This window comes from Podarcis vaucheri, assembly GCF_965113315.1.
Source record: "Podarcis vaucheri genome assembly, chromosome: 13".
Lineage (NCBI taxonomy): Eukaryota > Metazoa > Chordata > Lepidosauria > Squamata > Lacertidae > Podarcis > Podarcis vaucheri.
The window spans coordinates 23,494,688-23,566,776 of NC_138751.1; the positions used below are offsets into that span (position 1 = coordinate 23,494,688).

Sequence of the window (72,089 nt, forward strand, 5' to 3'; positions counted from 1 at the left end):
TGAAGTTGGGGACTACAGTTTTGTGACTGGAAAGAAGTTTCAGGGTGTTTTGATGAGTCATCCTTGCATTTGTATAACTGTCATAAATGTGGAAGCTGAGGCTGACATTTGGTAGAAGTTCAGGGTTCTCATTTATCTCCTTGACAGCAAATGCCAAGGACAAGATATGCTGGTAGCTCTTTGTCCTTGAACTGAAGAAAGCGTTAATTAAGGCAAATAAATAGCTCTTCATCAACCATCAGTTTTTCAAACATTTCTTAGATTACATATATATATATATATATATATATATATATATATATATATATATATAACAAGTAACAGTAACAAGAAGCCGAAAGCACCAGCCTGAAGATGACGAGTGAGACCTCGTCGAAACGTCGCACAGACACCCCGACTCTTACACGGGAAGACACCCGAAGACACCAAAACCTGCATATATATATATATATATATATATATATATATATATATATATACACATACACACACACACACACACACACACACACACACACTTTATATGACTTTGCAGTATTGGAGGAATAATAAATAAATAAATAAATATCATGACTTAAGATGCACAATAGTAGTGCTTAAACATTTGTTGCTCTGAACCATAGATTTTAAGATTCCAAAGGGAAAGCATTAATAAATCCAAAATCATATTAGTTGTATATAAACTGTAGAATATGCCAATATGCACGCGAGAAGGTACAAAATATTGTATTCTCAGTCAGTTTTGATTAGAAACTACAATGCTCTTATGCCTTTTCTAAAGATTCAACTCAACTACCCCTAAACACACACACACACACACACACACACACACACACACCATGGTTAAACACCTATGGAAGATTTGTAATGCCACATAGGAATCCTGGCTTCTCATGAAACCAGAATGGGGTAGGGAAGCAAAGCTGAAGGCAGGTTGCACAACAGCAGTGGCCCTGGCAAGGCAGCAAAAAGGGAGCAACACTGCAAGGGGGAAAGCGGTGGTTTACACACTGGTAGAAGTTTCAATAAAGCAGGGTTGGGAGGAACTGCGAGGGAAATTGCCAAAGACATGGGTTTGAGTACTGTGGAATATATGGGAAGTCCACATTAGTTATCTCTCACACACAAAGCTGCTGAGGAATGAAAGACAGAGAAGTCTGAGTGCAATGAGAAGGGAACACAGAATAACTGTCTGGTGATTTTAAAAGAAAGCAGAGGTTTCAGTAGACTGAACAGGGTTCAACATGGGGGAGGAGCGGCAGTTTAAAACAATATATGAGGGCAGTGAAAAGGCAGCTTGGCAAAGTTCTGTTGCGTTAGCTTTTCAGTCTTAGCTTCTGTGTTCTACTCATATTTTCTATTTCTCCTGATGAAAAGTGGTTGGTTTGATTTATTTATTTGTTAAAAATCCCTTGGTGTCCCCCCTCCCCACATTTTGTTTTAAAACTACCACTTTTTTCTCAGCCTCACTTCACCTCCATTTACTCAAACTTCTTTAGCAGAGAAAAGCAGCTTCTCCTCCCCTCACACACAAACCTGGTTTTGAAGACGAAGGTGAGAATCAGTGCAAAGTAGGGCTACATTACAGAAGATAGAAGTGGCTTCAGAAATGCAACTGGAAAGAGGAAATGAGAAGGGGAAACCCTGTGTGTAAACATGGAGGAGATAGCCGGGTTTTGTTGAGTAGATCAAGCAGGTGTGAAGCCTTACTTCTTGATATATGTGTTTAACATACCCAGAATTCATTAAGGACATTTTTAAACCACTTTTTTCAAGGAGTAATAGTTATGACCTGGCATGAAGTACGCAGAGAAAACATACTCCTTACATAAGTTTGAGTTCTTCCAGAAACGCATTTGTGGGATGTACCCTGAATGATAGTTCATCAGATAAGAAGCCATACTGAGTAACAATAAATCCAATCGTTAGGTCCCCTGAATGATAATATTGGTGTGGGAACTGGGGGGAATCAACCATGGTATGCATAACAGCATGTGACTCGCAGTCAGTCTGAGGGAGTCGTGGAAACAAGAGAAGCAGAGGCAAAAGAAACAACCCCGTCTTCTTGAGCCACATATTCATGCAGAATGCCCAGCATCAATCCAAAATAAACGTCCAGCCTGTTCAGTGGCTCTGGACCCTTTCTGAGGAAGGCAATCTCACACAGATCAGTCTGACAGCTGTCACCCTGCCTCTACGCCACCCAACACCCCAGCACTGAGTATTCTATATCTACTTTCAGAGTTTGTTAATTATTGTGATCAGAGAAAATCCACATGGGATTTGGCAATATGCATGAGGACAACTAATAATTTGTGATAATCAAAGTTTCCAAAGATGTCTCCTCAGTGTATTGCCTTGTGCAAAACATTACTTGTGGCTGAACAATAGAATAAAGTATTCTTATTTTTAATCTAACTTAATAGATAAGCCTATCTGATTCTTATGACAGCTGGATAGTTTTAGGACCATAATTTATATTTTACTGGAGTTTCTGGATTACTCTGCATTCTAGGGCAATATTCCACTCTATTTCAAGGACTGTTATGGCAATTTTATGATAGCATAACCCAACTTTGAGGTCATTTGAGTGGATGAATTATTAGCTAAAGAGCAAAGAACATAAGAATAGCCTGCTGGATAGCAGGCACATGTAATCAACGGCACATGTAATCCAGCATCCTGTTCTGACAGTAGCCAACCACATGCCTGGAAGAAACTAGCAAGTAGGATTCAATTGGAAGTGCACTCTCCCTTTCTGCAGCTTCCAGCAACTGATATTTAGAATCATTACTCACTCTGCCCATGAATGCAGAGCATAGCCATTTTGATTAGCAGCCATTGATAGTCTTATCCTCCAAAAAATTGTCCAATTCTCTTTTAAAGGCATCCAAATTTGTGTTCATTGCTGCCTCCTAAGGCTGTATGTTCCAAAGTTCTAGATCGTTAATCTAGAGTTAGATAATTTATGTTAAAAAGCACAGATCCCAGTACTCATCCTTGGGGGACACCATTTTTTTACTTCTGTCTATTTGGTGAACTCTCAATTTATTCCTACTATTTGCTTGCTGTAATTTAAGCAATTTGTAATCCACAAAAGGACCATTCTTCTTATTCCTTGAAGTGTCCTTGACTTCTTTACAAAACAGTTAATTCAGAGAACTGCCCATATTCATAAGATAATATAAAATAAGCCTGCTGGGTCAGGCCAATGGCGCTTCTAGTCCAGCATCCTGTTCGCACACTGGCCTACCAGATGCCTGAAGGAAACTCACAAGTGGGACTCAAGCACAAGAGCAGGCCCCAGCCCAGCCCACACCCTGCATGGTTTCTTTTTTTAAATAAGATATTTATTAAGTTTTCACAAATTATAAAATACAAACAAACACACACAAAAACAAACAAGTATAATTTCAAGTCCTTATTCTCCTAAACCTTACTTCACGGACCTCCTCATACCTCCCCTTTCTGCATTCCAATTTCAAATATTTAGTTCAGCAAATCCTCAACCTTAATTTAATCTAATTGTAATCCTTTCTTTTCTTTTAACCTAATCTTTACAGCTGTAATCCGCTTACTTCTATAGCCGCAACATTTTAACACTCATTAATTTTACAATGTCTCTTAAGGTAGATCTTAAATTTCTTCCAATCTTCTTCCGCCATCTCTTTTCCCTGGTCTCGGATTCTGCCAGTCATTTCAGCCAGTCCCATATAGTCTATCACCTTCATCTGCCATTCTTCCAGAGTGGGTAGATATTGTGTCTTCCAATACTTTGCGATGAGTATTCTTGCTGCTGTTGTAGCATACATAAAAAAAGTTCTGTCTTTCTTTGGCACCAATTGGCCGACAATGCCCAAGAGAAAGGCCTCTGGTTTCTTGAGGAAAGTACATTTAAGTACCTTTTTCATTTCATTATATATCATTTCCCAGAAAGCCTTAATCTTTGGGCACGTCCACCAAAGGTGATAGAAAGTACCTTCAGTTTCTTTACATTTCCAACATTTATTATCAGACAAGTGGTAAATTTTTGCAAGCTTGACTGGAGACATGTACCACCTATGCATCATTTTCATAATATTTTCCTTTAAGGCATTACATGCCGTAAATTTCATACCGGTGGTCCACAACTGTTCCCAGTCCGCAAACATGATGTTATAACCAATATCTTGTGCCCACTTTATCATAGCTGATTTCACTGTTTCATCTTGTGTATTCCATTTCAACAGCAAGTTGTACATTCTTGACAAGTTCTTAGTATTGGGTTCTAACAGTTCTGTTTCTAATTTTGATTTTTCCACCTGGAAGCCAATTTTCCAATTTGATAATAATGGAGGCAGTCTCGCACTTTAACTTTTAATTTCTCAAAACTCTGTAATTTCAATTTGTCTCCTTCCTGTTCCAAAATTTCCCAATATTTCGGCCATTTGGCCTCCATATTGAGTTTTTTCACAGCCTTTGCCTCCATTGGCGACAACCACCTTGGGGTTTTATTTTCCAACAAATCTTTATATTTGATCCAAACATTATATAATGCTTTCCTAACAATATGATTTTTAAATGCTTTATGCGCTTTAACCTTGTCATACCATAGATATGCATGCCATCCAAATACGTTGTTAAAACCTTCCAAATCTAAAATGTCTGTGTTCTCAAGAAGTAGCCAATCTTTTAGCCAGCAAAAGGCTGCTGATTCATAATAAAGTTTAAAGACCGGCAGGGCAAATCCCCCTCTTTACTTTTCATCAGTTAAAATCTTGAACTTTATTCTGGGTTTCTTGCCCTGCCAGACAAACTTCGAGATATCTTTCTGCCACCTCTTGAAACAATCCATCTTGTCCACAATTTGCAGTGTTTGAAACAAAAACAACATTCTAGGCAATACATTCATCTTGATAACAGCGATTCGGCCTAACAAGGAAAGCTTCAAATTTGACCATATTTCTAAATCTTCTTTAACTTCCATCCAGCATTTCTCATAGTTGTCTTTAAATAAGTTCACATTCTTAGCTGTCATATTAATCCCCAAGTATTTCACTTTCTTCACCACCATCAAACCTGTTTCATTCTGGAACCTCTCCCTTTCAGTAGCAGTTAAGTTTTTCTCTAATACCTTAGTTTTTTGTTTGTTCAGTTTAAATCCTGCGACTTGACCAAACTCTTGAATTAGTTCTAAAACTCTTTTAGTACTAGTGTCTGGCTCTTGTAAGGTAAGTACCAAGTCATCTGCAAATGCCCTCAGTTTGTACTGTTTAACTCCGACCTGTACCCCTTTAACCAGCTGGTCCCTTCTGATCATGTTCAGCAAAACATCCAGAACCCACACCCTGCATGGTTTCAAGCAACAGAAGGCAGTGATATCCAGTAACTTGAATGGCTCTAAAAGTGGATTAAACAACTTCACGGAGAATTAGGTGATCAAAATGGCCACTCGTCATGTCTATACACAGCCTCCAAGGTTGGAGGCAGCAAGGCTTCTCCAAACCAATTGCTGAAAAATGCAGGATGGGTGAAAGCTCTGGATAAGAGGAGACTGAGAGGAGATATGATAGCCATCCTTCAATATCTAAAGAGCTGTCACACAGAAGATGGAACAAGCTTGTTTTCTCCTACTCTGGAGGATAGGACAAAAATCAATGGCTTCAAGTTAAAAGAAAGGAGATTGCAACTAAGCATTACGAAGAACTTTCTGATGGTAAGAGATGTTTGACAGTGGGACAGACTGTGGTAACTGTGAATGTGCTGCTCAAGAAAGCCACATTGAACCCAAATTTCTGTAAAATCTATCAGCCAGTCATCAATACACTATTCCTAGTTGTGATGCATTCCAATGCCCCCTAAGCTTGGTGTGGTGGATCCAGTATTACTAAGCAAAATCCACCTCTGAAGTCACACTCCAATAGCAATGGATCTCTTTGAACAGCATAATCAGAGATACAGCTGAAATTACTATTAAAGAACATTTTTAAATCAATCAATATAAAGAAATAAATGTCATTTAAAACGTGGCCCATATAATTGAATGGATATGAGCATTATGCAGTATAGAAAGAAATAGAAAGAAATGAACTCGAAGAGAAGATACAAAAAATAATAATAGAGCTGGATTGGAAAGTATGGAAAGACTGAGAGGAGGGAGAAAAAAGTAAGGGATAAATTACCTGAAATAATAGGATAGCTCAGTCAGGTAGAGCATGAGACTCTTTATCTCAGGGTCATGGGTTTGAGCCTCATGTTGGGCAAAAGATTCCTACATTGCAGGGGTTCCACGTGGTCCCTTCCAGCTCTAAAATACTATGATTCTATGATGTGACAAAGTGACATGTGGAATATAGAATCAGCATGATGAGGAGAAACGAAAAACAACAACATGCCAAACCAAGTCAAACCAAAATAACAAGCAAATATAAAGTGTAATACATAGAAGAAAGACTATAAACATCTAGGGAGTCCTAGGCTCATTGCCTGTAACTGATTAACACTTCTTCAATGTTAGTTATGAGTAGGGAAATCTTTGAATTCTTGGTTCACTTTGATTGATAAATAAATAAGACTTAAAAATCAAAAGTAAATATTAGCCTAGAACAAGAAATAGTTCTTAAGCATGTTTTGTTACAAAGTTTAGATCTTAACAGTTGAGTAACAAAGCATTCATAAGTCCAAAGTTTGATCAGTGATATTTAAGCTGAATAGCCAGCAAGTATAAGGCCAATTGTTTTTGATGGTAGGAAGCTGTTTTTATGAGAACGTACTAGGCTTTTCTACAGTTTCCTCAGATTATAGCATTATATCATACTGTTCTTCATGCCTTCCTAAGAATTAAATTTGCACAAGTTACTCAAAGGTAATTATGAATTATATCCTAAGGGTATGTTTCTCTTAGATGTAAAAAGAAAGTTAGCATGAAGGTGTCAGAGAAGGTAAAAGAACAAAGGAAGTACAGAATGTTGGCGGTTTTGATTTCAGCAATGCTGTTTTTCTTGTGTTTTCCCTCTGAAGTTAGCTTATTGTGGTTCCTTATTAAGCTGGTTGTGAAAAAGCTATCATCCCTTTAAGTAGCTGTTAGCTCTGTATGTAGGCAGAACATCCCATTGATAAGCTTAAAAGAGATTTAGCTGATGGGGTGTGGGTCTTCTGCAATGCAATTGCCATGTCTAAATAAACATAGCCTTGGATAGACATTACTCGAACCAGAGGATGAAGACTTGTGTTTCTTCAACCAAAGCAGTATGTGCATCTGAAAAGCTACATCAAGGAGTGTATACTAAAGGGAACCTGACCCTCAGATAAAAAGATACCATACCCTTTCATTCAATGGGGAAAGGAACAATATGGTGGCAATAAAATTAAATCACAGGGGAAAAGGTAGAATTGTGTGTGAAAAATGATGATGATGGTGATGATAACAATAAGGATAATTTAATTCAGAATTTTTATTGCAACTTGAGATTATAACAGAAAATTCATGGTAGATCTGGGGAATTTCTTATTTATGGTAATAACTATGTGAAAATTTGAATTTGTCCTTGGAAATACAGTATTATCATACATGAAGAAACACAAAACGTAAGCATGCGTGTAAATCAAATTTCCCCCCATATTTCTTCTAAACACAAATACAACTTAGCATCACTGTTCTGTTAGTTTCTGCTCTCTTCACTGTGCAGCGAAGTGCTTGTCACAAGACAATGTTTACATTCCACAGTCAGAGCACTGTTGAGTTTTCCCACGGGAATGGGAAGCTGGATGTGACGTACACTGGTTTCCTGTTTTTTCTCTCTGTTCTCTCGGTGTTTGAGGAGAAGGACGGTTGCTTCACTGCTCCAGCAGAGGCAAGATGCATGTTTGTAATTTTTCTACAATGAACTGAAAATAAAGCAACTTAAAGCATGTGGCACATACTATTCGTCATTCCGTTGTGCAATAGGACTCTGCAATATCAACATTTTGGTTCCGGGCCCAGAAAGACGTAAATCAAACTGAGGAACAAAGACTCCAGCCGAGTCGGAATGCCGGCAGAGGTACAGAGGAACGGATCGCGTTATCTGCTCTGCGCGTCGAGTTTGATTGATGAAGGTATGTGCTCATGCTGCCCGGAGCAGCCTGGCAGCCTGCCAGCTCCTAGTTTATGGTTTTATTGCTGGACTTTGAACTATTAAAGCCGTTTTGCCGCGAAAGGCAAAGGCTCTAGAGGCACAAGCTCACAGGCTTGGATGGCTGAGAAAACGAAAGTACTTTTACAAGTGCTTTTGGCTGAAGCTGCAGGACTGTGACGCAGCAGAAATGGCTAATGCAAAGCTGGTTAATGATTTTGGGATTCCTAAGCTCAATAAGAATAACTACACGGAGTGGGTGCTATATGCAGAGGCAGTTCTGCGGAAAGAAGGTCTGTTTAATGTTATTACAGACAACCCCCCAGCTCCAGTTACAGCTGATTGGAATGCTAAGGATTCCAAAGCACGGGGAACGCTTACGTTGATAGTATCCCCAGAAGAGCTCTGTCTGTTGCGTGGAAAGACCACAGCCAGAGAAATTTGGGACACTTTAAGACAGGCTCACTTGAGGACAGAGGCTGGTTCCTCAATGTACTATTATGCCAAGCTGCATGATATGGCTCTTGCTGAAGGTGGAGATGTGCGTAAACACCTGATGGAGATGCAAAATCTTAGACATGAGTTGCAACAGAGAGGACTCAACTTTCCAGAGGCTGTGTATTCCTTCATGATACTACATTCTTTGGGTCCAAGTTGGGAGTCCGTTGCCACTCAGATTGCTTTTCAACCAACTGCTCAGCTCACAGTAGCCTTTGTTACTGCCGTGATCCAGAATGAAGCAGATCGCCGGGGTGCTAGCTGCATGGGTAAGGGGGAGTCTTCACAGACGTCATCCCAGAGTGCAGTGGAACCACCAGAGGGCGCCAAAGCTTTGAAGGCAGTGAAATGCTACTCGTGTGGACGTCTAGGCCATATGAAGAGGGAATGCAGATATCCCAGGGTCAAGACAGAGCAGCGCAGCGGAAGTTCATCGCGTGGAAAAGGCCAAAGCAAAGGCAAAGGTCCAGTGTCCAGGACAACGCAGCACAAGGCAATGGTCTCACGCTTCACTCCAAAGGTTGCAAAGGTCCAGAAGACGTCTAGATCTTTCTTCGTTGTTGATTCAGCAGCTACCCACCACATGTGCAACGATAAGAGACTGTTCGTGTCTTTTACACCGCAGGAAGGTGCGATTCACCAGGCGGATGACCACACGATCCCCAGTCAAGGCTACGGAACTGTTGTTCTTCACAGTTTGGACTTAGAGATACATGATGTACTTTACGTTCCAGATGCCACACACAATCTTCTCAGTGTGATGCAGCTGAATGAACGGAACATTGACGTTTCCTTCAAGAACAAGAAATGCACCATCACAAAGAAAGACGATTATGTATTGCATGCTGAATGTGTTGATCGTTTGTTTGTTTTGTATTATGATGATGTTGTGCAGAATGATACTTGTTGCATTGCAGGTTCTAACAAAAGTTTGCATGCAGGATGTATTCATGATTTTCACCGAAAATTTGGTCATTTGCATTTTGAGGCGGTTTCTAAAATGCCTACCTTGGTTGAAGGTATGACTATTAAACCCTGCAGGTACCACATGAAGTGCAAGGCATGCGCAGCAAACAAGCTGAAAATGGCTGCGAAAGGTAAGGTGTCTAGTAGGCAAGCTACAGAACCATACCAGGTTGTTCATGCTGATTTAGTTGGTCCACTATCGCCCTCTTTGGGTGGCAATAGGTTCTTCATGGTTCTCATTGATGCATTTTCTAGGTATATTTACGTGTACAATCTCAAGCAGAAATCAGAGGCTTTTCCAAGGTTTAAGGAATTCTGTGCTTGGTTAGAAAATGTGCATGGTAAGAAGATAAAAATTCTTTTCACAGATCGCGGGGGAGAATTCACTTCTCAGCAGTTTGAAGCTTTTCTGACTGAGAAAGGAATTCAACACGATTTGTCCAGTCCTCGCTCGCCATGGCAGAATGGGCTATGCGAAAGGGCAAATCAAACATTGCTTCAAGGGTTAAAGACCTTGCTGCATGATGCAAATCTTCCAGAGAGTTATTGGGCCGAAGCTCTCTCGTGTTTTCTTTACAGTTACAATCGCAGGTTATCTTCAGCGATTGGTTGTACCCCCTATGAGAAGATGTTTGGCAAGAAACCATACATCAAACACATGAGAATTTTTGGTTCTGATATGTGGATTCATTCTCCACAAAGCTCCAAATTAGGCAAACGTGGTTTGCATGGTATCTTTCTAGGTTATCAGAAAGGTTCTTACAGAATAATGATGACTGACTCTAAGACAATTAGGCTCACAAGAAGTGTTGAGTACAATGCCAAGTGGGGGGAGAACGTGGGAATTTTTCAATGTTATCCTGATGACAGTGATGAGACTGAGGATAAGCAACAACAACCCACACCCACTGATGAAGGTTCTGATTCTGAGTCTGAAACTGAATCGGATACTTCAGAGGATTTCAAGAGTGCGAAAGCCTCTATGCGACCCTCTGAAAGCTCTGATCAGGAATTGGAAGAACCATTGTTCACAATAGGTCACTTTTCTCCCAAGAAGGAAGAGGAAAGTGTTGAAGACCAAAGGCTGATTCGCAGGTCACAAAGAGCCACAAAAGGCAGACCTCCAAAGAGATTTGCTGATGAATATGCTAAGACAGCAGTAGCAGCTGTTAAAAGCTCCAAGAAGGTATTTGAACCTTCAAGTTTCCAAGAAATCCAGGATTTGGATTCTAAGGAAGCTGAGCCATGGTTAAACGCCATGAAGGCTGAGCTTGATTCCTTAGAAAAGAACAAAACATGGGAGCTAGTTCCAGAAGTTCCAGGAATGAAACTGCTTGGAAGCAAATGGGTCTTCAAAGCGAAGACAGACCAGAATGGCAAGATAGTCAGACACAAAGCCAGATTGGTAGCCAGAGGTTTTGCACAGGTACCAGGTGAAGACTATCACGAGACCTACTCACCCACGGTGAGGTATGAGAGCATTAGGCTTATGCTCAAGCTAGCTGCAGAGGAAAATCTACACATTAGTCACCACGATGTGAATACAGCTTTTTTGTACGGATCTCTAGGTGAATCACTTTATATGCATCCACCTGATGGCGTACAGGTAAAGCAGGGATTTGTTTGTGCTCTGAAGAAGTCCCTTTATGGTCTCAAACAAAGTGCACGGTGTTGGCACACAAAACTCACTGAAGCATTGTTTTCTCTAGGTTTTAAGCAAGGGAAAGCTGATCCATGTGTGTTTGTCAAAGAGGAGGGGCAAAAGAAGCTGTATTGTTTGTTTTATGTTGATGATATTTTATTCTTTTGGAAAGATGTCACAATGTACAATAATGCCCTAGCTCAACTGAAAGAGCACTTTGACATGAAAGATCTTGGTGAGGTAAACAACTACCTATCTCTGGAAATAGAGAAAGATCAAAGTGGTAACATTCTAGTACACCAGTCACGGAAAATTGCTGATGTGTTAAACAAACTGAACCTGATGGATGCTAACCCTGTAGACACACCAATGACAACAGGTTATCAGATAGAAGACACTGAAGAAGCATTTTCTGACACTACACTGTACAGAAGTGTGCTAGGCAAGTTAAACTTCATTGCCAGATGTTCAAGACCTGACATTGCTGTTAGCTGTAATTTGCTAAGCAGACAAGTTAACAATCCTACTGTTAAGGATTGGAAAGCTCTGAAACGCATAGCACGCTATTTGAAAGGCACTATGCATTACAGACTGAGATTTAACAATCAGAAGTCTGGTGGTCTTGAGATTTTTGCAGATGCAAGTTTTGGAAGTGACACTACAGACAGGAAAAGTACGTCTGGAGTTTGCTACATGTACAATCAGGGTCTATTTGATTGGTCATGCAAGAAGCAAACAACAATTAGCTTAAGTACTTGTGAAGCTGAACTGAATGCACTGTCTTATTCACTTAAGGATTGTGAATGGTTGTTACAATTGTGCAAAGACATGAAAATTCCTGTCAAATGTCCAATCCAGGTTTACCAGGACAACAAAGCATGTTTGGCTTTGCTGAATTCAGAAGGTTGTAAGCAAAGCACGAAGCACTTGCATTTGAAGGTGCAACATGCTAGGGAACATATTCAGAAGGGACTCGTAACGGTGTCCTATATGCCAGGTAATGAAATTCCTGCTGATGTATTGTCCAAGATTGTATCAAGGGATCAACACTGTACCTATGTACAGAAGTTGGGTTTGTACTGATATTGTACGAACACGCTGCCCAGTGATGTTCACAGAAAGGGGGAGGATGTTAGTTTCTGCTCTCTTCACTGTGCAGCGAAGTGCTTGTCACAAGACAATGTTTACATTCCACAGTCAGAGCACTGTTGAGTTTTCCCACGGGAATGGGAAGCTGGATGTGACGTACACTGGTTTCCTGTTTTTTCTCTCTGTTCTCTCGGTGTTTGAGGAGAAGGACGGTTGCTTCACTGCTCCAGCAGAGGCAAGATGCATGTTTGTAATTTTTCTACAATGAACTGAAAATAAAGCAACTTAAAGCATGTGGCACATACTATTCGTCATTCCGTTGTGCAATAGGACTCTGCAATATCAACATGTTCATGCCCCCAACAACAGTTCTTACTTTATGTTTATGAAACTAGCACTTCAATATATCTAGTACTGGATTTTTTCAAATGGGAGGAAATGGATCACTGCTGTATTATTTTAACATATTGGCCAGTAAACTTCTCATGATCATAAATAATTGATATTGCTCTTATTGGCCTTTTAATGCTTCATCACTTTTCCACCTCCTGCTGTATAGCCTAGAGGAGAACTTCGTCAAAAATGCTGACTTAGCATTTTGCACAAATTACAGACAATTGTTTGCAACAGACAATGGCTAATGAATTGAGTCAGATTCATAACCCAGGGCAATTAACCACTAATTTAAACCGCAATTCACAGTTTGTACACAAGATGTTCAAGTTTTATTGCAGCCAAAGCCAGTGACACTAAACACCACAAGATCAAACAACAAGAAATCAACAACAACCTCAGAAAAAGAAGAAGAAGGTTACACAAGGGAATTTCGCAGTGTGCCATTCAACAGAAGAGATTTACGCTTCCTAATTACTAAAGTGCGGAATTTAGCCACCTCATATGATATTGAGCTTGAGGAATCTTCCAGGAGGTATTTTCGAAGAATTTCGGGGGAGGATTCCAAATAATATTGAAGGGGTATAAATTTTGATAGAAGCGGTAAAATAAGTTGAACTAGTTCTTCACTATAAAATTCGCAAAATAGAAGAATGTGTGTGACAGATTCTACCTTATTAGACATACAAGAGCAGAGACGCGCATGCATTGGGACCCGCGTGAATTTGCCGTACAACACTGCTGAGGCCATTGTCTCGAAGCGGGCTCTAGAGAAAGCCCATCTATAGGCTTCGTTAGTGATGTTAGTTAAGTAAGGGGCAGCTGCAAAATTAGGCGAAGATTTTAAACATTTATACATCTCCGGGAGCAGGGCGCCTTCTTGTTGCAGTTCGATATCATAAAGTCTCCTAGTGATAACTGCTTTTGCCTTGTTCAAAGTTCCAATAAAAAGATTTTCAGGGTTTAGTCCAATTTGTTTGATCTTGTTAGTTATTTGCATGAGCCAAGGAGGATAGGGAACTGTGGGCAGGAAGCAGGTAATAGTCCCTTAGGATTGTAATGGATTTTCAGCCAGAGGGATATTGCTACAACAAGATGTGTAAATCTGTTACATTTTTATCCTGATATTTTTTACAAAAGCACTCAATGGAGAAGACTTGAAAAGTTGAAGAAGTTAGTACATATATTTGGTTTGAAAAAATGGCCCCATTTAATATCATTTTATGCAATTAATTCCCTAGATATTCCTCCTTATTAGCTGGTCCTTTGTGTTCAAGGAAGGCCTAAATAGAATTATGTAGCATTTGGGGGCAAAGATGCAACCTAGTAACCCAGCACTAGAGGACAAAATGGAGAAGATCTCCACAGCCACCATGTATTTTCCTTTTGTGCTTAAATAAGAAGGAACAAAAGACAACCAAACACTGCAAAAGACCAACATGCTGAAAGTGATGAACTTGGCTTCATTGAAACTATCTGGCAGCTTTCTGGCTTGAAAAGCCACAATGAAGCTGACAGTGGCCAGAAATCCTAAGTACCCCAGAACACAATAAAACAGAGTCACAGACCCTTCATTGCATTCCAGTATGATTTCTTCAGTCAGAGAATGCATATCAAAATGTGGAAATGGAGGAGCAGTACATAACCAAACAGCACATATAATGGCTTGAATAGTGGAGCAGCCAAGAAGGACAGAACTGGCCAATCTTTTCCCCACCCATTTTCTCATCCTAGATCCTGGCTTGGTGGCCACGAAAGCCAAAACCACAGTAATGGTTTTTGCTAAAATGCAGGAGACAGCCACTGAGAATATGATGCCAAACGCTGTTTGTCTTAAATAGCAGGTCACTATGTTAGGTCGGCCAATGAATAGCAAGGAGCATAGGAAGCAAAGCAGTAGAGAGATGAGAAGAGAGTAGGTGATCTCCCGATTGTTGGCTTTGACGATTGGGGTGTCCTTGTTCTTAATGAAAATCCCCAGCACTGCAGCTGTGATTAGAGAAGAAAACAAAATAAAGAAGGCTATAGTAGTCCCCAAGAGTTCCGTGAAAGTGAGAAAGTTAGGGGTCTTAGGAAGGCAGTTATCTTTGTTCTGGTTTGAGAATTGACCTTCTGGACATTGGAAACAGTTGTCCATATCTGAAAATGGGACAAAGTTTGTATCAATCACTCAATAATCAAAGATGACAAACTCAGCATAGAACTGTCTGATTAAATAAGAGTAAATGGGAATACTTTCTTAAAGTTTCTTCCTCTACACTGGTGCCATTGCTCTTTTGGTCTCAGAACATCCAGCTGGGATTAAGCAAGCTAGATCATTTCAGCATTCATCTTACACACACACACACACACACACACACAAACACTCTCTCTCTCTCTCTCTATCAGAGTAGACATTTATTGTTGTATGTTCACTTATATAAAAATATTTTGATATTTCTTAGGTAAAACAATAACAAGACTCTGCAATCATACATGTGGGAGGTGTATACATTGAGAAATCAATGTGCAACTACACTGGTGGTGTGAATCACTATGGATGAAGCACAAATCTCTGTCTTCCAGAGATTTCAACCAAACCCATGATATGAATGTTTTGTATCAAGATGTACATCAAAAACACATTGGAAATCCCTTCTAGAAAAGCATGGCAATGGTGATGAAATCTTGCAGTATACCCAACACATTATCTGGATTTGATATAAAATGTTATGGATCTATGTCAGAACTAGACAATTGTCATTCACATTCTGTTTTAGGGAACTATATTGACAGCAGAAAAGGGGGATTCAATGGTGCAATCCATCATTTAGGTCACTATGTCTTCTACCATTCTGGTATGAAATCTTTCCATCCGGACATGGATTGCAATCATAGCAACAAAATGGCTCCCCCTCCTTCTTTTTTCTTCTGTAGCCTGGATGACAGTGATCATTACATCTGGCAAGTGGCAGCACCTATCCATTAAAAATAAAGAGAAATAAAATGATGTACCTTTACAAACAGACACACACACACACAAAATGCTGCTGTTGAGAACATTGGGTCCCATGGTAAATGAGATTTAAGTGATTCAAAAGCATCAAATCCCACAAGAATTTTGTACATTAATTCTAGATAGATAGAAAGGGGAAAGGGGGAAAATTGATTTTGCATGTGTGGCTTTCGGACAAATTGATTCAAGCTCATCATCGGCCAGTTGCTGATTTCTTCACAAGCTGTTTCTTCTACCTTTCAGTAAGATTAGGAATGAGAATGCAGGACCAGTGAAAAGAACAGAGGAAGGATACAGGACACTAGAAACAACCAGCTTACATTTTTGATATCAAATTCTGTTCTTAATTCTGTTTGGCTGTGTCTAAGAAAACTCCTAACATAGAACTAAGAATGGCCGGGATATCGCACTAGGACTTTATTGTACAAAAAAAATCTGCTCACTAGGAAAATGACCCTTGGAAGTTGATGCCTTGTTCATTTTTTTCATTATCAGTGTAAGAAGAATTATCAAGGCTGATTGTTGGAACTCTTCCCATTTAGCACTTGCTCTTACGTTTTCTGTATACATATGAATAAGTAGACAGATAGATTGACTCTCCTGCTGAATGGAATCACCTGGCATGGTTCTTTATTGTGCCTCTTACTAATTTAAGTTTTATCTTATTTCTATATTTGGATCCCACCTGGTTAAATATTCTGTGCCATGTGATAGCCTCTTCATTCACTGTGAATTTCTGATCCGGTAAAGCCTGTGGATCCATCCCTCCTACTTTCACTCGTAAAAACGATTTGTTTGGAAAAAGTACCCAGTTTACAATATCAAATCCAGATACTAATTCACTATTCTCATCAAATGACACTCTGTCACCAGCACTGTTGTTAAAGGAGATACTTCGCAAGAAAGAGTGAAGCTGGAATGAAAAAAAGTGCAAGTCAAAAATTTTAAAAAGAGGGACTTTTGGCGAGGCAAGATAGTGAGTGCCATACCCGCACTGAACTCCTAAGGACCACCAGCACCAACCAAGCTGCTTGTGTGGTCCCCACACCACCTTCACCATCACAGCAATGAAAAGGGAGCCCAGGGAGCCCAAAATGACAAGTGAAGAGGCAGCGCAGAGCCTCAAACACCCATACCCCGACAATCTTGATCCCACCGGGACCAAGAGAGCCCCAATGAAATTCCTGGACTGGAGGCCTCCAACTTACTGCTGCTGCCATCACCAACAGCACTGCCAAGTGCGAATGGCAGGAGGGGTCCGAGAAAGTCAGGGAGGCTGTGAGGGAATGTGCAGCCTAGCCCAGGCCTGACACCAAGCCAATATCCTTGGTAACTAGCGCAAAAGAGCAGACTGGGGCCCAGTGAGGAACCACATTCTGGGGACCACACTGGGGAAAGACAAATGCAGCACAGGCCCTCCCCTGCCAGCGGAGATGTGCAGACGGGCACAAAAAACCCCCAAATATTTTATTTTAATTTTTAATTTTAATTTCATTTATGATCAATATTTTCAAAACCCTTTGAAGAAGTGTAATGGCGGTGCCCATGTAGGAGACCTGTTATATACACAAACCCCTGTTTATTTAATTAATCTCATTAAAGAATTTATATGATTACAACACAATAAAAAAACAAAGGGAAGATGCAATAGGCTATGAAATTAATGCCACTCAGTAGACTAGAATGTGGTCTAAACCTCCCTTATCAGTGAAAAGAAAAGAACTCACTATGAAACTCACTTATAGATGGTACTGAACACCACAGAAACAGGCCCTGATACACCCAGGAACCTCACAAAAATGCTGAAGAGGCTACACTTCCACAGGCATACACCTCCACATGTGGTGGGAATGCCCCCAAACCCAACTCTTCTGGACAACAGTCATACAAGAAATACTGTATGCACCTGATCATAAAACGCACCTACGTTTTAGAGGAGGAAAGGGGAAAGCCCCAGTTTTTTGAGGATCAGCTCAAAGTTGTTGAGCTTACTTTGCAAAGGAAAAAAAACCCCTGTTTTTATAGGGTTAAACTCAGTTTTGCAGCTTCTTTAGGAAAGGAAAAGGAGTTGTTTCTACAGTTTCCAGACATATAATCTAATCAGCCAATCACATGTCGCTGGGGAAACAAACAGCCTCTGTCTGCAGAACATTAAACAATGGAGGTCTGGGCAAGGGGGCGGGCCCAGAAAGGGAGCCAGGGATCGACCACACATTCGCTCCATAAGACGCACAGATATTTCCCCTTACTTTTTAGTAGGGAAAAAGTGTGTCTTATGGAGCGAAAAATACGGTAAGCAAAATGACTAAACAGGTACTAGAAGTTACCGCAGAACCGGCCCTACTGAACATCTTCCAAAATAAAAATTCCGACCACTGCACCAATGGGACCAATGGGGAGGTGTTATTGGGGTGCTATTTTTATTTTGATTAAATATATTGTGGCTTTTATGTTGATCTTTTCTGTGAACCTCCGGCTATAGGGAGGTATTTATGCCTTCCTTGTCTTCTGATGTGAATGGAGAGGACATAGTGAGATAACTGCTTCTTTTTGCAAAATTCTTCAATTTGTGCATATAATTGCCACTTGTAGAATTAATCACATCCAGCATATTTAAGCAGTAAAATATTATACTTAACAACACCAAATCATTATATGTAAAGTCAAAAAAAAAAATAACCAAAAAGAAAGAAAGATACTTGTGTGGGACTATTATAAAAAGAAAAACCAGTGCTCCACATCCATAGTAGGCTAATACTTTATTAGGCGATCATGTTTTGCAACATGTTAGTTGGCCTAATGAATATGTTGCCCTAATATGGATTATATAATATAATAATTATGTGTCTCTATAATAGGGTAGAAAAGTTTGTTTGTTCCAAATAAATAAACCAGCAGTTCTTTCCTGTTCTCTTTTAACTCTGGAATTCTATCCACCTTTTGTATTATTAATAAAAAATTACAAGGAGAAAAGAAGTCACGTGAATGGGCAAAGTATTCAAAGAACACAGGACATTGTTAGCAGATATGTGCATACAGCGTTCAAAGAAATTAACTTTGGATGAGAAACACTACCTGCCAAGGTTGTACTTTTACTGGACTCACTCTACCTCTGTTTGGCATGGCTCTGTGTTTCTGCCTGGCTGAGTACATCTTATGTAAACTATGTCCTATGGCATGAACTGCATTGTAGATGGTGTAGCTTTGGCCAGTCATACTCATCTCAAAGAGTGTCCCAGGGAGGCTCTCCAAATTCTCTTCACCACTACAGGCATTATTATTCTTTTCCATGCCATCCATAGAATCAGAATATAAGCAACTGAATGCCTTCTCCCAGAAGAGCAAAATAAACCCATCTTCATTTTTTGATTTAGGATGAAGAGTCTGCAGGAATTTTCTGAAACCCCGCACTTCATTTAACTGTATTGCAAAAGTGAAGGCACCATCAAAGACTTGCATATCCATCTCCGTCTGTGTTGTGTCTGCTGAGAAATCCCATTGGGCTGTCATGATCCATACTTTCCCTACAGCTAATGGTAGGATATCCTCCAGTGCTGCATATGCATATATTTTAAATAACAAAAAAGAGATAGTAATAGTTTCTGCATTTACAACCAACACTTGAACACTGGCATTTGATAGATAAATAGCTTCTTCCAAGATGGAATCAAAGGAAGTAAGTGTATCTGCTGCTTGAGAGGTGGCTGGAATTTTCCCCTTGAGGGCTATACAGATTCCATGGTTCAAAAGCATTGGAATCAAGGTCTGGAAAAACTTGTCTCCATTATCATCGTCCATTGTGAGGATCCCAACCCATGTCCATTGAAAATGCAGAAGAAGCTGAGCTATCCCTTCATACTGATATTCTTCATTGGGCACCATCCGGTAGAATGAAGGGAGATGGGTTTTAACATCAGTCACTGGAGCAATTACACAATAGGCAATCTAAGTTAAAAAAAAATATGTAAATTTCAGTAAAATGTTAGGAAAGTCTTTTTTTCAAGAGTTCATTGGGTGAGTGGAGGGGGGTGTGACATAAGATACTCCTGAAATGTCATGATGGAGAAAACAAATGCCTTCAAACTATATAGCAGGGACTTGCCACTGACCATCATTTCATATGATATGATATTCTTTGTCATTGTCCCATACAGAACAATGAAATTGAAAAAATCTACATCAGACATTCAAAAACCAGCAAGCCTGCTATCCCAGCTATCCCAGCTATCCCAGCTATGCCAGCCTGGTTAGCCCCCTAAAAACTCTGATACCCCATAATTAAATACAATATACTCCCATAGAGACTACCTTACACTGCGTTTAAAACCAAAATCGCATTTGAATAGAAACCAGGACCCTCTGTTATGAGGATCCCATTTCTTTGTTTGCTAGTATTTTATTGTATATTTTATTTAAATGAACAAGGAAGACTTCATTAATTAGATCATTTAGGCAGTTGCTAGGTTTCTGATTCTATCTCTGACTACCCATTCTATGCCAGAGACACTGAAATGAGGTGTCACTATTGCCAGTGGGAGATGCTCTGACCCAGCTGCAGGACATACCCTTGAGTGGTGGCAATTCCATTTGTAGTTGTTTTGGGAAGGTAGGGAGGGTTACCACTTGTGCCTTCCCATGAAGAATGGGATTAATTGTTCACTTTTCCTCTTGCATGAATAGGGGGCCAATTACACAGTTGTGTTAACTACACATTCATTGTTTCCTGACTGACACTTTCTTTCCAAAAAGAACAAAAGAGAAACTGAAAAGGCCAATAGTAGAAAGGTAAATATTATCTATAATAATAATAATAATAATAATAATAATAATAATAATAATAATAATAGTTCTTACTTATATCCCACACATCTGGCTGGGTTTCCATGTGGGAAAACTGCATAGCCAATCCAAATATTTTACCTGTGGAATCTTGTAGATGCCTAAAAGAGTAGCCATGTAAAGGGAGATTTCAGAGTCGAGTCCTCCAATGACGGCCATCAGATTCTTCTGCTTATTGCATTTGAAGTTGGGGACTACAGTTTTATGACTGCAAAGAAGTTTCAGGGTGTTCTGATGAGTCATCCTTGCATTTGTATAACTGTCATAAATGTGGAAGCCGAGGCTGACATTTGGTAGAAGTTCAGGGTTCTCGTTTATCTCCTTGACAGCAAATGCCAAGGACAAGATACGCTGGTAGCTCTTTGTCCTTGAACTGAAGAAAGAGTTAATTAAGGCAAATATATAGCTCTTCATCAACCATCAGTTTTTCAAACATTTGTTAGATTACACACACACACACACATATATATACATAAACATATATATATCTATATATATAAACATAAACATATATATAATAAATAAATAAAGATGCACAATAGTAGTGCTTAAACATTTGTTGCTCTGAACCATAGATCTTAAGATTCCAAAGGGAAAGCATTAATAAATCCAAAATCATATTAGTTGTATATAAACTGTAGAATATGCCAATATGCACGCGAGAAGGTACAAAATATTGTATTCTCAGTCAGTTTTGATTAGAAACTACAATGCTCTTATACATTTTCCAAAGATTCAACTCAACTACCCCCAAACACACACACACACACACACACACAGCATTGTTAAGCACCTATGGAAGATTTGTAATGCCACATAGGAATCCTGGCTTCGCATGAAACCAGAGTGGGGTAGAGAAACAAAGCTGAAGGCAGGTTGCACAACAGCAGTGGCCCTGGCAAGGCAGCAAGAAGGGAGAAACACTGCAAGGGGGAAAGCGGTGGTTCGAACACTGGTAGAAGTTTCAATAAAACAGGGTTGGGAGGAACTGCGAGGAAAATTGCCAAAGACATGGTTTGAGTACTATGGAATATATGGGAAGTCCACATTAGTTATCTCTCTCACACAAAGCTGCTGAGGAATGAAAGACAGAGAAGTCTGAGTGCAATGAGAAGGGAACACAGAATAACTATCTGCTGATTTTAAAAGAAAGCAGAGGTTTCAGTAGACTGAACAGGGTTCAACATGGCTGGGGAGCGGCAGTTTAAAACAATATATGAGGGCAGTGAAAAGGCAGCTTGGCAAAGTTCTGTTGTGTTAGCTTTTCAGTCTTAGCTTCTGTGTTCTACTCATATCTGCTATCTCTCCTGGCGAAAAGTGGTTGGTTTGATTTATTTATTTGTTAAAAATCCCTTGGTGTCCCCCCCTCCCACATTTTGTTTTAAAACTACCACTTTTTTCTCAGTCGCACTTCACCTCCATTTACTCAAACTTCTTTAGCTGAGAAAAGCAGCTTCTCCTCCCCTCACACACAAACCTGGTTTTGAAGACGAAGGTGAGAATCAGTGCAAAGTAGGGCTACATTACAGAAGATAGAAGTGGCTTCAGAAATGCAACTGGAAAGGGGAAATGAGAAGGGGAAACCCTGTGTGTTAACATGGAGGAGATAGCCGGGGTTTGTTGAGTAGATCAAGCAGGTGCGAAGCCTTACTTCTTGATATATGTGTACAACATAACCAGAATTCATTAAGGACATTTTTAAACCACTTTTTTCAAGGAGTAATAGTTATGACCTGGCATGAAGTACGCAGAGAAAACATACTCCTTACATAAGTTTTAGTTCTTCCAGAAACGCGTTTGTGGGATGTACCCTGAATGATAGTTCATCAGATAAGAAGCCATACTGAGTAACAATAAATCCAATCGTTAGGTCTCCTGACTGATAATATTGGTGTGGGAACTGGGGGGAATCAACCATGGTATGCATAACAGCATGTGACTCACAGTCAGTCTGAGGGAGTCGCGGAAACAAGAGAAGCAGAGGCAAAAGTAACAACCCCGTCATCTTGAGCCACATATTCATGCAGAATGCCCAGCATCAATCCAAAATAAACGTCTAGCCTGTTCAGTGGCTCTGGACCCTTTCTGAGGAAGGCAATCTCACACAGATCAGTCTGACAGCTGTCACCCTGCCTCTACACCACCCAACACCCCAGCACTGAGTATTCTATATCTACTTTCAGAGTTTGTTAATTATTGTGATCAGAGAAAATCCACATGGGATTTGGCAATATGCATGAGGACAACTAATAATTTGTGATAATCAGAGTTTCCAAAGATGTCTCCTCAGTGTATTGCATTGTGCAAAACATTGCTTGTGGCTGATGAGTAGAATAAAGTATTCTTATTTTTAATCTAACTTAATAGATAAGGGTATCTGATTGTTATGACAGCTGGATTACTCTGAGTTTCTGGATTACTCTGCATTCTAGGGCAATATTCCGCTCTATTTCAAGGACTGTTATGGCAATTTTATGATAGCATAACCCAACTTTGAGGTCATTTGAGTGGATGAATTATTAGCTAAAGAGCAAAGAACATAAGAATAGCCTGCTGGATAGCAGGCACATGTAATCAACGGCACATGTAATCCAGCATCCTGTTCTGACAATGGCCAACCACATGCCTGGAAGAAACTAGCAAGTAGGATTCAGTTGGAAGTGCACTCTCCCTTTCTGTAGCTTCCAGCAACCATTTTTTTACTTCTGTTTATTTGGTGAACTCTCAATTTATTCCTACTATTTGCTTGCTGTAATTTAAGCAATTTGTAATCCACAAGAGGACCTCTCTTCTTATTCCTTGAAGTGTCCTTGACTTCTTTACAAAACAGTTAATTCATAGAACTGCCCATATTCATAAGATAATATAAAATAAGCCTGCTGGGTCAGGCCAATGGCCCTTCTAGTCCAGCGTCCTGTTCCCACCGTGGCCTACCAGATGCCTGAAGGAAACTCACAAGTGGGACTCAAGCACAAGAGCAGGCCCCAGCCCAGCCCACACCCTGCATGGTTTCAAGCAACAGGAGGCAGTGATAGCCAGTAACTTGAATGGCTCTAAAAGTGGATTAAACAACTTCATGGAGAATTAGGTGATCAAAATGGCCACTCGTCATGTCTATACACAGCCTCCAAGGTTGGAGGCAGTAAGGCTTCTCCAAACCAATTGCTGAAAAATGCAGGATGGGTGAAAGCTCTGGATAAGAGGAGACTGAGAGGAGATATGATAGCCATCCTTCAATATCTAAAGAGCTGTCACACAGAAGTTGGAACAAGCTTGTTTTCTCCTACTCTGGAGGGTAGGACAAAAATCAATGGCTTCAAGTTAAAAGAAAGGAGATTGCAACTAAGCATTACGAAGAACTTTCTGATGGTAAGAAATGTTTGACAGTGGGACAGACAGTGGTAACTGTGAATGTGCTGCTCAAGAAAGCCACATTGAACCCAAATTTCTGTAAAATCTATCAGCCAGTCACTAATACACTATTCCTAGTTGTGATGCATTCCAATGCCCCCTAAGCTTGGTGCCTGGTGTGGTGGATCCAGTAGTACTAACCTAAATCCACCTCTGAAGTCACACTCCAATAGCAATGGATCTCTTAGAACAGCAAAATCAGAGATACAGCTGAAATTACTATTAAAGAACATTTTTAAATCAATCACTATAAAGAAATAAATGTCATTTAAAACGTGGCCCATATAATTGAATGGATATGAGCATTATGCAGTATAGAAAGAAATAGAAAGAAATGAACTCGAAGAGAAGATACAAAAAATAATAATACAGCTGGATTGGAAAGCATGGAAAGACTGAGAGAAGGGAGAAAAAAGTAAGTGATAAATTACCTGAAATAATAGGATAGCTCAGTCAGGTAGAGCATGAGACTTTATCTCAGGGTCATGGGTTTGAGCCTCATGTTGGGCAAAAGATTCCTACATTGCAGGAGTTCCACGTGGCCCCTTCCAGCTCTAAAATACTATGATTCTTTGATGTGAGAAAGTGACATGTGGAATATAGAATCAGCATGATGAGGAGAAACAAAAAACAACAACATGCCAAACAAGAAATAGTGCTTAAGCATGTTTTGTTACAAAGTTTAGATCTTAACAGCTGAGTAGCAAAGCATTCATAAGTCCAAAGTTTGATCAGTGATATTTAAGCTGAATAGCCAGCAAGTATAAGGTCAATTGTTTTTGATGGTAGGAAGCTGTTTTTATGAGAACCTACTAGGCTTTTATACAGTTTCCTCAGATTATAGCATTATATCATACTGTTCTACATGGCTTCCTAAGAATTAAATTTGTACATGTTACTCGGAGGTAATTATGAATTATATCTTAAGGGCATGTTTCTCATAGATGTAAAAAGAAAGTTAGCATGAAGGTGTCAGAGAAGGTAAAAGAACTAGGGAAGTACAGAATGTTGGCGGTTTTGATTTCAGCAATGCTGTTTTTCTTGTGTTTTCCCTCTGAAGTTAGCTTATTGGGGTTTCTTATTAAACTGGTTGTGAAAAAGCTATCACCCCTTTAAGTAGCTGTTAGCTCTGTATGTAGGCAGAACATCCCATTGATAAGCTTAAAAGAGATTAGGGTTGATAGCGTGTGGGTCTTCTGCAATGCAATTGCCATGTCTAAATAAACATAGCCTTGGATAGACCTTTACTCTATTCAGAGGATGAAAACTTGTGTTTCTTCCACCAAAGCAGTATGTGCATCTGAAAATCTACATCAAGGAGTTTATACTAAAGAGAACCTGACCCTCAGATAAAAATATATCATACCCTTTCATTCAATGGGGAAAGGAACAATATGGTGGCAATAAAATTAAATCACAGGTGGAAAGATAGAATTGTAACAATAACGTTAATTTAATTCAGAATTTTTATTGCAACTTGAGATTATAACATACATGAAGAAACATAAAACGTAAGCATGCCTGTAAATCAACTCCCCCCCCATATTTCTTCTAAACACAAATACAACTTAGCATCACTGTTAATGCCCCCAACAGGATGCGGGTGGCGTTGTGCCGATCGTATGGTCGGCGGTTCAAATCCCCACGGCAGGGTGAGCTCCCATCATTCGGTCCCAGTTCCTGCCCACCCAGCAGTTCGAAAGCACCCCTAAGTGCAAGTAGATAAATAGGTACCGTTTTATAGCGGGAAGGTAAACGGTGTGTGATGGCCTGGGAATCCGATTCAGAGGCTGAACCGGAGGAATCCCAGCCTGCACAGTAGTCCCCGCCTCCAGGGCTGGCTGAACTGGGGCAGGGCCTTGATTCTGAAGCCCCTGCACCTGTGCCGGATCCTCAGGAGCAGGCACCAGGTGAATCCACTCTGGCTCCGGAGGTGGTTGAGGACACAGTGCCTACAGGTGCGCCTCTCCCAGCCCTGTCAGGGGAAGGTGAGTGTCTCCCTGGGTCCAGTAACCCTACGGCCTCTCCTGAGCTGCAGAGGCTCAGGGCAGAGTGGCGGAGGGAACTGGTTTCTCCCAGGAGGAGTGCTCACCTTAAGGCCAGGAGAGGTGGTTCTTCTGGGGGCCGGGACTGCCCCTGGCCTCAGAGAAGATAAAGGCCAGTCAGCCCAGTCCCAGGTTGCGGGAGCAACATCGTTGAAGAGCTGTTTCGGCCAGCATCCAGTCCTGTTCTCCTAGAGTTCCTGTCCTTGCCTGGCTCCTCGCTGTGGACCCTGCTTTGCCCGTGGAGGACTGTCTGCCGACCCTAGACTCAGGTCCTGGACCTCGCCCCACGGAAACCTCCCCCCCGGGACCAGCACACGGTGTTTCCGTGCGCTGCACTGGTGCTGGCTCGCCAGAGCAGCTTCGTCACGCTGGCCACGGGACCCGGAAGTGTCTTCGGGCAGCTCTGGCTCTTGGCCTCTTAAGCGAGATGAGCACGCAACCCCAGAGTCGGTCACGACTGGCCTGTACGGGCAGGGGTACCTTTACCTTTACCTTTAATGCCCCCAACAACAGTTCTTACTTTATGTTTATGAAACTAGCACTGTGATATACCTAGTACTGGTTTTTTTTTAAATGGGAGGAAATGACTTGTTGCTGTATTATATTAACATATTGTCCAGTAAACTTCTCATGACCATAAATAATTGATATTGCTCTTATCGGCCTTTTAATGCTTCATCACTTTTCTACCTCCTGCTGTATAGCCTAGAGGAGAACTTCTTCAAAAATGACCACTCCCCGCATAAAAACGGGGGCGCGCCCTTTGCGTGGACGCGCGCAGCCGCTGGATCTGGAGCGGCTCCATCAGCATAGGCTTGGCGTCGCCTCCTCTCAGGTGGGACACCTGAAGGTCTCTGCCTACCTCAGTCAGTTGTCCAATCCTGCCTGGGGGAAGCGTTGCTAAGGAGAACAGGCCAGGTAGGGGAGGGACTTATCTGCCCACACAATAGAGGGAGGATCTTACCTGGGAATAATTACTTGGCTCCAGAGCTTCTTCGGGAAGGACGTCGCTGGACTTCCTTGCTCCAAAGGTAGGCCTGGGGCCTTTGGCCTCCCCCCCGTCACAGGGCTCCCAAAGGATAGTGGGGGGCATAATAGATCCCAGAATACCCCTTTTAAAAGGGGGCCCCCTTTCCCTGGCGGGCCTGGCTGCCCCGGGATGTTGGGTGTTGGCATGGGGGCCCTCTTGCTGCCCGCCCGTGCCTGTGGGGGCGTGGGGGCCGTGTGGGGGGGAGCGAGGCTGCATGTGGCCTAACCCCTTCCCCCGCCAGGCCGCCCCAGGGTGCGCGGGTGGTGTCAGGGGGGGTTCCCAGGTCACTCCCCAAGGCCTCGTAGAACTTCTTCAAAAATGCTGACTTAGTATTTTGCACAAATTACAGACAATCGTTTGCAACAGACAATGGCTAATGAATAGAGTCAGATTCATAACCAAGGGCAATTAACCACTATTTTAAACTGTAATTCACAGTTTGTACACAACAAGATGCGTAAATCTGTTACATTTTTATCCTGATATTTTTTACAAAAGCACTCAATGGAGAAGACTTGAAAAGTTGAAGACGTTAGTACATATATTTGGTTTGAAAAAAATGGCTCAATTTAATATCTTTGTATGCATAAATATCCAAACAATTAATTTCCTAGATATTCCTCCTTATTAGCTGGTCCTTTGTGTTCAAGGAAGGCCTCAAGATAATTATGTAGCATTTGGGGGCAAAGATGCAACCTAGTAACCCAGCACTAGAGGACAAAATGGAGAAGATCTCCACAGCCACCATGTATTTTCCTTTTGTGCTTAAATAAGAAGGAACAAAAGACAACCAAACACTGCAAAAGACCAACATGCTGAAAGTGATGAACTTGGCTTCATTGAAACTATTTGGCAACTTCCTGGCCTGAAAAGCCACAATGAAGCTGACAGTGGCCAGAAATCCTAAGTACCCCAGAACACAATAAAACAAAGTCACAGACCCTTCATTGCATTCCAGAATGATTTCTTCAGTCAGAGAATGCATATCAAAATGTGGAAATGGAGGAGCAGTACATAACCAAACAGCACATATAATGGCTTGAATAGTGGAGCAGCCAAGAAGGACAGAACTGGCCAATCTTTTCCCCACCCATTTTCTCATCCTGGATCCTGGCTTGGTGGCCATGAAAGCCAAAACCACAGTAATGGTTTTTGCTAAAATGCAGGAGACAGCCACTGAGAATATGATGCCAAATGCTGTTTGTCTTAAATAGCAGGTCACTATGTTAGGTCGGCCAATGAATAGCAAGGAGCACAGGAAGCAAAGCAGTAGAGAGATGAGAAGAGAGTAGGTGATCTCCCGATTGTTGGCTTTGACGATTGGGGTGTCCTTGTTCTTAATGAAAATCCCGAGCACTGCAGCTGTGATTAGAGAAGAAAACAAAATAAAGAAGGCTAAAGTGGTCCCCAAGAGCTCCGTGAAAGTGAGAAAGTTAAGGATCTTAGGAAGGCAGTTATCTTTGTTCTGGTTTGAGAATTGACCTTCTGGACATTGGAAACAGTTGTCCATATCTGAAAATGGGACAAAGTTTGTATCAATCGCTCAATAATCAAAGATGACAAACTCAGCATAGAACTCTCTGATTAAATAAGAGTAAATGGGAATACTTTCTCAAAGTTTCTTCCTCTACACTTGTGCCATTGCTCTTTTGGTCTCAGAACATCTAGCTGGGATTAAGCAAGCTAGATCATTTCAGCATTCATCTTTCACACACACACACACACACACACACACACACACACACACACACACACTCTATCAGAGTAGGCATTTCTTTTTGTATTTTCACTTATATAAAAATATTTTGATATTTCTTAGGTAAAACAATAACAAGACTGCAACCATACATGTGGGAGGTGTAACCATTGAGAAATCAAAAACACATGCATAATTCGACTTGAAATAAGAGATGGAAATCCCTTCTAGAAAAGCATGGCAATGGTGATGAAATCTTGCAGTATACCAAACACATTATCTGGACTTGATAGAAAATGTTACAGATCTATGTCAGAACTAGACAACTGCCATCCCCGTTCTGATTTAGGGAACTAGATTGACAGCAGAAAAAGGGGATTCAATGTGCAATCCATCATTTAAGTCACTATGTCTTCTACCATTCTGGTCTGAAATCTTTCCATCCGGACATGGAGTGCAATCATAACAACAAAATGGCTCCCCCTCCTTCTTTTTTCTGCTGTAGCCTGGATGACAGTGATCATTACATCTGGCAAGTGGCAGCACCTATCCATTAAAAATGAAGAGAAATAAATTGAAGTACCTTTACAAACACACACACACACACACACACACAAATGCTGCTGTTGAGAACATTGGGTCCCATGGTAATGCAGGACCAGTGAAAAGAACAGAGCAAGGATACAGGACACTAGAAACAACCAGCATACATTGTTGATATCAAATTCTGTTCCTAATTATATTTGGTTGTGTCTAAGAAAACTCCTAACATAGAACTAAGAATGGCCAGGATATCGCACCAGGACTTTATTATACAAAAAAATCTGCTCACTAGGAAAATGACCCTTGGAAGTTGATGCCTTGTTCATTTTTTTTCATTTTGTCAAGATAATACAGTAGGGCAGCAGTTTTACATTTACCTTCTCTTGCACTGACTTACATTTATTTATTACAATGTTTTAAAATTTGGATTGGCCTTTATACTTTTTAAATAATGAGGTGTTAATATATATGGGAAATATATAACTGAATTAATAAGAGAGAAAATAATCATTTAGTCAACCACTCTGCTATATGATTTAGTCCCCCATATATGTTACTGAGAATAATATCTTCTTATCAGTGTAAGAAGAATTATCAAGGCTCATTGTTGGAACGCTTCCCATTTAGCACTTGCTCTTACGTTTTCTGTATACATATGAATAAGTAGACAGATAGATTGACTCTTCTACTGAATGAAATCACCTGGCATGGTTCTTATTGTGCCTCTTACTAATTTAAGTTTTATCTTATTTCTATATTTGGATCCCACCTGGTTAAATATTCTGTGCCATGTGATAGCCTCTTCATTCACTGTGAATTTCTGATCCGGTAAAGCCTGTGGATCCATCCCTCCTACTTTCACTCGTAAAAACGATTTGTTTGGGAAAAGTACCCAGTTTACAATATCAAATCCAGATACTAATTCACCATTCTCATCAAATGACACTCTGTCACCAGCACTGTTGTTAAAGGAGATACTTCGCAAGAACGAGTGAAGCTGGAATGAAAAAAAGTGCAAGCCAAAAATGAGGGACTTTTGGTGAGGCAAAATAGTGAGTGCCATAGCCGCACTGAACTCCTAGGGACCACCAGCACCAACCAAGCTGCTTGTCTGGTCCCCACACCACCTTCACCATCACAGCAATGAAAAGGGAGCCCGGGGAGCCCAAAATGACAAGTGAAGAGGCAGCGCAGAGCCTCATACACCCATACCCTGACAATCTTGATCCCACCGGGACCAAGAGAGCCCCAATGAAATTCCTGGACTGGAGGCCTCCAACTTACTGCTGCTGCCATCACCACAACCACCACTGCCAAGTGAGAATGGCAGGAGGGGACCGAGAAAGTCAGGGAGGCTGTGAGGGAATGTGCAGCCTAGCCCAGGCCTGACACCAAGCCAATACCCTTGGTAACTGGCGCAAAAGAGCAGACTGGGGCCCAGTGAGGAACCACATTCTGGGGACCACACTGGGGAAAGACAAATGCGGCACAGGCCCTCCCCTGTCAGCGGAGATGTGCAGACAGGCACCCCCCCACACACATATTTTATATTAATTTTTAATTTTCAGTTCATTTATTATCAATATTTTCAAAACCCTTTGTAGAAGTGTAATGGCGGTGCCCACGTAGCAGACCTGAACCATTGGAGGCATTTCCTGGAACTGCCATCTCAGCTCCGATCTAGGGACCCAACACCAAGCCCCGGGGGCTCCACAACAGAATTAATACTGCCTCTTTTTCTTGTTCTCTTTCCCCCCCTTCCCTGCTTTCTTTTTTTCTTTTTTAGTTATATACACAAGCCCCCTTTTATTTAATTAATCTCATTAAATAATTTATATGATTACAACACAATAAAAAGTAATGGGAAGATGGCATAGGCTATGAAATTAATGCCACCCAGTGGTCTAGAATGTGGTCTAAACCTCCCTTGAAATCCATATCAGTGAAAAGAAAAGAACTCACTATGAAACTCACTTACAGATGGTACCGAACACCACAGAAACTGGCCCTGATACACCCAGGAACCTCACAAAAACCTGGAGAGGCTACACTTCCACAGGCATATACCTCCACATATGGTGGGAATGCCCCCAAACCCAACTCTTCTGGACAACAGTCATACAAGAAATACTGTATTTTTCGCTCCATAAGATGCACCTGAACATAACACGCACCTAGTTTTTAGAGGAGGAAAGGGGGAAAGCCCATTTTTTTGAGGATCAGCTGAAAGTTGTTGAGCTTACTTTGCAAAGGGGAAAAAATCCTGTTTTTATAGGGTTAAACTCACAGTTCTGCAGTTTCTTTAGGAAAGGAAAGGGAGTTGTTTCTACAGTTTCCAGACATATAATCTAATCAGCCGATCACATGTCGCTGGGGAAACAAACAGCCTCCGTCTGCAGAACATTCAACAATGGAGGCCTGGGCAAGGGGGCGGGCCCAGAAAGGAAGCCAGGGATCGACCACACATTCACTCCATAAGACGCACAGATATTTCCCCTTACTTTTTAGGAGGGAAAAAGTGTGTCTTATGGAGTGAAAAATACGGTAAGCAAAATGACTAAACAGGTACTAGAAGTTACCCCAGAACCGGCCCTACTGAACATCTTCCAAAATAACAATTCCCACCAGTGCACCAATGGGACCAATGGGGAGGTGTTATTGGGGTGCTATTTTTATTTTGATTAAATATATTGTGGGTTTTATGTTGATCTTTTCTGTGAACCTCCGGCTATAGCTCCCAGTATTTATGCCTTCCTTGTCTTCGGATGTGAATGCAAAGGACATAGTGAGATAACTGCTTCTTTTTTCAAAACTCAATTTGTGCGTAAAATTGCCACTTGTAAAATTAATCACATCCAGCATATTTAAGCAGTAAAATATTATACTTAACAACATCAAATCCTTATATGTAAAGTCATAAAAAAAAAGAAAGATACTTGTGTGGGACTATTATAAAAAGAAAAACCAGTGCTCCACATCCATAGTAGGCTAATACTTTATTAGGCGATCATGTTTTGCAACATTTTAGTTGACCTAATGAATATGTTGCCCTAATATGGATTATATAATATAATAATTATGTGTCTCCATAATAGGGTAGAAAAGTTTGTTTGTTCCAAATAAATAAACCAGCAGTTTTTTCCTGTTCTCTTTTAACTCTGGAATTCTATCCACCTTTTGTATTATTAATAAAAAAATACAAGGAGAAAAGAAGTCACGTGAGTGGGCAAAGTATTCAAGGAACACAGGACATTGATAGCAGATATGTGCATACAGCTTTCAAAGAAATTAACTTTGGATGAGAAACACTACCTGCCAAGGTTGTACTTTTACTGGACTCACTCTACCTCTGTTTGGCATGGCTCTGTGTTTCCGCCTGGCTGAGTACATCTTATGTAAACTATGTCCTATGGCATGAACTGCATTGTAGATGGTGTAGCTTTGGCCAGTCATACTCATCTCAAAGAGTGTCCCAGGGAGGCTCTCCAAATTCTCTTCACCACTACAGGCATTATTATTATTTTGCATGCCATCCATAGAATCAGAATATAAGCAACTGAATGCCTTCTCCCAGAAGAGCAAAATAAACCCATCTTCATTTTTTGATTTAGGACGGACAGTTTGCAGGAATTTTCTGAACCCCCTCACTTCATTTAAGTGTATTGCAAAAGTGAAGGCACCATCAAAGACTTGCATATCCATATCCATCTCCATCTGTATTGTGTCTGCTGAGAAATCCCATTGGGCTGTCATGATCCACACTTTCCCCATAGCTAATGGTAGAATATCCTCCAGTGCTGCATATGCATATATTTTAAATAACAAAAAAGAGATAGTAATAGTTTCTGCATTTACAACCAACACTTGAACACTGGCATTCGATAGATAAATAGCTTCGTCCAAGATGGAATCAAAGGAAGTAAGTGTATCTGCTGCTTGAGAGGTGGCTGGAATTTTCCCCTTGAGGGCTATACAGATTCCATGTTTCAAAAGCATTGGAATCAAGGTCTGGAAAAACTTGTCTCCATTATCATCGTCCATTGTGAGGATCCCAACCCACGTCCATTGAAAATGCAGAAGAAGCTGAGCTATCCCTTCATACTGATATTCTTCATTGGGCACCATCCGGTAGAATGAAGGGAGATGGGTTTTAACATCAGTCACTGGAGCAATTACACAATAGGCAATCTAAGTAAAAAGACATGCAAATTTCAGTAAAATGTTAGGAAAGTCTTTTTTTCAAGAGTTCATTGGGTGAGTGGGGGGTGACATAAGATACTCCTGAAAAGTCATAATGGAGAAAACAAATGTCTTCAAACTATATAGTCAAATGACCATTATTTGATACAATACGATAAGCTTTATTGTCATTGTCCCATACAGAACAATGATATTGAAAAAATCTACACCAGACATTCAAAAACCAACAAGCCTGCTATCCCAGATATCCCAGCTATCCCAGCTATTACCAAGTTGTAATTTACTGCTTGTACCATTTGCGTCTCGAGGCCCCAAGACCCACATCCAAAATAAATACACACGGACAGTTATATTAGTTTAAGTTCATGGGCAAAGTTTTGGCCACAACTTTATTGAAATACAATCACGTGAGTGGTATTGGCTTAGGCATTGACTCCCCACTATAACTGATTCCACCTCTCAGGGTGATCATCCAATGGGGTAAACCAAATGAAGGAGCTATGTCGATGAGGACCAACCTAAGCTCACCCAGAGGTTTCTGTGGTCCGGGCATGGCCCTAGCCCCTCAAACGGACTTTGGACGAGATCGAGGATGCCCAGATTCCTTTAACAGAATACACAGTTGTGGTTTGAGGACCCGAGCCCCGCAATGTGAAATGAATACACAAGGACACGTGATATAAGGTTAATGGGCAAGAAAAGGCCACAACTTTATTGATTACAGCAGTGAAAAGGTATTGGCTTAGGCATTGGATGTCTAAAACAAGGGGGTTTATTCACCAGTAGGTGGAGCCTGTTGATGCTAATCCATCTATAGGCTCTCCCCTGATGTCACCGAGGGTCGTGACATGGCCTCCCGCCAAGCAGGCATCGGACAGAGTACACGACCGCCAGATTCCTTTAACGGAATACCCAAAACTTGAAGGCATAGGCGATGGCCACACCTAGTCCTTCGACACACCACAACACATTAATCCAATTCCTAACCTACCCACCAATACCACAAAAGTTGTGGTGATTGCTACGAGGTAGGCGAAAAAACCAAAAAGCCTAATGCCAAATGGAAAAATTCCTACCAGCCCCCCCGGACAACCAGGGCGACCAACCTAAGGTCCATAGCAAGGCCAATGAACTAAAACCCTGAGCTCAAAGGGAGTGGAGGATGGGTGACTCGCAACGAGGCGACGGTGAAGAATGAGGCCGAGGGGAGGCTGGCATCGCAGCAAAAGGCTGCTGAACATGCCCCCCCCAGGCACCTGGTTCGGTGCCTGCCGAGGGGCGTGGGCACCAGCCAGGTGAGACGAGGAGGCAGGGAGCTAACGCCCCCTGCTAGGGGCGGAGCTCGGGCTCCCGTCCACAACCACTCCCCTCTCTTCTAGGGAGGAGAGTCCTTCCTGTAGGGGCAGGTGATGGCCGCACCTCCCCTCCCCACAATCCAACTGAGCCAATGCCTAACCGCCACCTTACAAGTTGTGACAATTTGCCAAGGGGTAGGTGAAAACCAAATGGCTAAAGCCAATCTGCCAAATGGAAAAATTCCTACCCAGCCCCTGTTCCAAAACAGGTGACCCAAACCAAAGTAAGGCCAAGCAACTGTACCTAAACTACGGAGGGTGGGCGGGTGTTCAACAGTGCGAAGCAAATACCTCTCCTTGCGTCACACTTCCATTTTTAAATCCCCTGGGATCACGTCACTCACTGGCTATTAGCTAAAATTGCCTGGTGTGATCCCAGGGGGATGGCCAAGACCTCTTATTCCCCCCCCCCATTTGAACCCTATCAGGTGAGCTCTTGGGTCCCACGTGCAACCAGGACCCTCTGTTATGAGGATCCCATTTCTTTGTTTACTAGTATTTTATTGTATATTTTATTTAAATGAACAAGGAAGACTTCATTAATTAGATCATTTAGTCAGTTGCTAGGTTTCTTATTCTATCTTTGACTACCCATTCTATGCCAGAGACACTGGAATGAGGTGTCACTATTGCCAGAGGGAGATGCTCTGGCCCAGCTGCAAGACATACCCTTGATTGGTGGCAATTCCATTTGTAGTTGTTTTGGAGAGGGAGGGAGGGTTACCCTTGTGCCTTCCCATGAAGAATGGGATTAATTGTTCACTTTTCCTCTTGCATGAATAGGGGGCCAATTACACAGTTGTGTTAAATACAAATTCATTGTTTGCAGACTGACACTTTCTTTCCAAAAAGAACAAAAGAAAAACTGAAAAGGCCAACAGTAGAAAGGTAAATATTATCTAATAATAATAATAATAATAATAATAATAATAATAATAGGTATTATTTATATCCCATCCCACCCATCTGGTTTGGTTTCCATGTGGGAAAGTTGAATAGCCAATCCAAATATTTTACCTGTGGAATCTTGTAGATGCCTAAAAGAGTAGCCATGTAAAGGGAGATTTCAGAGTCGAGTCCTCCAATGACGGCCATCAGATTCTTCTGCTTATTGCATTTGAAGTTGGGGACTACAGTTTTATGACTGGAAAGAAGTTTCAGGGTGTTCTGATGAGTCATCCTTGCATTTGTATAGCTATCATAAATGTGGAAGCCGAGGCTGACATTTGGTAGAAGTTCAGGGTTCTCATTTATCTCCTTGACAGCAAATGCCAAGGACAAGATACGCTGGTAGCTCTTTGTCCTTGAACTGAAGAAAGAGTTAATTAAGGCAGATATATAGCTCTTCATCAACCATCAGTTGTTAAATTACTTCTAATTGGAAGGAATATTAGGAAAGAATCTTGCCTGCTTTGTAAGTTAGGATTTAATAACAAATTTACTAACAGCAGCTAGCACGGTAGTTGGAAAACTACCAGATGTTGGAAAACTTTGCAATCAATAAAGATTGATCACTGGTATAATATCTATGGCTCCATTTCCTCTTTTTATTAATTGAAATAGACTCGGAGTTGAGAGTGGATTTCATGCTCTTTATTCAGCTCATAGTGGTGAGGAGGAATGGAAGTCCCCCCACAATATCTGCTTTATATACATTGTTTACACAATGGGCTGCACGTGATTGGCTAATTCCAGGATTCTCCTGTAGGCCAATCAGGTTGTGGATTCACTTCCACCTGGAGCTGGATTGGGTAGCTCCTGTGGACCAATCATACTGCTGCATTTTTCTAGGACTAATCAGACTGCTGCATTCTGAATCCTATTGTTCTAGGACCAATCAGACTGCTGCATTTTCGATCCTATTGTTCTAGGACCATTCAGTCTGCTGCATTTTAGATCCTATACAACTCAGTACATAACATTAATAAATGTTTATTAATATGCATATTATTTTTCTAACAACTCCCCCCCCCTTCTTGTCAGGTAACACATTATGCATGTTTGTTTCTTTAATGTATTATACTTCAGTTTTATTTGTTATGTTGCATTGGTTTTAAATGATTTGTAATGATTTGTTGGGTCTCTGGACCGTAATAAAGATTGATTGATTGATTGATTGATACACACACACACACACACACACACACACACACTTTATATGACTTTGAAGTAGTGGAGGAAAAATAAATAAATAAATAAATATCATGACTTAAGATGCACAATAATAGTGCTTAAACATTTGTTGCTCTGAACCATAGATCTTAAGATTCCAAAGGGAAAGCATTAACAAATCCAAAATCATATTAGTTGTATATAAACTGAAGAATATGCCAATATGCATGCGAGAAGGTACACAATATTGTATTCTCAGTCAGTTTTGATCCAAAACTACAATGCTCTTATCATTTTCTAAGGATTAAATTCAACTGCCCCCAAACACACACACACATGCCATTGTTCAGCCCCTATGGAAGATTTGTAATGCCACATAGGAATCCTGGCTTCGCATGAAACCAGAGTGGGGTAGAGAAACAAAGCTGAAGGCAGGTTGCACAACAGCAGTGGCCCTGGCAAGGCAGCAAGAAGGGAGAGACACTGCAAGGGGGAAAGTGGTGGTTTAAACACTGGTAGAAGTTTCAATAAAGCAGGGTTGGGAGGAACTGCGAGGGAAATTGCCAAAGACATGGTTTGAGTACTGTGGAATATATGGGAAGTCCACATTAGTTATCTCTCACACACAAAGCTGCTGAGGAATGAAAGACAGAGAAGTCTGAGTGCAATGAGAAGGGAACACAGAATAACCATCTGGTGATTTTAAAAGAAAGCAGAGGTTTCAGTAGACTGAACAGTTCAACATGGGGGGGGGGGGGAGCGGCAGTTTAAAACAATATATGAGGGCAGTGAAAAGGCAGCTTGGCAAAGTTCTGTTGTGTTAGCTTTTCAGTCTTAGTTTCTGTGTTCTACTCATATTTGCTATTTCTCCTGGTGAAAACTGGTTGGTTTGATTTATTTATTTGTTAAAAATCCCTTGGTGTCCCCCCCTCCCACATTTTGTTTTAAAACTACCACTTTTTTCTCAGTCGCACTTCACCTCCATTTACTCAAACTTCTTTAGCAGAGAAAAGCAGCTTCTCCTCCCCTCACACACAAACCTGGTTTTGAAGACGAAGGTGAGAATCAGTGCAAAGTAGGGCTACATTACAGAAGATAGAAGTGGCTTCAGAAATGCAACTGGAAAGGGGAAATGAGAAGGGGAAACCCTGTGTGTTAACATGGAGGAGATAGCCGGGGTTTGTTGAGTAGATCAAGCAGGTGCAAGGCCTTACTTCTTGATATATGTGTATAACATACCCAGAATTCATTAAGGACATTTTTAAACCACTGTTTTCAAGGAGTAATAGTTATGACCTGGCATGAAGTACGCAGAGAAAACATACTCCTTACATAAGTTTTAGTTCTTCCAGAAACGCGTTTGTGGGATGTACCCTGAATGATAGTTCATCAGATAAGTAGCCATACTGAGTAACAATAAATCCAATCGTTAGGTCCCCTGACTGATAATATTGGTGTGGGAACTGGGGGGAATCAACCATGGTATGCATAACAGCATGTGACTCACAGTCAGTCTGAGGGAGTTGCGGAAACAAGAGAAGCAGAGGCAAAAGAAACAACCCCGTCATCTTGAGCCACATATTCATGCAGAATGCCCAGCATCAATCCAAAATAAACGTCTAGCCTGTTCAGTGGCTCTGGACCCTTTCTGAGGAAGGCAATCTCACACAGATCAGTCTGACAGCTGTCACCCTGCCTCTACACCACCCAACACCCCAGCACTGAGTATTCAATATCTACTTTCAGAGTTTGTTAATTATTGTGATCAGAGAAAATCCACATGGGATTTGGCAATATGCATGAGGACAACCAATAATTTGTGATAATCAGAGTTTCCAAAGATGTCTCCTCAGTGTATTGCATTGTGCAAAACATTGCTTGTGGCTGATGAGTAGAATAAAGTATTCTTATTTTTAATCTAACTTAATAGATAAGCCTATCTGATTGTTATGACAGCTGGATTACTCTGAGTTTCTGGATTACTCTGCATTCTAGGGCAATATTCCGCTCTATTTCAAGGACTGTTATGGCAGTTTTATGATAGCATAACCCAACTTTGAGGTCATTTGGATGGATGAATTATTAGCTAAAGAGCAAAGAACATAAGGATAGCCTGCTGAATAGCAGGCACATGTAATCAACGGCACATGTAATCCAGCATCCTGTTCGGACAATGGCCAACCACATGCCTGGAAGAAACTAGCAAGTAGGATTCAATTGGAAGTGCACTCTCCCTTTCTGTAGCTTCCAGCAACTGATATTTAGAATCATTACTCACTCTGCCCATGAATGCAGAGCATAGCCATTTTGATTAGCAGCCATTGATAGTCTTATCCTCCAAAAATTGTCCAATTCTCTTTTAAAGGCATCCAAATTTGTGTTCATTGCTGCCTCCTAAGGTTGTATGTTCCAAAGTTCTAGATCGTTAATCTAGAGTTAGATAATTTATGTTAAAAAGCACAGATCCCAATACTCATCTTTGGGGGACACCATTTTTTTACTTCTGTTTATTTGGTGAACTCTCAATTTATTCCTACTATTTGCTTGCTGTAATTTAAGCAATTTGTAATCCACAAGAGGACCTCTCTTCTTATTCCTTGAAGTGTCCTTGACTTCTTTACAAAACAGTTAATTCATAGAACTGCCCATATTCATAAGATAATATAAAATAAGCCTGCTGGGTCAGGCCAATGGCCCTTCTAGTCCAGCGTCCTGTTCCCACCGTGGCCTACCAGATGCCTGAAGGAAACTCACAAGTGGGACTCAAGCACAAGAGCAGGCCCCAGCCCAGCCCACACCCTGCATGGTTTCAAGCAACAGGAGGCAGTGATAGCCAGTAACTTGAATGGCTCTAAAAGTGGATTAAACAACTTCATGGAGAATTAGGTGATCAAAATGGCCACTCGTCATGTCTATACACAGCCTCCAAGGTTGGAGGCAGTAAGGCTTCTCCAAACCAATTGCTGAAAAATGCAGGATGGGTGAAAGCTCTGGATAAGAGGAGACTGAGAGGAGATATGATAGCCATCCTTCAATATCTAAAGAGCTGTCACACAGAAGATGGAACAAGCTTGTTTTCTCCTACTCTGGAGGATAGGACAAAAATCAATGGCTTCAAGTTAAAAGAAAGGAGATTGCAACTAAGCATTACGAAGAACTTTCTGATGGTAAGAGATGTTTGACAGTGGGACAGACTGTGGTAACTGTGAATGTGCTGCTCAAGAAAGCCACATTGAACCCAAATTTCTGTAAAATCTATCAGCCAGTCACTAATACACTATTCCTAGTTGTGATGCATTCCAATGCCCCCTAAGCTTGGTGCCCGGTGTGGTGGATCCAGTAGTACTAACCTAAATCAACCTCTGAAGTCACACTCCAATAGCAATGGATCTCTTTGAACAGCAAAATCAGAGATACAGCTGAAATTACAATTAAAGAACATTTTTATATCAATCAATATAAAGTAAATAAATGTCATTTAAAATGTGGCCCATATAATTGAATGGATATGAGCTTTATGCAGTATGTTTCTTTGGTTGAGAAAAATAATGGGGAGAAATCTTGGGTGTTGTGTGTAATAAAATAGAAATAGAAAGAAATGAACTCGAAGGGAAGATACAAAAAATAATAATGCAGCTGGATTGGAAAGTATGGAAAGACTGAGAGGAGGGAGAAAAAAGTAAGGGATAAATTACCTGAAATAATAGGATAGCTCAGTCAGGTAGAGCATGAGACTCTTTATCTCAGGGTCATGGGTTTGAGCCTCATGTTGGACAAAAGATTCCTAAATTGCCCTTCCAGCTCTAAAATACTATGATTCTATGATGTCACAAAGTGACATGTGGAAGATAGAATCAGCATGATGAGGAGAAACGAAAAACAACAACATGCCAAACCAAGCCAAACCAAAATAACAAGCAAATACAAAGTGTAATACATAGAAGAAAGACTATATACATCTAGGGAGTCCTAGGCTCATTGCCTATAACTTCTTCAATGTTAGTTATGAGTAGGAAAATCTTTGAATTCTTGGTTCACTTTGATTGATAAATAAATAAGACATAAATATCAAAAGTAAATATTAACCTAAGACAAGAAATAGTGCTTAAAGTTGTTTTGTTACAAAGTTTAGATCTTAACAGTTGAGTAGCAAAGCATTCATAAGTCCAAAGTTCGATCAGTGACATTTAAGCTGAATAAGCTGCGAGTATAAGACCAATTGTTTTTGATGGTAGGAAGTTGTTTTGATTAGATGGTAGGAAGTTGTTTTGATTAGAACGTACTAGGCTTTTATACAGTTTCCTAAGATTATAGCATTATATCATACTGTTTTTCATGCCTTCCTAAGAATTAAATTTGTACAAGTTACTCAAAAGTAATTATGAATTTGCTTTGGATCTACATATGTGATTACAACAGGGGGAAGGAACCTATGGTTCTCTAGATGTGGATCGACTCAAACTCCCATCACCACCAGACAGTTTGTCAATCATCAGGGACTATGGGAATTGTAGTCTGGAGGGCCACAAATTCCTAGTCTCCCCATCCCTAGTCTACAACCACCACGATACGATACGATACGATACAATACGATACGATACGATACGATACGATACGATACAATACAATACAATACAATACAATACAATATCTTTATTGTCATTGTCCCATATAGACGAATAAAATTGAAAATCTACGTAAGGCAGTCAAAACCCCTAAAAACTCTGAAACCCCATTTTAAAATACAATATACTGTAGAGACTCCTTATGCTGCATTTGGAACCAGAATTGCATTTGCGTAGAAACTGATTCTCAGGCGGCTAATCCTGGTCTTTATAACCCTATACCTTCTTCCAGAAGGCAGAAGCTGAAAGAGATCATTTCCGGGGTGCGCACTATCCTGCACTATCTCTGTAGCTTTCTTATGGCACCTGACAGCATAGATTTGATCTAAGGTGGGAAGAGTACACCCAATTATTCTCCCTGCAGTCTTTACAACCCTGGACAGCATTTCCCGCTCCCCTGGCCGTGCAGCTCCCAAATCACACAGAGAGACCATAAGTTAATACGCTCTCCAAAGTACAATGGTAAAATGCCATCAACAGGCCCTTTGAGAGATTTTTTTCTCGGAGGATTCTCAGAAAAAATAACCTCTGCTGTGCTCTCTTCATCAGATCTTTGCTGTTTTCTCCCAAGGTTAGGTTATCTCTCAACTCCATTCCCAGAAATCGAAACACCGAGACCTGTTCCACGCACTTCCCCTCAATAATAAATAGCTGAATATTCAATTTACATTTCCTAAAGGCCACAATAATCTCTTTTGTTTTCTTTAAGTTAAGGAGTAAGTTGTTTTTCCTGCACCACTCCCCCAACTGCTCAATTTCCTTCCTATAGGCCGCCTCCCCCTCTCCAGCTGTGATTAAACCAACCACCATTGTATCATCTGCATTCCCTTCCATTACCTTTTCCTTAGTACTTATGATCTGACACAACACATGCAGAGGGGAAAAACATCCTTACGCAAATTCTTTCAGTTCATCTAGAAATTTTGTTGTAGGGTGTTCACTAAATGATATTTCTCCAAATATGCAGCCATACTGAGTAACAATTGCTCCAATGATTAGCTCACCTATCTCATAATATTGATATGGGAGCTGGAAACGATCTACCACAGCGCACATAACAGCATGTGGCTCACACTCAGTTTGAGGTACATGCAGTAACAATATGAGAAGAGGCAAAAGAAATACCACAATCATTGTGAGATACTTTGTTATACAGAATGCCTAGGTTCAATCTGTTATACACCACAAACCTTTTCAAAGGCTATAAAAAATTTGATAAAGGGAAACTCACAGACACTTAATATTAGCTTTCAGAGTGTTAATTATCGTGCTTGTGATTTCACATAAATCCATGTGGGAATTGGCAAGATGAATGATGACATTTAGCAATTTGTGATAATGAAAGTGTTCAAAGTTATCACCCACAAGTATTGCACTTTGTAAGACATCACTCATTGGCAGAAAATGGAAGGATTTTTTTAGAAAAAGTAAATTTAAGGGAAATATTGTAATCTGGTTTTGGATGGTTTTATGATGTTTTATGTCTGTTATTGTTATTTATTGTTTGTAAACAACTTATGGATTCATTTTGTCTCCAGCATCCCTGTCCAAAAAAATTGTAGTATCCTGGTGTGATGCTTTGTTGTTTGCTTCTTGACCTTGCTAAGGAATCACTGTATTTGGGACCAGGAAGGAATTTTATCTCCCAACAGATTGACCGGTCTTGTGGTTTTTGATTCCTTCACAGCTTTCATCACAACTTCAATAGTTAGGCATTAGGTAGAATTCATGATATTTAATTGGAAGAATTGTATGGTTGTGCCTTCCCCTTCCAGGAATTGGGGTTTTTCATTAAAAGGATCCATGGAAATGTGTTTTGTCCATAAGCCCCAAAACAGTGGTTTCGGTGGTCTGCTACTATTTGATATAATTCCTAGGGCAATTCTGTCCTGGAAGTGACTCCCCTCCCCCGAGAAGAAGTCAGCAGACGTACTCTGTAGATAATCAACCAATGCCTGAGTCAAAATCACTTACACATGTAATCAATAAAGTTTTGGCCTGTTTTGATTCAATAATGTAGTCCTATGTATTCAGTAAAAACACTGGGAGGCAATGATAGGAAGCCTTACTGTATCTGAACATGCAATATATGCCACAAACCTCTACATTCAGACCTATAGACAAGAGAGAACATGACCCTCAGAGAAAAATGTATACCCTACTCTTCCATTTAAGGGGAGTAGGCAGATTTGGAATATCATACTAAATAAGAAAAAAAAATGTAGAATATTGAGGATCGCAGAAGCATGTTTCTTGAAAAGGCCAAGTTATTTAACATGTTTTCAGGGGTACTTTTGAATAGTCATTTCAATGGAATAATACATAAAAAGCAAAACAATTTAATTCCTAAGCATTTCTACGTATAAGCTGCTCTCTGCTGTTCAACGAAGGCCTCAGGATAATTATGTAGCATTTGGGGGCAAAGATACAACCCAGTAACCCAGCACTGGAGGCCAAGATGGAGAAGATCTCCACAGCCACCATGTATTTCCCCTTTGTGCTCAGGTAAGAAGGAACAAAGGACAACCAAACACTGCAAAATACCAGCATGCTGAAAGTGATGAACTTGGCTTCATTGAAGCTATCTGGCAACTTTCTGGCCTGAAAAGCGACTGCGAAGCTAACAATGGCAAGAAATCCCAAGTATCCCAGAACACAATAAAACATTGTGACTGATCCTTCACTGCATTCCACTATGATTTCTTCCATGAGAGAATACGTGTCCAAATGTGGGAATGGAGGAGCAGTGCATAGCCACACAACACAAATGATAGCTTCAATAATGGAGCAGCTAAATACAACAGAATTGGCCAGACTTTTCCCCACCCATTTCCTCATCCTCGATCCTGGCTTGGTGGCCATGAAAGCCAGGACCACAGTGACAGTTTTTGCCAAAACACAAGAAACAGCCATGGAGAAGATAATGCCAAAGGCAGTTTGTCGTAAACAGCAAGTCACTGTTTGAGGGCAGCCAATGAATAGCAAAGAGCAGAGGAAAGAGAGCAAGAGGGAGATGAGTAGAGTGTAGGTGAGATTCCGATTGTTGGCTTTGACAATGGGAGTGTCCTTGTGCTTGATGAAAACTTCTAGCACCAAAGCTGTGATTACAGAAGAAGACAAAATCAGAAAGGTTAAAATGATTCCCAAAGGTTCTGTGAAAGACAGGAAGTTTAGGACTTTAGGAAGACATTGATCTCTGTTGCTGTTTGGAAATTGGCCTTTGGGGCATTGGAAACAGTAATCCATATCTGAAAAATGAAGCAAATTTTCTCTTAGTTCCTCACTATTCAGTGGAAGACAGCCTTTGCTGTGTTCAATGCAATACAGGGATGGGTACTTAACTATTATTATTTCAAAGAACACTTTCCAAGCAAACTAATTTTGACACCCACCCACTCTTAACGCTGATTTCATATTAAAGAGAGTGCCATGAAAACTCATATGGGAACATAAAGACTTTGGGGACTGGAGGACTAGGAATGGTTAAGTCAGTCTATTTCCAGTCCTCATCACTTTATCATGTGTGTTTACCAAAAGATTATTTTGTGTGTCTTCAGAAACCACCATATATTTATAAAATAAGAGCTGTACAACAATGTGCATTTCAATTATCCCTGAAAAATCCTACTCTTTAAAAATACTTCCCCCGCTCTCAAATGCATATTTTCATGTATATTTTGTTATATTTTTGAGCCAAGGTCTGCTGCCGAAGATAGTGGAAGTGTAAAAGCTGATGAATAACAGCCCAATGAACAGCCCAATGATGATGAAATATAACACAATCTTTGGAGTCCCTCCAAAGTGAGACAACTCTGTTTTAAAGCAGTCCAAACAAAAGTGGGCCCTTCTAAAGTTTTGCTTTATTTTAGTCCAAGTTTATTTTTCATTTTTGAAACATCTACTGTCAAATGCTACATAAAAGTACAATACAAGGAAGTGGGGAGCAGAGGGGGTGTAGTTATATGACTCAGAGATCTACGTTTCAGCCATGGAATGACTTTTCCAGAATTCAGAATTTCCTTAGACAATACCATGTCATAGCCTTGCTAAGTGTTCTCTTTCCACAAGAGATAACAAAGATTACCATAGCTTGTGCTTTATAAAAACAGGTTTATGGAGTTATGTCTATCTGGTGTAACATGTATGGAATCTGCCTCGTAACTTGATGATCATAATCTGTTTTCTGTTTTGTAGAGCTGAAAGTAAATCTATTGAAAGATGCAGTGCATTACTTATACATTAGACATTGTGTGCCCTTACCTATTTGGTTTGAAATCTTCCCATATGGGCACAGAGTACAATCATAGCAACAAAATGGCTGCCCTTCCTTCTTTTTTCTGCTGTATCCTGGATAGCAGTAGTCATTACACACAGCAAGCGGCTGTGCCTTTTGATAAGAAGAGGAGAAAAACAAATTGCTGTTGTATTCAAGTACTCTATGGTGGTGTAAAGAAATTTGTTTATAATAGAAGTGAGGTTTCTAAGGCTGCCATTCTATACACATTTAATTCTTTTACAGCACTTCACTGTAAGTCAATGGAAAGTTTCTAACCTTGCTAATTATTGGAAAAAGGAATTCAGGAAAAGGCTTCAGGTTGCAAAGGCATCTTGTCATAAATAACTTTCATATTTAGTGAGATTTCAATCATGGCTAGAATGGCTGTCTAGCATGAGAAAAGTTGTTTTAACCCATTTTAACTCATATTTCAATAAAATATAGAAAAATATGATTTAACTTTTAGACAAAGGAAGCAGAATAGTAGGGAATAGCTAGAATCAATGATAGACAGTCTATCAAACCCATATCCCTGCTGGACTCCTGTCAGCTGGTCAGAAGGTACGGGGACAACATTTAGTTTTGTTTTTCTTTGGTATTCCATAAGCTTTTTCTTGTCTGCTGTTTTGATTTCCCCTCTCATTGATCACCACCATAGGGGAAAGTTTAAATATTGAACTCTTTCCCTGTTGATATTTTCTGCAATAACTATGTTTGAATCCCACCTGATTAAATGTGTTGTGCCATGTGATAGCCTTATCATTGATTGTGAAGTCTTGATCCATCATTCCTACTTTCACACTTGCAAACGATTGGTTTGGGAAAGCAACCCAGTTTATTATGTCAAATCCAGCTGCTAATTCACCCTTCTCATTCAAAGACACTTTATCACCAGCACTATTGTTAAATATGATGCTTCTGAGGAAAGGATGAATCTTGAATGAAAACAATCAAAGGCAGATTTTACAAAATAATAAAAAAGGAACAAGATCATTCTAATATATCATTCTAATTTTAATAAGCTCCAGTCCCTGACTATACAGCTAGTGACCAGTTTAGGCATGTCTGAGATGTGCATGGCCACACGAGTGTGCATCACACCAATCCCAGAAATAACCTGAAAATGTCATGAAAATATCACAAAAGGGGGCAGAATGGAGTGGAATGGGGTGTCCTTATGTTTGCTGCCTGTAAACATGGTCATTCCTGAAATCATTAGGTGTCAATGACAATAACAATAACAGGGTATTATATTTGATCATAATAATTCACAGAGTAAAATCAATGAACAACGGATTAGGTCCAGAGTAAGACCTTTTGTAGGGTAGATCAGCATTACAGAAACCAAGGTAGATGCAAAAAAGAGGAAGAATGGTTCTGTGAGATCACTTGCTGAATGGATGCAGAATCTATGACCCTTCTGATTTTTATTTTTATTTTTTTGAGCTATGACTCTTATCATTTGTGACCATTCATCTTGCTTTCTTGGGCTGAGGAGAGTTAGAGTCAAGTAACCTCTGGACGGCTCTAAATCAGCCATTGTTAACTGTGAATCCGTGTTCAAGAAAAAACAAACATTTCTTAGGTATGCTCTGAATTGTGTGCCATCATACACTAAACTGGCTATTAGAAGAGTACTCTTTATTTGAAACATTACCTGCCAAGATTGCAGATTTGAAAAATCCAATCTAGCTCTGTCCTGCATTGCTCTGTGTTTTGACCTGGATGAGTACATCTTATGTAAACTATGTGCTATGGCATGGACTGCATTGTAGATGCTGTAGCTTTGGCCAGTCATACTCATCTCAAAGAGTGTCCCAGGGAGGCTATCCAGCTTCTCTTCACCAGTGCAACTATCAGACGTTTGCTTGACCTCCTTAGAACCAGAAAACGAGCAACTGAAAGCCTGTTCCCAGAAGATCCTAATAAAATCATCTCCTTTTACTGAGTTTGGTTGTAGGTGATGAAGGAATTTTCTGAACCCTGGCACTGCATTTGAATGTATTGCAAAACTCAAGGTACCATCAAAAACTTGTATATCAATAGCCCTGAGCATTATATCCAATGAGAAATCCCACTGAGCTGTAATAAGCCATACTTTGCCTACTGATGTCTCTGTAATGCTTTTCAATGTAACATATAAATATATTGTCCATGTCAAACATGTTATGGTGGGATTTTCTGCGTTTACGATCAGTACTTTGATCTTAGAGTTGGATAGATAACAAGCCCTTTTCAGAATGGAATCAAATGAAAGCTTCTCTATAGCCTGAGATACAGGTGGAGTTTTTTCATTGAGGGCTATGCAGATTCCATGCTGCAAAAGCATTGGCATCAATGTCTTTACAAACTGGTCTCCATTATCGTCATCCATTGTAAGGATCCCAACCCATGTCCATTGGAAATGCAGAAGAAGCTGGACAATCCCTGTATACTGATATTCTTCACTCGGCACCATTCGATAGAATGAAGGCAACTGGTTTTTAACATCCATCACTGGAGCAATTATACAATAGGCAAGCTAAGCGAAAGGAGGAAAATCTTTAAAAATCAACACAATAGTAAAATTACATAAATAAGGTCATGTGAAATGGCAACCCAGCATAAAACCCTATGTTAAAGTCTTGATTTCCCTCTGCCAGCAGCTGGAACAGCTCAATGGGGTTTGGATCTACTGCAACCTTACACCAGCTTAATCTACACAGGCTTCCTTTAAACCAGCTTTTTTGCAATGTATAATATGGTTCTGTGTTGTACTTGAGCGCTGTAGAAAGTACTTCATATACCTTTAACATTGTGTCTCAGTTCCCACACTACTGAATGGAATAAGTATTAATCATGCCACTTACAGAAATATTTTAAACTAGGAAAATATCCAGGACTTCAAGTCTCTAAATGACTCCATTATTTTTGGATGAAGATATCACATTTCCCTGTTAAGAAAGTATTGTAAACATAGAGAACCTGTAGCCTTCAAGGTGTTATAGGATTCTAGCCCTAGACGCCTAAGGCAAGTCTTGGGACTTCATTTCTCACCCCTTAACAGTTTTTCTGATTGTAATCTGACTTGGTGAATTCCCACACCTGCCCACCCAAATCTGACCATTTTATTTGGCAGGTGATTTCAAAATATCTCACTATTTCCAGCTAAATGTACAATAGATTAAAAAACACAATTATCTATTTCTCTCACGGGCTTATAGTTGCTTACAAAAAAGAAAACAAATGGAGACAACAGACATTGAGTTTTAAGCTAAATAGTAAAAGAATAAATATTACATTACACTAGGTTAAGGTGTATGACACATGCATGTTACCTGTGGAATCTTGTAGATGCCTAACAGAGTAGCCATGTAAAGGGATATTTCAGAGTCAAGTCCCCCAATGACAGCTATCAAATTCTTTTGCTTATCACATTTGAAGTTCGGGATAATCTTTTCCTGGCTGGAAAGAAGCTTCAGGGTGTTCTGATGAGTCATCCTTGCATTGATATAACTGTCGTATATGTGGAAGCCAAAGGTTGCATTCAGTAAGATTTGGGAGTTTTCATTGATCTCCTTGATGGCGAACACTGAGGACAGAACATGCTGGTAATACTTAGGCCTTGCTCTAAAGGAAGAGTTATGTTATGTTTAAGACATATATTGAGCCATCAACTATCAGTTCATTTCAGTACATTCAAAAATACACGAAATGCATACTATATAACATCTTACTCTTTTTATTTCAGAAGGAACATAAAGGACATGGCACTTATTTCTGCATTAAATTAATCATTCCAAGTAGCCTTTAAATTTGGTTGGTTTGATTCATCTTGATTTATAACTGCATGTACAAAAATCCAGGGACCCTGTCAAATCAGGTAGTAAACCCATATATGAAGCCTTTCTGATTAAAAAAAATGGAAGATTATAAAGACTGCTAAAATACAATGCAAATTAACAAAACACAGCATAATCCAGCATAATGACAAAAACAGACCATGGATTAATTTTAGGAGTGTGCAGCCACACAAATATGGGGTGGCTGCATCCCTACACAGTTTGAGCTGCAATGCCAACAAAGTAACCCAAGTTGGATAAGGGCCACCACAATGCTTTGTACTGCTGTGTCACTGTGGTTTTCTGTGCAATATATTGGTATGCTTGTGTCCCTTTACTCTATGTCCTTGGACCATTGGATCCTTCCTATTATTTTAAAAATAAGAGGGGGGCAGCAGAGTTTTTCTTTTCTTTTTTCTTTGTAAAAAGTAAAAGGACTTTGCAGGCAGCATTAAGTAGAGTATCACTGAGAAACGCCTAATGAAGGATGTTTCCTCCCCAAATAAGCAAGTGATTTGAAAGCTAAGATGGCTAATATTTCCTCTTCTTCTACTACTTCCATCACTACTTCTTAATGTATAAACAAGAATACACACCACTCAGAGTGAGCTGGGAGGGTAGGAGTCTATTGAAGAAATGCTAAGCAAATAACGTAGAAGAGAGTATGCTGGGTTGTAAGAAACCTGCTAATTATCATCTGCACTTAGCTTTTTGATCATGACAGTGGTTATAGTATAATCAGTGCTTTTTTCTCTATAAACATTTGTGCCGCTACTCACCACAAAGTTGTTACAGTAAGTTCCATACCTTTTAACAATAAAAAGAGGTGCTGGTACTGCATACCATTGAGTACCCCCTGGGAGGGGGAAGCACTGCATATAATCTGCATGTTGCTGTTCTGATCTGTTCTAGCACATGTAGAAGGAAAGAAAATTCCCTTACATAAGTCGATCAATATCCTTTATTGTGGGGATTTTTTTGAAACCTATTTCTTCGAATATGAAGGCATACTGAGTTGCAATTGTTCCAATGGTAAAGTCACCAGTCTGATAATACTGATGTGAGAGCTGGAAGGGTTCACTCAAGCTACACATAGCAGTGTATACCTTGCACACCTTTTGAGGGAACCACAAACTGAGCCCTAGCAAAAGAAATATCCTAGTCATCTTTGACCACTTCTTGGCAAGGAATATCCAGCTTTTATCAATAATCCAGAAGCAGCTTGGTGCAAACACCTTTTGTCTAGAGTTCTAAATACTTATGATACATGGAATTTCCCTGCAGCCCTTCATATTTTCTAGGATATTTTACAACAGCCTTCAGTCTGGGCTGTTAATTCACACGGGGTTTGGCAAAATGGCTGAAACCAAGTGAATAGTTATAATTAAAGGGTCTGTCTCCCAAGAGAATTGCATTGTTCAAGATACCTTTTGCAGCAAAAGAACCAAAGAAAACATGTTTATTGAATTTCAGCATAGTTTACAGACAATCTTATATTGCAATTATGACAACTGAGTTTTAATTCAAGCCGGAATTTTGCATTATATGCCAATGTATTTCCAGTAATATCTTAAACTAATGTTGTGACGTTATAATTCAACTAGAGAACTCAAGAAGGGGAAGGGGAAAATGTGGATAACTGAAAGGCAATGTTGTGGGATAATTATCATAAGGACAGAGAATAATCTGTGTAAAGCCCTGTTCATGCATTCTGAAGAAATTATAGTTACAATGTTACATGTTGTAATAAAATAAAACCAAGAGTTACTGAGAAAAGATATTCTTGTTTTATATAAATTTGGATGGATGACAGCTCTTCTGTATTAGCTGGGAGATTACAGGTCTGTGAATGTGGGCCTGCACAGAAATTTTTGATGAAGAATTATATATGTTTTACTAAATAAATTAAGTGCACAATGCATTAGTTAGCTAATGTAACTTCAAACTGATACAATTAATTTCATTAATCCAGGAATGGTGGATGGGAGGCATCGGTTACAGACACATTTTCATTGACATGACAAAAGCATCTCTGTCCATGCCACTTCAATGTACTAAAAACCTTAATAAAAGGTTCCTCCCAAGTTTCCCAGTACTTCCCCTTCATTGATCAGTTCCTCTCTATTGGTGAGGACTAGCGCCAAGATAAATGATTGCCTTGTTGCTGCTTCTACCATTTGGGAAATGAAATTGTCAGTGAGCCAATGGAGGAATTGGTTAGACCTTATATTCTTCGCAGAGTTTGAGTTCCAACAGATATCAGGGTAGTTAATATCTCCCGTAACCACTATCTCTCTCCTTTTCAAATGTTTCATAATCTGCTTTAAGAAGACATCATCCAAGTCTTCAGTCTAACTTGGCACTCTATAACAGACACCCATAGTAAGTTACAGGTAGGTAGCCGTGTTGGTCTGCCATTGTCGAAACAAACAAACAAAAAATTCCTTCCAGTAGCACCTTAGAGACCAACTAAATTTGTTATTGGTATGAGCTATCGTGTGCATGCACACTTCTTCAGATACACTGAAGTACACTGTGTATCTGAAGAAGTGTGCATGCACACAAAAGCTCATACCAATAACAAATTTAGTTGGTCTCTAAGGTGCTACTGGAAGGATTTTTTGTTTGTTTGTTTCGACCCACAGTAAGGTCACTGTTGTTTCTTTCTCCCATAATTTTTACCCATATACTCTCAATCTGCCTTGCATGATCCAGGTCATGCATCTCTTCATAATTGTACATCTCATTTGCATATAATGCTACTCTTCCTTCCTGTTTGGTCTGTTCCTTTTGAAGAGGTTATGCCCTCAGTTCCAACATCCCAGTTATCAATCTCATCCCACCAGGTTTCAGTAATGTCTACCAGGTCATACTTGCCATGTTTGTTTATTTCCCATACTCTGTGCAAGAAGACAACAGAAACCACGAGTCATTCCCTCCAGCTGCTTCTTTCATGTAGTTTCTTGCTCTTTAGCGGTTTCTGGAGCACCACATCAGTTTCCTTCTTTTCTCTGTAATTTGTCTCCTTCCCTCCTCCCTCTAGTTTAAAACTCTCCAAAACAGGTTTGTGAGACTCTTAGCAAGCACATTGTTGCCAAATGCTGTGAGGTGCAGGCCATCTCTTGCCAAAAGTCCTTCCTCAAGGAAGCTGAGACCATGGTCCAAGAACTTCTTGGTGCAGCCAGTGGTTACTTCCAGTATTTTTGACTCTCTTCCTGTAAAAACCACCTGTACCCTAAGTCCCTTCAGCTTCCAGCCCAGAGTGACATAGTCCTGAGTTACATGTTGATGGCCTTGTCTGGAAGTATATTTGTAGAGTCAACATAGTAAACTGTGATCGTACCTGTTTTGGGATAGAAGTATTGTACCACTTCACCCTGCCCCAATATCGGACTAAGAATGCCACCCAATGCCTTATCCACCATTCAAGACAGCTCCTTTGCCATCTCGCCGCCAAACCAGCCTACAGCTGCAACCAATTTTGATGCCTCTACATAGGTCATTCAGCCAACACTCATTTTCTGCAAGAGAAAAGATTGACTGATTTTCAGACCAATGGGTGGCAGGATATCCCAGCCACCTCTGCAGCTGGCTGGGGATTTTCCCCAGTTTCTGGCCTTGTGATGAGGAGGCCTTTGTACTGTGAGGCTGGTGGTCTGACATGATAAGCCGCAACTAGTGCCCACCCGGATGCTGGGTAAGAAGCCAATATGAGAGATCCAGAAGCAGATTATAGGTAAGGAAAATAAATCTAAAATGAGGAAAATGCAACCAATACACAATGATATGTATTCAGTATGCAATTCTAATCAGTCTAAATGCAACTTTAAAAAATGTCAGAAGCTTACAGTTTTTGGAACGTACCATTACTTTTATCAAAAATATATAGTTCTAATGACCTAATTTAGTGCATGTTATGCAGAGAACAAAATATCTCCTTACATAAGTTCAGCTGCAAACTTTCTTCCGGGATGTGAGTTGAAAGGTATTTCATCAAATACACAGCCAAACTGTGAAGCAATCACTCCAATAATGAAGTCCCCTGTTTGATAATACCTGTGTGGGATATGGAGCAAATCAGTCATGGTACACATAACAGAATGTACAGTATACACAGCCTGAGACAACTTTAGCCACAGTGAAAGCAGCAGCAGCAGCAGCAGAAATATCCATGCCATCTTGGGGTAATGTTTGTCATATAAGTGCCAGTTTCTACCTGAAATTCACAATCAGCCAGGTTAAAATGCCCTCCAATTCAATGGCTCTGGGTTTTGCTTTTGTTTTGGTAAAGTGATCCTGCTGAAATTCAAATTGGGGCAGCCCTGCTTGTTTGGAGCTTCTCACCCCCTTCTGAATAGCACAGAGATACCTTATGTAAGTTTTTTGACTGCACTATTGATATCTGTTGCCTCAGATAATCCACATAGGATTTGAAAGGAGGAGGGATAAATCCTAGCAATCTGAGATGATTACAGGGTTCAAAATCTTAGCCTTGATCATTGTTATGTGCAAAATAACAGAGCAAAATGATTATATGTGTTTGTCAGATTTCACTGGAACTGAGTGGGCTGTGTTTGTTGTGTAGAGATTATTCAGGCCCATAGTAAAAATGGTAGACAAATATTAAAGCTTTGGGTTTAACTTTTACTTTAATATAATCACACAAATAAAAGTTAGTTACATTGGTGTCTTATATTGTGTCTTTTTGTTTGCAATTTTAACCAGATCTGTTAATGAATTTCAGTAATGCTGTATATTCATATTCAGTTGGATCTCATACATTCAACAGCTTTAGTTGTTCTGTTAATATTTATTACTTCATTCCGATTATCAGGCAGCAGTCTACTTCTTTCAGTACACTTATTTCTTGATAGAAGTAGGAACATATCAACATCTCTTACCCTCATATTTATCCAGGAAACAGCAGTAACATTGGGTTGAAACACTATTGCTGGTTGTTATTTTTTACAGATCGAGAGAGAGAGAGAATTTCAAGCCAAATCTTCCCCCAGTAGTCAAAATATATTTGTGCTCATGTTATCTGTTTTGCATTGAGCTTATGGCAGTTCCACTGATGGCAGGACCTCACTCCACTCTCCTACATATGTTTTATAAGACTGACATAGGTGCTGTACTTTGGAATTCAGATTTTTTTTTTAAATAAAAAATTGTTGATGTGGTATAGAGCTTAAGTAATTTGGAAAGCCACTCAATGTTGCTCGTGCGGAAGTTATATTAGCATATGCATATTTTTGTTATCTTTTTTCAAAAACAAATGCAAAGTCAATTATAAGGATCTCAATTATTAGTAAATGTATTCTAATTTCTCTTAATTAGATTATTTTTACTTTTCAAATCAGACCTCAGGATAATTCTGTAGCATTTAGGGGTAAAAATGCAACCCACTAACCCAGCACTGAAGGCCAAGATAGAGAAGATCTCTACAGCCACCATGTGCTTCCCTTTGATGCTTGTGCCTTAGGTATATAATGAAGGCACCAGGAGAGCCCTCCTGGGGAGAGCATTCCACAAACATGAAGCCACCACACCTCCCTCCAGCTCATGACTTGCTAATCATGTTGCATAACTCCCAACTAACATTCTAAATGTTCCCTTCCCTAAACACAGATACTGTCTTTTAAACTATAATCCCAGCTGGGGAAGGAGGAAACCAACATATGATTTTATGATTCCATAATTTGCAAATGAGATTTGCTATTTTTAAAAAGTCTGAAGTACATTATTCCAAAAGACAAAATTAATTAGAAAGAGATGTAATATCAAAAGTTTATTGAACAGGAAAAGAAGTGCTTGTTTATGTATTTCTTCCAGGAAGCATCATAATTTAGATTCATAAAAATTATGTAATAAAAATTAATTGGCAAAAAAATAATAATCTGAAATTAGTAGATCATTACCAATTCCTCCTAAATAAGTGGTCTTTTATGTTCAAGTTAGGTTTCAGGATAATTATGTAACATTTAGGGGCAAAGATGCAACCCAGTAATCCAGCACTGGAGGCTAAGATGGAGAAGATCTCTACAGCCACCATGTGCTTCCCTTTGGTGCTCAAGTAAGAGGGCACAAAGGACAACCAAACACTGCAAAACACCAACATGCTGAAAGTGATGAACTTGGATTCATTAAAACTGTCTGGCAACTTCCTGGCATGGAAAGCCATGGTGAAACTCACAAAGGCCAGGAGACCCAGGTAACCAAGGACACAATAAAACATTGTGGCAGACCCCTCATTGCATTCAACTACAATTTCTTCAGTCAGAGAGTGAAAGTCAAAATCTGGGAATGGTGGAGCTGTGCATATCCATACAGCACAAATACTCATTTGAATAAAGGAGGAACCAAGAAGAATGAAATATGTAAATCTTTTCCCCACCCATCTTCTCATTGTGGAACCTGGCTTGGTGGCCACGAAAGCCAGAATCACAGTGGTTGTTTTGGCCAATATGCATGAAACAGCCACTGAAAATATGATACCAAAAGCAGCTTGTCGTAAGTAGCATGTCACTATGTGCGGCCACCCAATGAAAAGGAAGGAGCAGAGGAAGCAGAGCAATAAGGAAATGAGGAGAGAGTAGGTGAGTTCCCGGTTGTTTGCTTTGACGATGGGAGTGTCTTGATGCTTAGTAAAGATTCCAAGTATGAAAGCTGTGATCAGAGAAAAACACAGAGCCAAGAAAGCTAAAGTGAGCCCTAAAGGTTCTGAGAAAGAAAGGAAATTGAAGGCCCTTTGAATGCATTGATCTTGGTCTTTGTTTGGAAATTGATTTTCTGGGCATTTGAAACAATTGTCCATATCTGAAAAAATGAAATAAAAGAGGCATTAATAGTCACAAGCATTTGCCATTTTTTTCTTCTTCTTTTGACATTTATTGCCCAAGTGCAAAATGAAGTGAATGCATCCATTTCCAATTTCTGCTCTGTTGTTCAGATCTGTCTTTGTTTGTTTGTTTCAGTTAGTCAAGACACAAACATGAACTATAGGAAAGCAGAATATATATATATTATGTAAGTGAAAATCAGTTAAATACCCTAGACATTTTATAAAATAAACTAAAAAACGTAGTGGGTATCTGTAATGTAGAATGCAATTTCGAGACAAAGACCAAGGACACAACCCTATACTCACTTACTTTGGAGTTGGTTCCTTTGAGTAAACATGTCTAGGATTACATCCCCAAAAGCTTGAGATTGGAGTTTGGGCTTTGTAAGCTAACACCACTTTGGGTTACTGACTGCTATTCTCTGCAGACCTGCTATGGGGCAATTAATATTGCTTTGAATAAATTGCTTTCACAAATGCACAACTTGTATATTTTCTGTGTTCTACAATAGCAACACTGAGACTAATTGGACATGGACAACCAGTGCTCCTACCCCGTGGACTAGAAGTAAGTTAGAAGGCAAGCAGGTGGGGGCTGACTAAGGGCAAAGTGAGGTTGGTAGGGTAGTACCCTATTGATTGTAATTTACCAGCCTCCACTATTTTCAAAGTTGAAAAGAGGTGTTTGAAAGTGGCTGCAGAGTGCAGAACAAATGTTCAGTAAAAATAAAAACACATCCATTATCCAAACCTAGCTCACAGTGAAAAAGTAATTTAAATGCTGGAGCCACCAACATCCTGAATGATAGTCAAGGGAAATGGAAAGTACTCTGACAATGTGAAAGAAAAACTTGAACCTCTTTTACATGGGAATATATGAAATATAAGATGGAGTATCTTATACCACTGCACATGATGTCTCCTACCCTTTTGGTTTGAAATCATCCCATCTGGACATGGAGCACAGTCATAGCAACAAAATGGCTTCCCCTCCTTCTTTTCTCTCACATAGCCCAGATGGCAGCGGTCATTACACAAAGCAAAGGGTGGCACCTATTCATAAAAAGATGATAATGTGTGTTTTTAGCTTTTAAACAAAGCAGTCAACAACAATGTTTCTGGCCTTGAAAAGTGGTATTGGGACTGATGGGAAGAAATCATGAATTATACAGTAGGCAAATGAGTAGAATCCTGGAAAATTATTGATTGGAAAAGTAACTAATACTAAAAATGGTGGTGTCATTTTGGGTGAAAGTGTGTGGAATTTCCCCCCTAGATTCCCCAGAAAAGGGAGGCAGAGGACTTGCAAGTGTTCAAGTTTCCTTTAGGCTACATATTTACATTGTTTATAACAAGGCTAAAATTATAAATATTTCATTGTATTCATAGTATAAATGGAAACTGGTGTTCCAATTATCATAACATTTGTTAAGATCTAACCAAGTGATAGCAAAGAGTCCTGATTTGGGATGATGAATAAATTTAATTTGTATTGAAAATTAAATTCACTTCTCACACAGCAATCCTTAGAAATTTGCACTTCTCTGAATTTTGCAGTGCAGTTTCACAGGACATAACCTATGTACAAAAAGACATATACCAATGTAAATTCTGTATATAAATGCAACATTAGTGAAGATAACATTAAAGTGCATGGCATTTTGGAAATTTGTTTCCAAAATATTTCTACTGGCAAGAATGCACATATGCATATTAATACAAATTTGTTTATAAACTCTTTTCCTGAGAAAATTTTTAAAGCAAACTGAATGAAAATGAGGAGAATTGAACTCAAGATTGGAGATATGAGATATTGAGGAAAAACAAAATTGCCATATTTCTTCATCCCTATTCCTAATTCAGGATGTATTCCAAAGGTGTGATGGGGAGCACCAAAGTTCAAGATGCACAAACAGGAAGATTCAATTCCCACTGAGATGGCTCTCAGGCAGAAAAAACTGGGTAAGATATATTCCTGTGACCTTCAAAGACTACTTCCAGTTAAACCAGATAGCCTGACTCAATATTCAACAGTGTTACTATGTAGCAATAGTAACTATTCTGGATGAATTTGGCACTCAAATGCACCACTCCTACAGTTTGTATTGTGTAAAAAGTTTAGAGAGTCAAGGAAGTGTATAAGCTTTGAAACTTTAAATATATTTATAATTTTAACAGGATAAAAGGCTGTAAAATATTTTTGAAGCATAGTGATATAGTCATCAAAAGAACAAGACAGCAGCTGTGAGGCTGATTAGCTTGTTAGGGTAATTTACAATCCTGACCTCATAACATTTTACAATGTTGCTTGCTTCGGGTTATCAGAGCATATAAATAACTTTGCCCTCTGCAGAAAAGAGAAAAACTGGCCAGCAGTTAGCCCCTGTGTTGGTTTCTGGTCACATCACAAGTCAATGGTTTAAGCCATGATTGCTTAAAGTGGTATGATACTATTCTAAATGTATAGTGCAGATGAGATCTCAGTTCAAGGAAACTAACTCCTGGATTTCAGCTTTATTTCAGAGAGTGCTTACTTTTTTAGTTTTTAGTTTTTAGTAAATGTACAAATACTTGGAACTCATATTTGTGTAGAACCAAGCAATTTTCAAATTCTACTTCATAATAAACATTTGGTGGCATAATCGTCTGCTAGCTTCGAGTCCTATGGAATGGAGTTTGTTTTTCAGTGTAGCAAAATTTTGGAATGCTTTACTATACAATATTGTATCTTAGAATCCACATTTTTTAAAATACATGTCCCTCTTTTAAAATAAATTGGTAGTCCAGTCTCACCTGATTAAGAGCACTGTTCCACATGATGTCCTCCTTATTCAATGTAAATTCTTGGTTTTGTGATGCCTGTGGATTCACTCTTCCTACTTTCAGTCGCAAGAAGGATTGGTTTGGGAAAGTAACCCAGTTCATAATATCAAATCCAGCTGCTAGTTCACGATTCTCATCAAATGAAACTGTATCACCAACACTGTTGTTAAATGAGATGCTCCTCAGGAAATAGTGAAGCTATGCAGAATGAAGAAAAAGCAGACTTTACTGAATGACAAAAAGGGACAACACAAGAATACATTTTTCTTGCTATGGTGGGGAAGAGGACTATAAAGATCACTCAATGGAATTTTCAAAGTAAATAAATACATAATGGTGCATCTGTGGCCACTGCTAGCAAGGCAAGAAAAGAAAAGAAAAGAAAAGAAAAGAAAAGAAAAGAAAAATGGCCATAGATTCACTATTATGGGGATAATGAAATTTCTTCTTTAAACCAGGTTTCAGAAAAGGGGTGTGTCTACACTACAATTTTCAGAAACATATAGGTAATAGATATTTATATATTTATTATTAAAGTATTTTTATGCTAGCTTTCAAGGAAAACATAATTGATAAATACACAAACACAAAACAGTAGTTAAAATAAAATAGGCTCAAGAAAACGAAAACAAGCAAGCTGGAAGAGGTAGCAGTTTAAAACAGAGGTGAAAATTGTGTGCTGGTTTTATTCTGTTGATGTATTCCAACCGACCAAGTGGTTGTTCTGGGTGTGAAATCTCACCCGCCAAGACTTAAGATTTTTATGATCTAGTTTACTTCTCTTTGCCATGGCTCTGTGTTTTGACATGGATGAGTACATCCTATGCAAAGAATGTGCTATGGCATGAACTGCATTGTAGATGCTGTAGCTTTGGCCAGTCATGCTAATTTCAAACAGGGTTCCAGGGAGGCTTTCCAGCTTCTCCAGGCCAGTGCAGCTGTCCATCCTTTCCTCGTGCTCATTAGAAGCAGAAAAGAAGCAGTTGAAAGCCTGCTCCCAGAAGATCCTGATAAAACCATCTTCATTGGCAGTGTTAGGATTCAATGTCTTCAGGAAGCTTGAGAAACTCTGCATTTCATTTGAGTGGATTGCAAAAGACAATGTGCCATCAAAGACTTGTATATCAAAATCTTTGTGCAGTATTTCTGGCGAAAAATTCCATTGTGCTGTCATAATCCACACCTTTCCTATAGAAGTCTCTCTAATACCTTCTAATAAGGAAAATAAATATATAATCCATATCAAAGCTGCAATGGTCTTAGGTTCTGCACATACAATCAGTACTTTGACTTCTGAAGTGATGAAGCGAACAGATGTGGTCCGAATGATGTCTAATGAACTGAAATTCTCTATAGCTTGAGATAAGGATGGCATTTTTTGATAGAAGGCTGTACAGATTCCATGCTGAGAGAGCAATGGTATCAAGATCTCCATAAATGTTTCTCCACTCTCATCATCTGTTGCAATAATCCCCACCCATATCCACTGGAAATGGAGAAGTAGCTGTGCAATTCCTTTGTATTGATAGATTTCTTTGGGAACCATTCGGTAGAGGGAAGGAAGCTGGGCTTTAATACTCCTCACTGGAGCTAGTACGCAGTAGGCCACCTAAGGGGAAATAGGATTAATTTCAACATGATGCTCAGAAGTCAAATTAACTGCCAATATTTATTCAAATTTTCCAAAATAGAAATATTCTTCGGTATTTATATTTGTTCTCATAATATAAGAAGTGAAAATATAAAAAGCTTTGTTCCAATTTTTTGCATACTGATATACTTTTGCCATTACTAAAGTCCATCTTCTTTTTATTTTATCAAAATATCAGATAGGAAATATTTATTTTGAATTATGTTGATCTCTTTGCAACCTGTGCAAAATGTATGTTGCCTTACTTTGTATGTGATGTGATAATTACTATTTTTTGTTATTTTATTAGTACCCCGCCCATCTGACTGGGTTGCCCCTGCCACTCAGACATTTCCCCAAGTGACAAAATAAATTTCGGATTATCCCTTCATTAATATTTATATTTTTTCTCTTATTGGCCTGCAGAACTACAACACCAAAAGTTATATGAGACCCTCCATTAGATATTTTATATTTGGAGGAAGGTTGCAGATACATAATTAAATGTTGATCACTTCTCTCCACATAATTCCTTCATACCTTGGACAAAATATGTATGGCTTGAGGCATCCATATTAGAAACACACATACAGCAAATCAATTGGTTATAATCATCATCATAAGATCAAACATCTTAGAAATTATTTCCACTGCTGAATATGCTGCTGCTATCAAAATGAAAGAAACGTATAGTTCCTTGCTCAACATATACGTACACAATGAAAAGAAGTATAAATGATTTTTATTTTCTACTCCATGGATGCTGTGATAAAATATAAGCAAAGAATTGGGCTTTGGAATCAATTATACATTTTGCCCATGCAATATTTTTCTCACTCATAAAAGAAGAGTGTAATAGAAATAAAGTTTAGAAAATGCCAGGGAAGGCCTATTAGATTCCAAAAAGCTTGATTGCACACACACTCATCCTACCTGTGCAATCTTGTAGATGTCTAAGATAGTAGCCATGTGAAGGGTAATGTCAGAGTCTTGTCCCCCAATAACAGCCATCATATTCTTTTTTCTGTCACATATGAAGTTAGGGACAATTCTTTCTGTGCTGGACAGAAGTTTCAGGGTGTTCTGATGAGTCATCCTTTCATTTGTGTAGCTATCATAAGTGTGGAACCCCAGGCTGACATTTGGTAGGATCTTTGGATTCTCGTTGATCTCTTTCACAGCAAATGCCAAGGATAAGACATGCTGATAGTTCTTCGGTGTAGCACTAAATTAAAAATTGCATCTTGCGTAAGACAGATATCTAACCCTCAACCCTTCATGTTATCACCTGTCTGTGAGAATTACCTTCCTTATATCATTTTTGCAGCAAACAGAATTAGGTCTTAAGTTGCCATATTTTCAAATCTACAAGAAAAATAAGTATTTATTGATAATGTAGATAAACCTTCTGGAAGTTGTCATTATGATATGGCATAAGTTCTACTTACATCTGATACAAAATGTGCAGTTGAGCAATTTATCTAATACTGGAACATGCTGCCAAGGCATCTGCTATGGCAAGAAAATATGCATCAGTGGAGCAAACAAAATGAGGCAATCATGGGTGGGTCAGAGAGGAACAACAACTTTAAGCCAAACCTGGAGTCCATAGAAGTAATGTCCTTCACACAGAACTCAGAGAGGATTTTTTTTTGTTTTTTTAAAAAAAGCTGTTCTAGCAATGATGATTGAGTATATAATATGTTCAGTACCCAGGCACTACTAGTATATAAATACAGAACATAGAGTGTGTGCTGCAGATGACAAGATGATGAGGAAAAACAATATTGCGGTATGTCATACTGGCCACAGGTTGCTCACATTAAGTAGCCAATTCCCAGACTTTATTGGTGCAAAAATGTGAGTCCTGGCTGCCAGTTGAAACCTTTGTTACTAAAAAAAGGGGGGGAGAATGGTTAAAGAACCCAGATCCTCCACTGTGTGCTGCTCTGAGGCAATGTGCAGCAAAAGTGCTTTCCACTCATATATGGAAAAGCAAACTGGTGCAAATTAATACCAATAATATAGTGTAGATGGGATATCATATACACCTTTGAATAATCCATTCATATTAACTGCAGGTAGTTGTATGGCTTCTTTAGATTGTATATGACCTAATCTTGTGTCTATTTGGGCAGGTGGATGGGGGAGAGTCCTTACAGAAGCTGATCTGCAAACTTTGTTTTAGGGTGTTCACTAAAAGATATTTCATCCATCATACAGCCAAGCTGAGAAGTCATCTCTCCAATAAGTACATCCCCTTTCTGATAATATTCATAGGGGAGCAGGAAGAGATCAGTTGTGATACACATAACAGTGTCTTCCTTTCCATCAGCTGAGGGCAGCTGCAGCCACAGAAAGAGGAATAGTAACCACATAGACATTCTTTTCTCTTAGGGTAAATATCGACCAAGAATTGTGTTTTCTGTCTGCTATGAACCTTCCACTATGTTGTCACAGTCTTTCTTCTGTGGCTCCAGATTCTTTTGATAAGGTGAACTTGTCAATTAGACTGGCATTGTTCTTCCTGTCATCGAGCTCTGTACAAAGGTATACTCTATATGGGTTTCAGATTGTTTTTGATTACCACTGTAGCTTGACAAATCCATGGGGAGTTTGCTAAAGTACAGGAGGAGTCATAGTATTTAGTATAAATTACAGGGTCCAATGTAATTTTTCCAGAGTACTTTCCTATACAAACATAATTTTCAGGAACAGAAGACAAGTTATCACATCTCAGTGTACCATATGTGGGACAAATGTTGCATGTGCACTCAGTAAGGATATGAGACAAAAGTGACAAGAGATGACTAGGGCCATGGGATGGAAGTAGGGCAGGGTACTGTCTATTTAGGATATGAATTTCCCCAAAGGAGTGCAGGCATTCTCCTGGGGTTTGTGCTCCTTTGGACAATTGAAGATGTGGCAGAGACTGTCGTAACTTTCAGAAATATAATTTATTCAGATATTTACACCTTCAATCTGCATGGAGTCCTAATTTTACAGCATGGTAGTTTCAAGAGGAACTTGTTCCCCACAGCAGTGCATCATTGGAGTGCAAGGTATCTCTCCCATCTAACCTTCAGGCACCTTGCCCAAGATGGATCTCCCCCTTTGGTCTCCCCTTCTTCTTCCCAGTACACTATGAGGTTGAGATAAAACTGCTGTTGGTTTCAAGCCAAATGAAAAACTTAAACTAGTATGAGAACATCAATGATACTTGAGATCGTTATTAATTTTCCTGTAAAGGCTTATTCAGTATTCAGTCTTCCAGCGAGCATATGATCAATGTGACCAATTGGTGTTCAGGGTGTGTCACAAAGTGTAAAGGTCAAATCTGAAATTAGGGGGTTTGAACATATGAATGATAGTTACGGATTTAATTATAACAAAAATAATTCTTCAACATTCTTACCACAATCAAGTAGGTCAATCTACATGAGCATCTATAGAGCTTTAGCATCTGAGATGTACAATAGGGGGCCAGGGATGGGGAAAAGATTATTGTTAATTGAGAAATGCCTAGAAAAAGAAAATTTTCCCAGAAATTTCAAGTAGTTGGTGGGGGGCAGAGATGACATTCTGTGCTATCTGAAGATCGAATAAAGCAACGCAAAGTATGTAGAGTAAGAGAGATGTAAAATGTTTTCCATGCCTGGAAAATAATATCAGATCTCACTTTAAGTTAGTGAGACAAGTAACATGAGCTCTCAAAAGAGCTCAGAGAGAGAAGTGCAAAAGCATAGAGGAACTCCAGGACAGAGGCAAAGAGCCTGCTTATTTGGAATAGAAGTTTCATGTATATTGATGCATTGTAGTAATCAGGCACAAATAAACAAATAAATATTTTTGTATTCATTACATTTACAAACTAACATAACTTTAAAAAATTACAAAAACTCTCTTGCATTGCATATCCTTAACACAATATTTTATTATAAAAGATAGAAACTGTGTCACAGTACATTCACTTTCTGACAGGTTCACTATCATTCACTATACTCATGGCAAAAGTAGGTCCTTCCAAAATGATTTTTGGCCATGTGGCAGTCCCATATTCTGACCCTCATGTTTTGCAAATACAATACAAAGCCATCACATTTCTACAAAATTAGACTATCATAGGTAGTTGAGGGGACACATGAGGTTTTTGGCTCAGTGGAAGTCACATAAATGACTAATCAATGGGGGAACATCTACACCCATCATAGATAAACTTTTCATGACAGATACAGTTTCAGAAGCCCAAATAAACAGGAGAATGAAGAAAGCACTGAATCATAGAAGTAAAGAGTTTTGCACCACATTCTAAACACTTAGCCCTAGCTTAGTGTGCGGAAAATAGTATTTGGGAAAAACAAAGGAGTAAAATATATATTTTAGTAATATTATTCTTTAATAAATACCACCATTTTAAGATCATATAAAATTTAAAAATGATTAGATTCTTAATATTTTCTCCAGGTTAATTGGTCCTTAGTGTTCAAATGAGGCCTCAGAATTATTATGTAGCATTTAGGGGCAAATATGCAACCCAGCAACCCAGCACTGGAGGCCAAGATAGAGAAGATCTCCACAGCCACCGTGTATTTCCCCTTTGTGCTCAAGTAAGAGGGCACAAAGGACAACCAAACGTTACAAAACACCAACATGCTGAAAGTGATGAATTTGGCCTCATTGAAGCTGTCCGGCAACTTCCTGGCCAGAAATGCCACAGTGAAGATGACCGTAGCCAGAAATCCCTAGTACCCCAAGACACAATAGAACATAAAAACAGAACCTTCATTGCATTCTACTATTATTTCTTCTGCCAGGCAGTGCATATCAAAATTTGGGAAGGGAGGAGCAGTACTTAGCCATACAGTAAAAATACAGACTTGAACAAAGGAGTAACCAAAAAGAATGAAGTGGGAAATTTGTTTCCCAACCCATTTCAACATCCTGGATCCTGGTTTGGTGACTGCAAATGCTAAAACCACAGTGACAGTTTTTGCCAATATGCTTGAAAGAGCCACAGTGAAGATGACTCCAAAAAATGTTTGTCTTAAATAGCAGGTCACTGTGTGAGGCCAGCCAAGGAATAGGAAGCAGCAGAGGAAGCAGAACAATAGGCAGATGAGCAGAGCATAGGTGAGGTCCCGATTATTGGCCTTGACAATGGGAGTGTCTTGATACTTAGTGAACACTCTGAGCACAAAAGCAGTGATCAAAGAAAAAGACAGAGCCAAGAGAGATAAAGTGATACCGAAAGGTTCTGAGAAAGAGAGGAAATTCAGGAGCCTAGGGATGCATTGATCTTGTTCCCTGTTTGGAAAGCGATCTTCTGGGCACTTGAAACAAGTAATCATGTCTGAAATAAACAAGCAAATAAATTAAACTAATTTTGGGGGTTATGCAATATGTGTTGGTGAACTGAGTTGCTGCTGTAGAAAATAGTGGCAATACATCTCCTACCATTTTTGTCTGAAATCATCCCTTCTGGACATGGAGCACAATCATAGCAACAAAATGGCTTCCCCTCTTTCTTTTTTCTGCTGTAGCCAGGATGGCAGTGGTCATTACACCTGGCAAGGGGCAGCGCCTATTCATAAAAAGAGAATTACTTTGTCTCATTTGTCCTGTAAATTATTTTACTAATTTTGTTCATAAAGAAAACAGCCAAAAACAGACCCATAGTTCTCAAGAGGGCTATGCACAGATTCCCTGTTGAAAACATTTTCCCATGTTGTTAAATGAAGAAGGGGGGATCAATATGAAATCAAAACTAGGAGTCAAATGGATCATTCCCTTGATTGTAATCTAAATGCTTAAGATGTCTTTAGCAACAAGTTCAAAACTGGTGTTCTTCCACTGGGGAAATGGGGATGGACAGACCGTTGAATGGTGGGTTTATTTTGAAATTTAAGGGGCTGTTTCTGGTTCCATTGTAGTCTAAATGCTTAAGATTTTGTGGGGAGGACCGCTCCCCCCTGAAGCCCTTTTTCCACCTTGGGCCTGGGGGCGGGCCCCATACTCCACACCAGCATATAAGGCTCCAAGGAGGCCTAGGACATTGCTGATGTTGCTTTGCCGGTGAGTCTTGGGGAGGACCGCTCCCCCCTGAAGCCCATTTTCCACCTTGGGCCTGGGGGTGGGCCCCATACTCCACACCAGCATATAAGGCTCCAAGGAGGCCCATGACATTGCTGCTGCCGCTCTGCCGTGAGTTTGTGGGGAGGACCTCTCCCCCTGCAAGCCCATTCTCCACCTTGGGCCTGGGGGCGGGCCCCATACTCCACCACAGCATATAAGGCTCCAAGGAGGCCTCGGGACATTGCTGCTGCCGTTTTGCCATGAGCTTGTGGGGAGGACTGCTCCCCCTTGAAGCCCTTTTTCCACCTTGGGCCTGGGGGCGGGCCCCATACTCACCTCCGCAGCTTATGGGGTTCTAGGGAGGCCTTGGGTGTGTGGGGTGGGTGTTTAGTTGGGTGGGGGAATTTGTTTAATTTAATTATGTTGTGTTTGTAACTTTGTTTTTTGTTTTTATAGTTTTAATGTTCTGTTAGTTTGTTTTTTGTATAGGCTTTAATTTGATTTTAAGGGGAGGGGTCAGGGCTGCCTGGGAGTGGGTCCCAGCAAACAAAATGGCTGGGGCAGGTTCCACAGGGGGGGATGCACTTGGACAACCGATCTCAGTGATCGTGGGTAGGAGGAGGAGTTACGCTAAGACCAGACCATGTCATTACCGAGGAAGCAGGCTTAGTCGTTGTCTGAGGACTATCCCTGCCTCCAGGTCTGGTCCTGACCGGAAGGATACTGGAATCAACAAGGGAAACCCACATGACCTGAAAGTGTTGCTGTGCAATGCCAGGTCAATGATGAATAAAACCACTGCCATCCACGACCTGATTGTGGATGGAGGATTTGACCTGGCATGTGTGACAGAGACCTGGTTGGATGAAGCAGATGGGCCTGTCCTTGCCGCTGCATGTCCACCAGGTTTCTCTTACGCACAGCAACCCAGGCCTTGTGGGCGGGGAGGGGGGGTTGCAGTGATTTTTAGGAAGTCATTAGTTTGCACCAGGCGTCCTATTGGAAAGACCCAGTTCTCTGAGTGCATGTTCTGGAAGTTGGGCAATAGGGGAAGTACAGGATTCCTATTGGTGTACCGACCTCCCCGCTGCACCAAGGATTCCCTGCCCGAGCTGCTTCAGGTCGTGGCGGATGTCCTCCTGGAGACACCTAGTTTGGTTGTCCTAGGGGATTTTAACATCCATGCCTCTCGGGACTTCGTGGAAAGCATGGCCTCCATGGGGCTGTCCCTGAATAAGTCTGGCCCAACTCATAGCCATGGGCATGCCTTAGACCTGGTGTTCACCTCTATGGATGTTGGTGACCTGACACTAAGTAAAAGTGAAACCAAAGAAGTGACATGGTCAGATCACTTCCTGGTGCAACTGGACTTCTCCGCGACCCTTCCCCTCTGCAGGGAGGTGGGACCGATTGAGATGGTCCGCCCCCGCCACATAATGGATCCAAATGGTTTCCAGAGAGTGGTAGGGGATGTTTTATCCCATGTTGATGGCCTTTCAGCTGATTCCCTGGTGGCCCGCTGGAATGTGGAGTTAACCAGGGCTATTGACTGTTTGGCTCCAAAGCGCCCTCTCCGATTGCATGGAGCCCAGACAGCCCCGTGGTTTTCCACGGATCTGAGGGCAATGAAACAATCGTTGAGACGGCTAGAGCGGGTGGCGGATAACCCATTCTGAATCTGACCGGACACGGGTTAGAGCTCAATGTCGAGCCTACCAAGTGGCGATAGTGACGGCGAAGAAGACTTTCTTCACCGCCTCTATTGCATCTGCGGAAAACAGCAGCAGGAGACTCTTTCAGGTGGTTCACAATTTAGCGGAACCACCTGCTCCATCAGGGCCCAGTAGGGGCAACATGATCTCCTGCAAGGACTTTGCAAAGTTTTTTGCAGATAAAGTCGCTCAGATTCGAGAAGAGGTAGACTCCACCGTGGGAGCAGGGCCGGGGCGGGAGAGTGCTAGAGTCCTGTCTAGTCAAGTTGTGTGGGATCAATTCCAATCTGTTACCCCCGAGGATGTGGACAGGCTGCTTGGACGAGTGAAACCAACCACTTGTCTCCTTGATCCTTGCCCATCCTGGCTTATAAAAGCTAGCTGGGAAGGACTGGGCGATGGGCTTCGTGGGGTGGTGAATGCTTCCCTCCATGAGGGAGCCTTCCCAGACTCGCTGAAAGAGGCAGTTATTAAACCGGTTCTTAAAAAACCATCTTTAGATGCAGCCACGATAGCCAACTATCGCCCAGTGTCAAATCTTCCATTCTTGGGCAAGGTGATTGAGCAAGTGGTTGCTGAACAACTCCAGGCACGCCTGGAAGAAGCGGACCATTTGGATCCCTTCCAGTCGGGATGCAGGCCTCATCATGGGACTGAAACTGCCTTGGTCGCACTGGTTGATGATCTCCGGCGGGCTAGGGACAAAGGTGAGAGCTGTTTCCTAGTTCTGCTGGATCTCTCAGCGGCGTTTGATACCATCGACCATAACATCCTTCTGGACCGTCTTGAGGGGCTGGGAGCTGGGGGCACTGTTATACAGTGGTTTCGCTCCTTCCTCCTGGGCCGTGTTCAGAAAGTGGTGGTGGGGGATGAGTGTTCAGACTCCTGGGCCCTCACTTGTGGGGTGCCTCGGGGTTCTGTCCTCTCCCCCATGCTTTTCAACATCTACATGAAGCCGCTGGGAGAGATCATCAGGGGATTTGGGCTGGGTGTTCATCAGTATGCGGATGATACCCAGCTCTACCTCTTTTTCAAATCAGAACCAGTGAAGGCAGGGAAGGTCCTGTGTGAGTGCCTGGAGGCGGTTGGAGGTTGGATGGCGGCTAACAGATTGAGGTTGAATCCTGACAAGACAGAAGTACTGTTTTTGGGGGACAGGAGGCGGGCAGGTGTGGAGGATTCCCTGGTCCTGAATGGGGTAACTATGCCCCTGAAGAACCAGGTGTGCAGCCTGGGAGTCATTTTGGACTCACAGCTGTCCATGGAGGCACAGGTCAAATCTGTATCCAGGGCAGCTGTTTACCAGCTCCATCTGGTACGCAGGCTGAGACCCTATCTGCCTGCGGACTGTCTCACCAGAGTGGTGCATGCTCTGGTTATCTCCCGCTTGGATTACTGCAATGCGCTCTACGTGGGGCTACCTTTGAAGGTGACCCGGAAACTACAACTAATCCAGAACGCGGCAGCTAGACTGGTGACTGGGAGCGGCCGCAGAGACCACATAACACCGGTCTTGAAAGACCTACATTGGCTCCCAGTACATTTCCGAGCACAATTCAAAGTGTTGGTGCTGACCTTTAAAGCCCTAAACGGCCTTGGTCCAGTATATCTGAAGGAGCGTCTCCACCCCCATCGTTCTACCCGGACACTGAGGTCCAGCACCGAGGGCCTTCTGGCGGTTCCCTCACTGTGAGAAGCCAAGTTACAGGGAACCAGGCAGAGGGCCTTCTCGGTAGTGGCGCCTTCCCTGTGGAACACCCTCCCACCAGATGTCAAAGAGAACAACTACCAGGCTTTTAGAAGACATCTGAAGGCAGCCCTGTTTCGGGAAGCTTTTAATGTTTGATGTATTATAGTATTTTAATATTCTTTTGGAAGCCGCCCAGAGTAGCTGGGGAAGCCCAGCCAGATGGGCGGGGTATAAATAAATTATTATTATTATTATTATTATTATTATTATTATTTTATTTTATTAATAATAATAATAATAAGATGTCTTTAGCAACAAGTTCAAAACTGGTGTTCTTCCACTGGGGAAATGGGGATGGACAGACTGTTGAATGGTAGCTTTATTTTGAAATTTAAGGGGCTGTTTCTGGTTATCAAACCTAGGATGCTCCTGCTGGTATCTGGCTCAGCAGAAAAGGTGGGAAATGGGAGGTGGGAGGGCAGCTAGAACTCACTGAAAAGAGCTTCTCCAAAAAGAACAGTCAGAAACCAGTTATGTTATCAGCAGAAGAAATGAAAAGCCTGCGTCACATCACATTTACTTTCTGACAGGTTCACTTTTATTCACTATAACCATGGCAGAAGTAGGCCCTTCCAAAATAATTTTCGGGCATGTGGCAGTCCCATATTCTTACCCTCATGGTTTGCAAATACAATACAAGGCCATCACATTTCTACAAAATTCAACTATCATAGCTAGTAGAGTGGATACATGATGCTTTGCCTCAGTGGAAGTCACATAAATGACTAATCAATGGGGGAACCTCTATTCTCCTTATAGATTAATCTTGCATGACAGATAAAGTTTCAGAAGCAGGAGAATAAAGAATGCACTGAATCATAGAATCAAGGAGTTATCAGCACCACATTCTAACCAACTGAGCTATCAAGGCCTTGGCTAAGTGTGAGGTAAATAATATTTGAAAAAACAAAGGAGTAAGTATAATTATTAAGATCATATAGAATTTAAAAATGATTAAATTCTTAATATTTTCTCCAAGTTAACTGGTCCTTAGTGTTCAAATTAGGCCTCAAAATTATTATGTAGCATTTAGGGGCAAATATGCAACCCAGCAACCCAGCACTGGAGGCCAGGATAGAGAAGATCTCCACAGCCACCGTGTATTTCCCCTTTGTGCTCAGGTAAGAGGGCACAAAGGACAACCAAACGCTACAAAACACCAACATGCTGAAAGTGATGAATTTGGCCTCATTGAAGCTATCCGGCAACTTCCTGGCCAGAAATGCCACAGTGAAGCTGACCGTGGCCAGAAATCCCAAGTACCCCAAGACACAATAGAACATAAAAACAGAACCTTCATTGCATTCTACTATTATTTCTTCTGCCAGGCAGTGCATATCAAAATTTGGGAAGGGAGGAGCAGTACTTAGCCATACAGTACAAATACAGACTTGAACAAAGGAGCAACCAAAGAGAATGAAGTGGGAAATTTGTTTCCCAACCCATTTCAACATCCTGGATCCTGGTTTGGTGACTGCAAATGCTAAAACCACAGTGACAGTTTTTGCCAATATGCTTGAAAGAGCCACAGTGAAGATGACTCCAAAAACTGTTTGTCTTAAATAGCAGGTCACTGTGTGAGGCCAGCCAAGGAATAGGAAACAGCAGAGGAAGCAGAACAATAGGCAGATG

At 40.4% G+C, this 72,089-nt stretch overlaps 3 protein-coding genes across 3 annotated transcripts; all 3 read right to left on the reverse strand.

The window, feature by feature from the left end:
• Window positions 1-19,121: 19,121 nt before the first annotated feature.
• Window positions 19,122-24,392, reverse strand: LOC309517450 (vomeronasal type-2 receptor 26-like; the record flags this gene model as incomplete). Its single annotated transcript, XM_082196683.1, has 4 exons — window positions 19,122-19,230; window positions 19,296-19,621; window positions 20,597-20,888; window positions 24,358-24,392. 4 exons carry the CDS (start codon window positions 24,390-24,392, stop codon window positions 19,122-19,124), a joined length of 762 nt encoding a protein of 253 aa, XP_082052809.1.
• A 2,923-nt stretch (window positions 24,393-27,315) lies between these two features.
• LOC309517451 (vomeronasal type-2 receptor 26-like) lies at window positions 27,316-28,511 on the reverse strand (the record flags this gene model as incomplete). Its single annotated transcript, XM_082196684.1, has 1 exon — window positions 27,316-28,511. The coding sequence occupies one exon, from the start codon at window positions 28,509-28,511 to the stop codon at window positions 27,612-27,614; it is 900 nt and encodes a 299-aa protein (XP_082052810.1). The 3' UTR covers window positions 27,316-27,611.
• Window positions 28,512-29,042: 531 nt separating this feature from the next.
• On the reverse strand, window positions 29,043-38,388 carry LOC309517452 (vomeronasal type-2 receptor 26-like; the record flags this gene model as incomplete). The annotated part of the gene is made up of 4 exons (XM_082196685.1): window positions 29,043-29,243; window positions 32,553-33,428; window positions 35,813-36,104; window positions 38,240-38,388. 4 exons carry the CDS (start codon window positions 38,386-38,388, stop codon window positions 29,043-29,045), a joined length of 1,518 nt encoding a protein of 505 aa, XP_082052811.1.
• Between the last annotated feature and the right edge of the window lie 33,701 nt (window positions 38,389-72,089).